The sequence below is a fragment of the Capsicum annuum genome, chromosome 1 (genome assembly GCF_002878395.1).
Source record: "Capsicum annuum cultivar UCD-10X-F1 chromosome 1, UCD10Xv1.1, whole genome shotgun sequence".
NCBI lineage: Eukaryota > Viridiplantae > Streptophyta > Magnoliopsida > Solanales > Solanaceae > Capsicum > Capsicum annuum.
In genome coordinates, this window is record NC_061111.1 from 48059962 (window position 1) to 48132050 (window position 72089).

General features: G+C 35.0%; 2 protein-coding genes across 3 annotated transcripts; both read left to right on the top strand.

Moving 5' to 3' along the window:
* Nucleotides 1-17214: 17214 nt before the first annotated feature.
* LOC124897651 lies at nt 17215-30621 on the top strand. The gene is made up of 3 exons (XM_047410789.1): nt 17215-17409; nt 19824-20019; nt 30514-30621. The coding sequence occupies exons 1-3, from the start codon at nt 17333-17335 to the stop codon at nt 30619-30621; spliced, it is 381 nt and encodes a 126-aa protein (XP_047266745.1). The 5' UTR covers nt 17215-17332.
* Nucleotides 30622-30786: 165 nt separating this feature from the next.
* Nucleotides 30787-40617, top strand: LOC107842299. 2 transcript variants are annotated; one of them, XM_016686091.2, is made up of 3 exons: nt 30787-30942; nt 31174-31265; nt 40257-40617. In XM_016686091.2, the coding sequence occupies exons 1-3, from the start codon at nt 30890-30892 to the stop codon at nt 40499-40501; spliced, it is 390 nt and encodes a 129-aa protein (XP_016541577.1). In that variant the 5' UTR covers nt 30787-30889; the 3' UTR covers nt 40502-40617. The 2 variants fall into 2 exon arrangements, with proteins under 2 accessions (XP_016541577.1, XP_047271131.1); XM_047415175.1 differs by having other exon boundaries at nt 40278-40617.
* Nucleotides 40618-72089: the final 31472 nt, after the last annotated feature.

Consider the following 72089-nt stretch of genomic DNA (forward strand, 5'->3'; position numbering starts at 1 on the left):
ACTTATTTTCTTCTTTCCTCCAAACATACCCTCTTTTTTTTTGCCCTCCTTTCCCTCTCTTTTTTTTCCTTGTTTTTTCGTATCAGTCTCTGTTTTTTTCCTTTATTGTCTCATCATCCTTTTTTTCTTTTCTTCTCTCGCTATCTACCTTCATTTTATCATTCTTGATGGCTTTTGTTTTTTTCTTTAAAAGAGGAAAAATAATGAAAAACAACGAAACAAAATGATTAGATCGAACCCAAAATTAGGTTGCCTACGTATCATGTTGTACATGAATCAGATCTTGCATAGTTCGGGTAGCATACGCATAAACATCACATAATTAAAAATTTTTTTTTTCACGAAAACGAAAACAACAAACAAAAGAAAGACGTAACCTCATAACATTTTGATGAAAGAAAGAAACAAAACATGCAACGAATTTAGGACCGCTTCAAAAACTAAACAACAAATACAAAATAACATTCTAAACCCCTAAGACGACATACGTGAAATTACTGATAAAGACCCTAATACCAAAAACAACTTGACTCCGACTTAAAACAGACGCCACCCTACAATGACAGAAACATAAAAGACTCAAATTGAATAAAGATAAGAAATGCTCTTTCAGACTGGTGCTCTGCGTGATGACCCTGGCTGAGATGGACTTGCCTGTGAAGTTCTGTTTCTCCCATTCAAACTTTGTAGCATGTCATCCAAAGACACCCTGATATTGGGGAAGAAGCTTTAGGCCCGTATTCCTGCCTCATGAGGAGTGCAATTAGAAAGATTGTTCTGACACCTTTCTATAATCTTGAACAAATCTGCTAACTGAACTCTCAGTGTCACGACTTTGGAGCCCGCACTTTCATCCTGATGGTCGTCAACTATGCATTCTTCCTGTATTCTCCCTCTAAGCTACGCTGGTAAGGGTTGACTAATACCCCGAGGGATAGATTGAAGCCAGACCCCATATCCCTGAGTGTACCCTGGATTATCCAAACTTTCTTTGAGTGTGTCCACACCTAGCTTTGTTGCATGCTTCCAAAATTGCTCGTACTTTCTCTCACCTAAGGCTTGGTCCTTGAAGTACTCAACATCTTTCAGAAGATCCACTGCTGGTGTCACATTCTGTAGCCTACCCAACTGACGCATTACCCTAGAAGGACTGTATGGTTTAGTGCAATTGAGCCCTAACATAACTAAAAGGAGCTGCGTCTGACAACCAAACAAGATTATCTTTGGTCGAAGCCACAAATAAGTCCACAAAATATTATCCCCGATTCTTGACTCAAGAAATTCAATCCAAGTGTCGACTCCCATGGGTAGCTAGAATTTATCCAAACACAACCTAAAGTCCATGGCTTTCACTCGATTGGGAATACAACGATCAACCACGTCTAGTCTAACTAAAGAAGGGGCATGCATATGCTCTATCATCCATAAATGCAATATCAGTTTACTGCCCTAAAAAAATCTCATCCCCCCCTTTACTTCGGTTAAAGCCTTATATATTTCTGTTAAGATCATGGGTATGAGGGTGAACCTGCCCTTTTGATCAACGACCTTCCCCTTTTGAATAGTGCCCTTGTCATTTTGATCCTTATGAAATAGAGCCATCACTACAGATTGCAAACGGGTATTAATACGTCTTTATTCTAGTGGAAACACTAAAATACCTAACAAAGTGAGGGTGAAGACTTCAAGATACTTTCTCAACCACTTCTCCTTAGTCATATGAAATTCATCCCAAAAGCAATCAAAACCTTCCGAGGACCCAAATATAGCGAATCGAAAGTCTAAAGAAATCCATGATTGATTCAGACAACCTAAATGTCCGTTATTACTCTTCAAACCATACCCTTGTAGAAACCTATTGCCCAAGTGATTCCGAGCTCAGATCATACTTTTGTCAATATAAGGCAAATAAAGCAGACCAGATAATTCTGCCAACGTAGGCGTCATTTCATACTTTCCAAACCTAAACACTAAATTACTAGGATCCCAAAAGGTTAGCACAACATCTATTAGGTCTGGACGGGGTGGGACATGCAGAAGTTCCGTAAGATCACCTAATATCTTAAATAGCTCTTGCTGGTCAGCGTAGTTAAACGTGCTCCACCACTTAATTAACTTTTTGGGCACTTTGGAAGCCATCAAGACTCTAGACCCTGTAGGCTTCATCCTGTAATAACAAGCCAAACTTACAACTCAAAAATTCAAAACAAGACAAGGAATTCCTGACCCTCGGGAATTTATCTTAGAAAAAATATCGTGTGACATAGAGGGACAGACCGACATATAACTCAAATTCACCGAACAGTACCACCGAATGAAATCAGCCTACTTGGCAAGAATTAATTGACAACACTAGATTATGAGAAGGAAAACCCAGGCTAAGACTAAGAGAAAGGCTAAAAAATAAAAATTAAAATTACCGGACCCACCGAGGGTTGCCTATGTATCCCCCCCAAGGGACGGGAATCAGGTACGCTTAGTTCGTCCCGATTGGTTATTTAATGATTAAATAACAGGCTAGACCCTGACTTAAGAGATACGACCAAAGACAGACGATGAACCATGTTAATAAAATCTTTTGAGTTTTCATTTTGATACTTCACAGAAAAATGACATCAACAACTATGAATTTTTTTTTTTGGTATTTTCATTATACGAAATGTAAAAAATTTCTAACACCTCTTTTTTTTGTATTTTCTTTTATAAACACATCCTATGAATGAAAAAAAATCATTTTTGAAGTATTTGAATTGTGAATGCGTGCTAAATGAGACAAAGAAAAATCTTTTTGATGTTTTTGAGAAAATGAGTGCGAAAGGTAAAAAAAAGTCCTTTTGAATTTTGAAATTGTGAAAAATAAAAGCCGTAAAAAACTCTAAAAACTACGATACTCTCTTTTTTTTTTGTTCTTGTTTTATTTTTTTTTCTGTCTATTTTTTCATTACCTACACACTTTACTTCTAACACATGTTTTTTCTAAATCAGTTCGTTAAATGACCACGTTATCCTCAAAGATGCAACATTTAGCACGTAGGGATGCTTTAGAGGTGAGTCTCCTATAAAGGACCAAGTGAGCCCCACTAGGTCTCAATATGATGCACATAAGCATGACCTAAAGGATAATCTACGTTGGGGTTTACTAACAAGGCTGTTCGGGGGAGCGTATGATCGATAGTGGCTGCGACAGCTTTCCACCTACTCTATAACACCGACGGATCGCCCCCTAAAATAAGGGTGACTCAACTAGAGGTCGTGTACAACACGTGTACTACGGACTTGTTGCAGAAAGAAGGCCGGGGGTAGACACACATGATACCAGATATAAAAGCGGTAACACATAGTATAAATACTGTACACAAAGAGCACGAAAACATTCCATAATGATAAAACAATAACGCAAAACAACACAAAAAAATATTTATACACCTATAGTGCCAAACATAGTCGATACGACTCCAAAATAAGCTTGAATTCTGAACAGAAATCCCCAGCAGAGTCGCCAGAGCTGTCACACCTCTTTTTTAACATCCAAAAGATTCGTTTTAAGTTCGAAAGGGTTTTTATTATCAAAGTGACAAAAGTGAAGATTTGTTTCGAAAAGGACATTTTATATTCAAAACTCAGAGTTGCCACTTGGCATAATCCGGTGTGCCAAGTCACCTTTTCAAATCCTTTTCAAAATGGTTTTGACTCTATAACTGATCCGCAAACAGAGATTCCAACTAAAGAATTCTTTTGACTGAGGGGAAGGTATTAGGCACCCCTCGATCCCGTGGTTCGACCACGTTCGCTTGATGGAGTGTATCGGCTAATTTGACATTACAAATGTATAAACCACATAAAAACACATAAAAAAACCAATCAAAGACATAAAACAAAACAAATCCAAAATTTAGTGTTCAGTCTAATTATACAATCCAAATAAATAAAGATGCAAAAATAAATCCTATCTAACCTACACTAATCCTAACTACGCTCTTGTGCTTTACCCGACGCCTCGGGCCTTGATCACAAACCTCCTTTGTGCACATGATCCGTCGGGGCATTCCCCGATGAATAAATATAATGTGTCTCGGGAAATTCCTTGACTAAATGAATACATTTGAATTAAATACGATAAACTAAAAAGAAACATTCACACGCACATTCCACATTCAACAAAACACCCAGGTTCTAAATTTGCTTACCCAACTTACGTTTGCCTATCAATTGTCAGCCTAAACATGAAACTATCACAATTAACAACATCGATGAATTAAAACAATAATATTCACTTTATTAACTTTTAATCTCAATCCCACCCCAAATTTATTTACAACCACACAATTAACTGATTTAAATAGAGAACCAACCGATCAAGTCACGATAATTATTGAAGCTCAAACACATAATCCGAATCATATCATCAAACACATACAACTCATGTAATTAACATCAACACACCACATTAAAATAAAAATGAAAGTAGAACAGAGTTAAAGAAATGGACCTCAAACGATGTTTTGTAATTATAATGATGTCAGCATCAACAATAGACGAAAGGACTGACTTCGAACATGGAACCTTGAACGAAAACCAAATTCACAAATCTCGACCCCAAAATCTGTTTTTCCCAAACCTGTTTTCTCTCTGTATTTTTATTTGTACTGTGGAAGAGGGAGCTAGACGGAGCTGTTGTGTGTTCGTCGATTGTACATGGAGTTCACCGGTAATTTGGATCTGACCAGAGTAATAGAGAATAGGATTTTATAAATAGATTTCGCCGATGGTGAGGGGTTTTTGGTTACTGGTTTTGCTGCCAGTGGGGTGCTCCGGTGACGAATAGTAACAATAGGGTGATTCCAGTTATATATCGGCGAGTTTCTCACTGAAATAATATACCTCTGCCTATTCTCTCTCTCCAATATCTCTATATCTCTCCCTAATTCCTAATCTTTCCCTTTAATCTCTCTCTCTCTCTCGATCCTTTCTTCATGTCTATAGTGCGTGTGACTGTTGTTGAGAGTGATGGTGAGTGTGGGTGGGTGTGAATTCGTGGCGAAGAGAAGAAACTTTTTTTTCGTTAGCTTTCTTTTGTAAAGAAGATAATGGAGAATATCCCCCTTCTGAGAGTGTGCAAAAATGTTGTCTCCCCCTTATTCTTGATGGAAAAATGGAATATATGTGTATGAAGTTTCCTAGAAGTTCCTTGTGGCCCCTCCCTCTTGTGTGTATATATTGTATTTATCCCCTTCCTGGTCCTTTCTTTTTGGACAAGAAAAAAAAGGAGGGGGGGGGGGTATGTGATGTGGGGTAGGGTTAGGTAGGGGTAGGGAGGTGGTTTATTTTGATTGAGTAGGTTGTTAGGATGTTAAAAAGAATAAAAGTTTGTTAGGAATTTTGTTGAGAGTTGTTTTTTTTGTATTTTTTGTGGGATGTAATTACATGGGTGAGGGTATACGGTAGGATAAGGTAAAAATGGGTAAAAAGTGCTATCGGAAAGGGACAAAATTATGTGTCTACAGGAAAATTAAAAAGGGGTCCCAAAAATAAACATAGGGTGGAAGGCTCTATAGTTGAGGCATATCTTGCAAGAGAAACATCTCAATTTTGTTCATAGTATTTTCGTGATGAAGTTGCTTGTTCAAAAAACTAGCTGAATCGTCATCAGGACGATGCGAATGAGCCTTATTTGCAATCGATATCAATTTTCAATCAATCTGGTTGTAAGGATAAAAAGACCATATTTCATCGGTCCACTCCACGAAACGCAAAGCAGCAACTTTGTATGTCTTGCTGAATTGCCCGAAAGTTGATCCCTTTCTGAAGTAAGGAGATTAAAATTTTAACATATCTTATTTGTTTACTCATTCCCTTAAAGAAACTAATTGTATTTCACATGTTGGATCTTCAGTTCATTTAAGACTCAATTCTACGAAAATCAAGTGTACGCATCCTTTGCAACATGGTTTACATATGAGGTTCGTAGGTGTATTAATATTTCTATAAATTTTAAACATTTACACATTCCTCAACTAACATATATATAATATATATATATGTATAATATTTTTAGGTACACCACTCACCAAATGCAACTGCATATGATTAAATCTTGAGAGATATTTCTTTGGGTCCAGTTGAAGCTCATACAATATCCCATTACACAGTAAATGGGTTCAAATTTTCCACCGAACAACACTCCAAAACAAGGAAAACAAACAATTGTGGTGTTTGGATTAAGGGTGATGATGATTTTGATTACTTTGGCATCATACACGAGATCTTAGAATTGGAGTATGCTGGTTTCCCAATAAAAAAATTATCCTCTTTCGCTGTAAGTGGTTTGATCTAAGCACAAGAAGCACAAGAGTACATAAGGAGCATAACATCATTGAAGTAAAGCACAATAGGTCATATCCTATTTACGATCCATTTGTTCTAGCGAAAAATGCTAGACAAATGTATTATGATCCTTATCCATTGTGCAGTGACAAGTCTGATTGGTGGGCTGTAATCAAAACAAAGCCTATGGGACGGGTGGAAGTTGAGAATGTGTTGGAGACTGCATATCAAAATGAAATGCAGATTGATCACCAGCTAGTGGATATTGACTTAGTGGATAATTTGAATCACCCGAAAAATATATTTGAAGAAGTTAATATTGTGTAAGAAGAGGCTGAGTGGGTAGGAGATGAGGAAACTTTCAAAGAGGGTAAATGTTTTAGTGGAGAATCATCAGAAGAGGAGGATTAGTTGTGTAGGTTGTATTTATTATGTATTGATGTCTTTATGCTTTGTACTACATATTTACCTTTATGTTTCTCATTTAAGATGGATATGTAATATATTGTTTAAGATTGTTGCTTCCACTGTTCCATAATTTATATAGTACTAAAAATATTTTTGTCTATCTTGTTTTGTTGGAGCGATTTGAAATGTGAATTAGTAACTTGAAATTAGTTATTAGGAATGTTTTCTTATATATTCATTTTGTAGGAACTAACTACTTGTTAACTTTATATAATTTAGATGTCAGGCAGAGGTGACAAAGGTAAGGAAAAAGTTGATCTTACAAAATAAAAAACAAAAGACAACTTTCGCCTTATAGATGACCGACAGGTATTCATATATCTGAGGGTCGGTTTGCTGACGCGACAGCACGACACTCGTATTCTAGGTCATCCCAGCATTCGATTTCCATTCCTACACATGTGGGGCCACTTCATGGGTCTACACCAACCTAATCTTCTCTCATCGCCGTGCCACGGCCACCACAGTACAATCAGACGGCCGCTGGCACATCTGAACATATGCCATCATCGATACCCTCCTGTAGCAGTCATGCAGCTACACACAGTAATTCTGCTAGATCTATTGGGTTGTCGGATCTTCAGTTTGGAGGCACTCCATCTGGTGCTTCAGATCCGCCTACGCCAGTGCATCCACCATCACTTGATCAGCAGCCAGGAGACAGAGATGATTATGGGAGACTTTATCTCATTCCATTTGCGGCAGAGTAAGATTTCTAAATATAATAACATTATTCATTTTTTCATTACTATATTATTATGCTCTATGAAATTACTGTTTGATCTTGTGTTGTAGGTTTAGGCCGGATGCTAAAGTTGGACAAGCTGTGAGAAAATGCATTTGTTAGAACTTCAACGGCTACTGGACCAGTTGCGCCAGGTTCCAAAACTTGACAGGGAGAGAATGTTTAAAGAATTTAAAGTAAGAATTTAACTTATCGACTACTTAACACTTTGTTAGAACAAATGATTGAATATTATATTTTTGTTTTTGTTGTAGAAATTTTACTGGTGGGATAATGCGAATACATTTCTTATAAGGAAAAACTTTTTCAGAAGATATAGAGTCAGGTTTAACGGTCTGTTGGATTATGCCCGAACCAAGTTGGTAAAACCTGACTGGATTAGTGAACCCTTATGGCAACTGTATCTTCGCCTTTGGAATAGCGAATGATACCAATTGCTGAGGGAAAAAGGAAGGAAAGCCCGAACATCATCGAAGGGTGGCTCCCTACATACTGCGGATGCCAGAAGCACCCTTGCTGTGCAGGAAAAATTGGTATGTAACTTTTACAGTTTAACTGTTTATTTCTATTTAAATTTTTAATTGTTTGAACATTGGTAATTTTTTAATATGCAGGAAAAAGAAAAGAGTAGGAAGATACCACACGATAAGCTATTCGAGGAGACTCATCTGAAGAAGAAGAAAAAGAACCCTACTGATGAAGATGTCTGGGTTGAACCTTGTGCAAAAGCTGCCCATGTAAGAAACAAATATTGCATTTATGAATATTTTTCTCAAATTTGATATTATTCAATTATAAGCACTTTAATATTTTTTTACTTTTAATTTTAACTTTACTTAAATTAATATAGGACAAATATAGGCAGCTCGTTAGTGAGTATCGTAATACTCAGCCTCCTGAAACTCAGGGTGACCCACTACCCCGACATGTAGAGGAGGAGTTATGGGGAAACGTTGTGGGTCCTGTAGTTAGAGGCCATTACTATGGATACCACAATAATTTTTTTGGCGACAATATTAGGTGTTTGTTTGTGTAATACCCCAAACTTTTCTTAAGCTTAATTTTGCCTCGAGAAGGTTAAGGAATGACTTCCTAAGTGAGTATCATTTAAACCATATAGAATTTTCCTAATTTAGACTTTTTATAATGTGAAAAATTTAATTAGCTTTCCAATGATATAAGATCCGCCCAAATCCGATAACTGGGCAAGAAGTTATGGCTAATTTAAGCTCTAGTCGTAAAACAACATCATTTTAGTGCTTGGCGCATCGCGGAGAGGGTCTATTTGATAATTTTTAATTTCCAGTGGAACCTCGCGATAGCAGCGCATTGCGCTGAAGTTCCAGGTTCCAACTAGTGCGAAACGCGATAGCACCGCGTCGCGGTGACCCCCAGAATTTCGTTTGTTAAATTTCAGTGAGCCACTGCGATAGTGGCGCATCGCAGTGGCCCATAAAATTGGGTTTTTTCAGTTCAATTTTTCCAGCTTCGTACAAAAGTTAAAAAGGGCACTTTGGACTTTTTCCAAGCCCCTTAAATCATCCAAACACCTAATCCAAGGTCATTCCAAGCATCATATACGACTTTTCTCAAAGAATTCTCTCAATTAAAAACCCTAAGCATCCAAATCCAATTCCATGAATCTCCTAAGTTCACCATTAATTCTTCAAATTGATTCAAAAATTGGATTCATCAAACCAAGAACGTCAAGAATATCCATTCAAGTGTACGAATAGAGTCCCAAGGGTTAGAGTTCACCCAAAGCTCCTAAATCAAGGTATGTGGGGTTTGAACAAGAACACTTCTTTCGTTCTTGTGCCAAAAAATTCAATTTTTACAAATGAATTTCATGTTTTTGCAAGTGGGTCTATACCCAAGTTATATTATTTTGAGAATATGAATTGATAAGTTGTTCAAGCTTTGAATTGCATGATTATTTCGCTTATTTATGATTTGAATTGATAATTCATGCTATAAATTGCACATTCCTATATTGATGTGATATTTTCAAGGGTTTCCAAGGTTGGTGTCATGAATTAAGCTTTATTATGAAATTGTGATCCTTTAAGAATATACATGCCTTAAGTCCAAGAATGAATTGTTGATACATTCTAAAGTGTTTCAAGAAGTGTATTGATATTTCCATGCTATTAAAGTTTTAAAGCCTATTGGTCATAGTCTACCAAAGTTTCAAGAAAAGAGTTGAATTTAATCCTAAGCTAAGAAAGAAAATCCACACAATTTGATTTAAGCTAAAGGGAAGCATAGTTGGCTTCCATTGCATATTTCTGAGTTGTTTAAGGTGGATTTTTCTTAAAAGTTCTGACCTTAAGTATGGGAGTAGTATTTAGCACCGAGTTGGGCTTGATTCCAAGGTCTCATGTCCCAGAACTATGAGCCACCGTAGGATTTGATTTATCCCAAGTGGGTTAAGCTAGTGATCCCTAAAAGTAAAAAGGTTCTACTCTGATGGCAAGGATAGAACAGCTCTCCCCAACGTGGGCAAGGCGTTGGACTCCATGTAGCTCACATGGTTTATGTCGGTTAGAAGAAACTCCCAAGTTTCCTAGAGTCTCAAGTCTTAAAGTTATTAAGGTTTTAAGTCCTTGAGTTTCAAAGAAGTTCCTTATTTTCAAAAGACTAAAGTGCATGTTCTAAAAGTTGTTGTTTTAAGAGTTCAACTAGTTTACAAGCTTGAGATCAAAGAAAAAATACAGATTTAGAATAAAGTGTAATGGCTCATGTGAATTATACCACATGTTTCATTATTCATGATTTATGAGAGTTTTATTCAAGCTATGTGAGTCATCCACAAACCATGTATGTTTTCCATAAAGATTTATTATATTGATATTTAGTTTCATACACCCCCATATACTCATTACATTCCTAAGTGCTGATCCATATATACGTTTATGTGCTACATTATCTCATAACATACGTTCAGGTGCTCAATCCCAGCAGCGTCAGTGATCCCGAGTACTTTTTTCTATACCTCTACTGTGGTGAGTCCTCATGGTTCGAGGACATATCTCCAGACACTTCAGTATTTTTAGTAGTTGTTCTACTGCTTTCAGTTCAGTTTGATTCAGTTGGGGATCTGTCTCAATGGCTCTCTAGTTTGTTGAGTAGTAGAGAATTTCTCAGACTAGATGGTCAGTATATTTAGATTTGCAGTACTTTGTTACTTTTATAGTGCTCATTCGGATTTTAGTTAGACATGATATGACATGATTCCTTATTTTGCTCCCATTATCTTTAAGTAAACTTTATACTAAGTAGCAGACTTAAAGGGTTAACTTGGGGCTACTTGTAGCCTTAAGCACCGCGTGACACTCCGAGATAGGATTTCAGGGCGTTACAGTTTGGCCCTGCATACTCTAGCTCTTCAGTTGATAGAAAAACCATTGAAAGACTAGAAAGTATGGTTTCTAAATTCCCCGAAGAGCTTACTGGACAGAGAGAAAGGTCGCAGAAAAGGGAGGAGGAAACTTCGTCACAAATCAGGATGCTGCAGGAGCAGTTCAACTATTTCATTCAGACTGTAGGGATTATTCCTCCGTGTCCTGGTGATGTTGTTCGGGCTTCAAAAGGACTAAGCCCCTGGATGATATCAGCACAGATGAAGATATGGAAGACGAGGACGAGGTCGAATTCGATGATGCTGACTTTTAGTTTTTTGACCTTTGTATGTGTTGTACTTTGAATTTAGATATTATGTTGTAGTTTGTACATTTTTGAAACTGTTGTTGTAGTTGTTAACACTTTTGAAACTACTGTTGTACTTTGAATTTATACATTATATTGTAGTTTGTACTCTTTTAAAACTGTTGTTGTGTTGTACACTTTTGAAAGAATTTACAATTGCTAATTAAAAAAAAAGTTCTTAGAAAAACCGACCACTTTTTTTAAAAATAAAAAAAACCGACCACTTGTGATTGGTTTTTTATTAAATAAATTAATTAATTTAATAGAAAACCGACCATAAGTGATCGATTTTCTATTAAAATTAATTAAATAATTAAATAAAAAACCGATCACTTGTGGTCGGTTTTTATTCTTTTTTATTTTTTAAAAAATATTTTTTCAAATTTTAAAAACATAATAATAAATTTTAAAAATAAATATATTTTTTTGAAAAACCGACCACTGGTGGTCGGTTTTTAAAAAATTACCAATTGTTTACTGACCACGCTGTTTGATCGGTTTTGTGGTCGGAATTTGGGGAAAACCGACCAATTGTGGTCGGTTTTTCCCCCTTTTTTAGTAGTGGTACCTGATCCAACATATACATATCTGTACCAGCGTGGTACCCGATCCAACATATACATATCTGTACCAGTTGATACTTGATCCAACATATACAAGTAATATCAATATCAAATTTACACTCCCTCACATCATACAACACGATGTACCAAGTTTACAAGTACACTTAAAGTCATAAGACAATTCCATTAAGTAAATTTTCAATTATAATTTATACACGCATCAACAATCTAAACATCAACAATTTCAAGCATGTCCGAATACCAATCAACAAGTATCCAATTTAGGAGTATACACACAATTAAATCGAGTCTAAACTCCAATTAAACCGTAACCTACCTCAACCGAAGAACCCAAATGCAAGCTACTTTCAAAATTCTTTTCCTTCCGTAAAGCTTCCGAATGATTCAAATTTATTCAAATATATAATCCTCATAAGAGTACAAATCTAACGACACACATTTTATGATTTCTTACTCTAAAATTCTAGACCTAAAACCTAATTTATGAAAATTGTGATTGGTTTACACATAATAATCTAAAGCTAAAACTATGAAATAGAACTAACAGTTGCAGTACTTTATAAGTACAGCAACCCATTATTTAATATATATATATATAAAAAATCATCTATTAACTAATGACAAACCACCCTGACTCTTGTCATCATTAACGCATGATGGAAAACATTTATTTAACTTAATTTCCATGATACGCAACTATTGTTTTCACCCGTACTAAAACCTCTTATACCATAATTTAATTCACTTCCAACTACTCCCTTCGTTTCGAAATTATTGAATTATTGGGGTATTTATTGGTGTTTTAAAATAAGTGAATCATTGAATTTTTTTAAAAATTTACCCTTATGATTTGACAATCAATTAACTTTTGAAAAGGTATTACAATGTCAACTTTTTCTTTTTTAGGGGTAAAAATGAAAAGTTGTATTAAATTTATGTCTTTAATGTTTTTTCCTTAATCTGTGTGTCAAAATCCAACAATTCATTTATTATGAAACGGAGGGAGTATATAATTATAACAATAATAAGGATCACCGTTACACTATAATGACATCTTATATATTTTGACCCTATAATGACCCACGTTACAGCAATCTACCAAATTCCCCTTCAATTTCTTCCCCCAGTAACCATAAATATAATTAACATATCCTAGTATAAAATACATGCATTCACGGGTTGGAATTTTATGCGAGTTTACCTAAAAGTTGTTATCTCGATGACGCTGTCCAAGCTTCCCAACTGCTCCTCTTGTGTACAGGTTGTTTTTTTAATATTGAGAAATTAAACCTACTAGTTTAATTAATTGTAATCATATTAGCTGATATAGGAGAAAGTAATTGGTTTTGGGTTTTAACTTATTAAATTACTAAATATCAAAACGACTCAAAACTTTTAATAAATTCTCAAAATTTATCCGGAACCTCATATAAATATATTAAATATGTAAATTGACTAGAAAGTACGTTTTGGGCCTATTGAAAACATTAACTCACCTAATTGAGATTGTCTTGACCAAAGGTCCACTGTGATTAAATTTTAATTTGTTAAAACTCAATAATTCAACTAATGATTTAAATTAATTTCAAACACCTCCAGAACTGATACTGCCCATCTCGTGAGTCATAATTCACATATACAAACTTCAGAAAGAGCTAAAATATTGGAGATGAGAAAATTTTATAAACGACCAGGAGGTCATTACAATTAGTTATTTGAAGGTTACTTTTATCACAACTAAATTTGCATTAAATATTTGGACCCAACTTAATAACAAACGCGACCATTAATAAATGCCGATACTACATTTCAAGTTTGTAGCACCACGATGAATTTGGCAATATAGTATAATAGATATGAAGGGTAAAGGTGGATTATGAAGTTACAAAGGTGTAGAATTACCCTGTAAGGTGGAGTCTAAATAAATACATTATAATAACGAACTTTTGGTTGTGGCAGTACAAAAAAAATTGATTTAATTTTAGAGTTCTTAAAATGAAGGGTATTATGGAGCTCAAAGATGGATGTGAAGGGCATTAAGAAGTCTAAAGGTGGATGCGAAGGATATTATGGAGCCAAAAGATAGATAAAAGACATTTTGATATCATTTTCAATAGATGATGGGCAATTTAGACCCCTATCTGATCTAAAAATTCATAACGCCAGGAAAGGAGATTTACCCAAATATCCCTTTTAAGCCATCATATAGATGTGTCACTAAATTTAAGCACAGTGCAATATATTTTTTAAAAATTAATCTTTGTGATAATATCAGGCTGAAATTTAATATTTGCTCATATATTTTAAACTGTAATTTAATGTTTAATCATCAGATTTTTAGTTTGCTAAAGTGGTCTAAGAGGCCTTAAAATTACAAGAGAAATAAAATTTAATGTTTAAAATTACAGAAAATATTTTCCTGTTTTTTCATGTTCGTTTTGTTAAGAATTTTAAAAAATACTTTTTAGAAAAATAAATGACTTGAAAATAAGAAACATGATTTCCTTAATGAAAGTAGGGATCACAAGTTACAATGTCTTTGTCACTCTCAAAATCACCCACCTCCTCCAATTTATTTTAACCTACCACTCGAACCCACCCATCCGTACCCCAATTTTAAATTTTTTTAATACCCCCCCCCCCCCCCCCCCCCCCCCCCCAATATTTTTTATTCTGAAACAAATTGAAAAGTTTTCTACCCACCCTACCACTCCCACCTCCATCACACCACCTCTTTTTGAACTTTTATATATTTATTTTTTATAAAAAAAAGCATAAAATTTTCGACCCACTCATCTTATTCATTTTCGTTGTTTTGTATATACAAATAGTTTTAATATATATTATGAGCGCGTATCGAACACAAAAAAATAAATAAAAAATTACTTATTCGTTTAGAAAATATTTTCTTGAAAATCATTTTCCTCTGTACCAAATATAGTCCTACTCTGAAACTTTTTAATTCTTAGGCTAACAATTATATTTGAAGAGTTACAATCTAAAAGAATGCCCACAATTGATGTGTGTCATTTGTTACATTAATTGAGAAAGAAATAATTTATCCTCGAACTAGAAAAAAAAGTTAATAGAAGCCGGATCCAAAATTTACTTATTACATATGTACATGCTATTGTGACATATTATGCTGAATGAAATAAAAGAGGAAATATTATATTAATAAGCACGTCTAATGTATGAATCTCTCTAGATTACAAAAACTTTGAAGTGGTTTAAAAATTTTAAAATTTCCCTCTAAAATTGTTTGGGTTTATCTTGTTACTTACATGGTAAAACATAATTAATTTTTTATTAATTATAAGTTGCATAACCTAATTTCTTATCAGAACTTTTGACACGTAGCAAATTTTGTTTGGTGTAATTTGGTCAAAAATCTTGTAACTCTTTCTTATAGATTTGTTTGGGATTATATTTTGAGTAGTTGATTTATCTTTCTTAAAAAATGTATTGTATCATTAACTCTAATCTCTAGAGAAGTAAATGATAATTGAAAAATAATATCAACTTTTATAATAATATTACAATTTCATTTATTAAGTAGTAATTTACTAGTAAGTATACGTCTTATGAGTTTTTTTTTAAATCTTACAAAATTAGAAAAATTCAAATACTAAATCTTTTAATATCTTTTTCTTGAAATTTTGTTTGTTGTTAAATTCTGAATAGTTGGAGAATTTAAATTCTTACAAATTTACGGGCAATTAAGTTTTTGAATAATTAAATTATTTGGTTCAACCCACAATGTTAATTACATGTTGGAGAGAACGTATATTATTGTTCACGCTAAAGAAGTAAGTAAATGATTGTTGATGACCAATATCAATATTAATTTAATTGAGTATTGATCTAATAGTGTACCTTCATCTTATGAGTTTATTTTCGGCATTATTTGAAACTACCTTTGCGATGTTTGTAAGTTTTTTTTTCTTCTTATAATTTTGTGTGTGCAATTTATAAGTTTTGAATAGATATATTTATTTTAATCCTCGATCTAATAAAATCTCACGTCATGCAAAAATGTATACTATCATTGACACCAGAGAAGAAAGTAAATAATTATTGATAAACAATATCAGACATTGAAAAGTGATTAATTAACACTTACATTTAACAAATAATGAACAACATTGTGAGGTGTACTATCTATCTACGATATGTTTTTGCTAGAATATATATTTATATTTTTAAAAAAATTGTATTTTCTTTTTTTTTTTTCTTCTTCTTCCTAACTTTAATTTCACAATTTTGACTCTATTTTATGATTTTTCTAGCAACTAAACTTTTCTTGAGTTTTGATTTAAAATTTTATCAGAATGTATAATTTTAATTTTTAAATGACATATTTTAATTAAATCATGTTACCTAAAAGTTTAAATGCGATTTAATCTACAATTAATTGTATGCAATCTTGATATTAAATCTTTCAGTAAACTACACTGATTTGTACTAGTTACTTCCAATATAAGATGAGTTGGAATCGAAAAACAAAGAAGAAGAGAATAGTAGTAAAAAGAAATTAAGAAACAAAAAAGTCAAATTATTTTCTTTTGTCCAAAAATGAACACAAAAAAAATATCGAATCTAGACAGCTTTCTTCAATCCGTTACACCAACCATCCATCCAAGACTTCTACCAAAAGTAACTCATTAATTTTTTATTTTTGAGTTTTTATTCGAATAATCTCATTCCTTAAAAAAAGAAAAAAAAATTGAATCCATTTTCATTCATACGAGTTTGTTTCGATGGATTCTCAATTAGAAATGTCGTGTTTTGATTTATTTGTGTCTAATTTATCATATGTGATACATTCAGAAATATCATAATTTTTTTATGTATATAGATTTTCATATTTTTTGACGAATCATGATATATATATATATATATATATATATATAGAGAGAGAGAGAGAGAGAGAGAGAGAGAGAGAGAGAGAGAGAGAGAGAGAGAGAGAGAGGGGGAAGGAGGGAGGGAGATTTTCTGAGCAACTGAGATTGAAATGTCTCTGCCTTGTAAGATACGCCAGTTCTCCTTTCACTAGCTTTTTCTTATCTGCTATCTCTGTCTATCAATAAATATCTCGATCTAGGAAGATATGTTTAATTTTATTTTTTTAATCGATTATCTTTAGAAGTGACTTTTATTTATTTGACTTTTTCAACTGATTTATTAAATCTCACACCTCAAATATTAATTAAGAACTACATTTCTTTAATGCATCTATATCAATCAATCCTTTTTTCCAAAATTTGAATGGCCATTTCAAAATTTGTTTGCTATTCACTACATTTCCCCCCTAATTTGTGAATATACTACTTTTCCTTGTGCTCTTTTTTTCTCTCTCTCCCCCTCTTTTCTATTTAACTCTAATAAATTTACAATTTTGAAGGATACAAATGAATATTTCACCCTTGAAGATTTGTGGTATTGTTATGATAAATGGAGTTCATATGGTGTTGGTGCTCCAATTAATTTAAAAGAAGATCATATGCCTGTGATTCAATACTATGCTCCTACATTGTCTGCTATCCAGATATACACCATTAAATGTCCAACAACACTAAGGTATATATTTAAATTATACCAAGATTCTATATGTTATACACTCATTAAGTGTGTGTACACACACACACACACACACACACACACACACACACACATATATATATATATATATATATTTGAGACTTTGATATAATAATTTTCGTACTTAGATTTGCTATATTTGAATCGAGAATTTTTTAAAAACAATCTCCCTTTACGAAGTAGTGTTATGGTCTATGTACACTCTACCATCCTCAGATCTTATTTGTAGAATTTTATTACGTATATTTTTGTTTGTTATAATAATTTTATGTTGGGTTTTTATAATAGTAAATACGATTATGTCAATTTTAACCTAGATTTTGTCAGTTACTTTAAATTTTTCTTGAGATTTTATATCTGTAATCAGAGGCGTATCTAGAATTTAAAGTTTGTGGGTTCCTACGAAAAAAATAAAATTTAATATAGTGGTTGATGGGGTTAGAATCCATAAAACTTATTATTCTTATATATTTCCAAAATTTCTTAATATAAATACGGGATCTGCACGAAAGTTACTGGGTTTCCGGGAACCCCCACTTATACCACTAAATCCGCCTCTGCCTGTAATCATAGTGTTATCCATGTGTTTTGTAGTTTCTTGTTCGCGATGTTTTGGTGATGTTTGTGATTTTCGGATAGACAGTTCATAGTATACTCCATGGCTGTCTTGTTTCTTTATTATCTAGTTGTGTGTTACTCATTTTTGTTGTTTGTTTTTTTGTTTTTTCTTGTTATACTGTCATTTATCTCGTGCCGGGGGTCTATTCGTAACATCCTCTCTACTTCATCTCAGGTTTATATTTTCTAAAAATTACACAAATACACAACTTATGTTTTCAATATTACAAAAAAATCCTAACTCTCTAAACATATTACAAAAATCCCACATATACACAGAATGCTATATATATGTCGGCTATGTTATGTATATTAATAGGGAGAGAGAGTAAAGTAATTAAAAAAATGGAAGAGAGTGTAATTACTTTAAAAAGGTTGGTATTTATTTATTTATACTTTATATTTTTCAAATATATGTTAAGTAATGCTAACTTGCTAAGTCAAATATTAAATTCTAATGATAAGCAAGAAACCCCACAATTCAATTGTTTCAAGAGACAAAACCCCACAATTTAATTGTTTCAAGAGACATAACCATCACACATATGGAAATTCGATTCATAATTAGGTAAACTACACAAATTATTACGCTTGTTTGGAAACATCAAACGCACAAAGGTTTTTAACCTTTAAATGAGATCAAATAATAAATGTTATTTATTCTCATGATCTCAAAATTATAAAAATATCTTTCAAGTATTATTATGACCATTTTAATGGTTTTTTTTATATTATCTCATAACTTGAAATAAACTTTACATGATCTTTATGCAAGAATAACGATTCATAATAGCACATAAGGAAATATAATTTCTAAATTATCATGCATATCAAAACCGTACCATCTCAAGTATATTATTTAACCTAATATTTGTGAAAATAAATTCACAAAATTACAAAGGGTAAAACATTATAAATAATAATAAGTAGGGTTAAGAAATAGAGGCGATTTTTGTTGCAACTTTCTTCATTTATGTATCACTGCTTTTGATTCCCTTTGACCACAATTTTCCTTTGTTGTTTCATGGATATCACGTACTTTTATTGTTTGGAACCGATACACTGTGACCGACACAATAATTTTCTCATAAAATCTCAATAACCACAACAATGAAATCGTGAGGGAATCCATTTAATGATCAACTTCCTCCATTTTTTTTTCTGATACAAAGGAGTAATTTGACACTTTTGATAACTTCTCCAAGATAATAATTTATTGGTAGACTTGAAGAAAATTAGATTTCATTCCGAACAGTTCAAGAAACCTGTTTCCGTAGAACCCCTTTCCGCAAGAATACTTGCACCATGGACCAAACCCTTCAGTGACTCCTTACCTTTTTATTTGTTTCATTACCTTTTTGATACCATGTATAGTCATCTCATTCTTCATTAATGTGGGGCGTAACCATCTTATCCACTAAATTAAATAGAAGTTATTTTTTCTGCTATGTTAACGTTGTTGTCTCATTCTTTACTTGGTAAAAGAAGATACACGTTATTATTTGAAAAGATTAAATATTATCAACTTTGGAGGAGAACCTTAGAGTAGTTGTTATAGTCGCTGCCATGTGACTAGGAGCTCATGACTTCTAGGCATGGAAACAGCCTCCGGCAAAAATGCTGAATGAGCCTGCATACAATGAACCCTTGTGATTCGATCCCTTCCTAGACCTCATGCATAACAAGAGCTTAAGTGTGCGGGACTATCCTTTAACTATTATCAACTTTAATGCTATCAAGTCTTTGCACTAATAGTGTCATGTCATTGTTTTCAGTTCATGCAAAAACTTATCAAGAGCACATAAGGTTGATGGAAATGATAGTGACAAGCTATCAAGGACTTTCAACAATAACTCATCAAATTTAAATATTGAGTCAATGGAATACTATCCAAAAAATCATCTTGGCTATCTCTATTATCAATATTCTGAGGTCGCTGCTGTCAAATGGAGATATCCCTTAGTGGATAAGGTATGCATAGCTGATTTATAATTTTATTATAATTGTAAAATATATATGACGTTGGATTCACTATATCTTCGTAACTTTAAATATCCGAATTCATTACGGTCCCTCTTGTGATACTCTAACCACCCCATTTTCTATTCTACCTCTATTCTGTACTATTATTTATATTTAGTCAATTTGAACTAGAGCACGAATGTTGAATCCACTTGTTTATTCTTTCTCTTAATTTCTTCCTCCCTGATTCGTACAAGGGGACAAAACTAGATATGAGGGGAGGAGAAGGGTTTGGTGAATGAGAGATTTCATTTCCAATTTTAGAATACATACGTTGAAGTTCCACTGTTATATCATTTCTTTCTACGAAAGTACAAGAAGCAACTAGAGGCAACTTCACTGCAGATTGATATAAATATCGGGTGCGACAAATTTATTTCGAATTTGATGTTTACAAATAACTAATGAGTACATACCATGCATTTTTTTATTGGTAAATTGGATTTATTTATATATAATATGAAGTTTATTGAGGCAAAACTTGTGGCATCTCCACTACAGTCGTAGAGGTCCTAGTAAGTGCACTATGCTGTACAACCTGAGCATTAGTACTAGGACTAATATAATACATATCACAAAGTGATGATGAAGATTCACAAGACAGTACAATAGTAGAGATAGTAGTTGTTAAACTTCTAGCATTACTAGCTATTTCATCCGCTAACTTATTCTACTCTCTCTAAACATGGTGCATCTTAGGATCGCCCAGAGCGTGGAGGAGGCACCTAAAATCAGATATAATACTTGAGTTAGATCCTGTTTTAGTAATTAGCAAATGGACTAGCTGTTGTGAGTTTGTGCTAATTTTAAGAGGAAAGAGATTATGTTGATACGCCAACTGGAAACCTAACACGAGGGCATGAGCTTCGCCTTCCAAAGGGCCCGAAGAGATACATGATCCCTCAAACCCCAAGAGCCAATCTCCTAAATTATTCCTAAAGACTCCCCCCTACCCCCGGGCATAGTGGTCAGTTGAGTGGGCATGACTTGCACAGTCGGTGTTTAACACGATATTAGTTACTTCTGGAGGTTTCCACTTAATGTACACTGGTATAATGAATCTTTCATTCTTTGTGGGTATTAGTGTAATATACCACAAATTATAATAATTATTACAGTTGAAATGAAATTAACAAAAAATGAAGAAAATAAGATCATCTTCTTTTTGGTCGAGGCGTGGATATCTCTCTCTCTTTAAGGAGATTCAAGCCCACTGCAACATAATCTATACAGATCCAACAGTATATCTCTTGACCTGTTCCCTCCAGGATACAACAACCCATCAACGATGTATAACTCAAGCAGCCCTAGATTAGTTGAAGAGTCCAAAGCTCCACCATAAGAACACCTTCCTTCTACATATAAAACTCTCTTTTTATAGTGAATATAGTTAAAGACTTAGAATATTTTCTTTGTCTCAACTCTATCTTTCACTAATTTAATCACTCTCTTTTAAATAGTGAATATAGTTGAAGACTTAGAATATTTTCTTTGTCTCAACGCTCTCTTTCACTTATGTAATCACTCTCGTTTGTATAGTAAATATAGTTGAAGACTTGGAATATTTTCTTTGTCTCAACTCTCTCTTTCACTTATTATCTTTTTCTTATTACTAATATATGAACACAAAGGAAGAAACATCACTATTTATAGAAGTAGAATTCTTCCATGTAATGAGTAGGATGAATAAGGGGTAGTAATATGGGTAGATGAATAGTCTTGATGTTACATAAGTTACATGAACGTAATGACTATGGGTTACATGAACTAATGGTTATCTTTTACCACAATTCATACCCACTAACACAAAAAGACAATATCGTGAGTTACAAGAATAATGACACTACTTTCTTCACTTTATGCCTATTAATTGTCATGTACTTTAATATTTTTATTTCAATAAAAAAATGCACCAATAGTAGGTCCAGCCAAAAACCATAACTCACTTACAAGGTGAGAAATGTAATTCAAAGAAGGCATTAAATCAATTCTATCAAAAATGAACTTATTTCGTGCAACCCAGACAGACCAAAGACAAAAAAATGGAAAACCTTAGGGGTTCAACTTATGAGTACCCACTACTCCAAACTAGATTCATTATATAAAGAGAACTGGGAGGTTTAGGACATGAAAGCTCGGGGTTATAGTGCATCTCCCCCTTAGGACATTATGTCCCCCGAAGAATACTGACTTGGCTGAGATACTGAGCAAAACTGAGGTGATGCACAAGGCACCTGCTAACTGAATCGTGACTGAATATTTGGGGACTGGAACTGAGACATGATACATGAACTAAGCTGAACACGCAACTACCTGGTTGGTCCATCTTAGAATAGTTACATTCATGAGACTTCGGATAGTGCGACTAGATGGAAAGATGGAAAACCACACCACACGAATTTGTCCATCTGACTGCTAAACTGAATTACTGGCTTTACGGAGTAACTTATACTGAAAACTTATTCTCAACTGGAGCTTTTCTCTGACACTCTTTTTATTGAGTTTCTAGCAACTTTAGGGAGCAAGAAAAGCTTGGCATTGTTTGAATAAGACATCACAACGTGGCTAGAACTTTGTAATATGAGGCGAGGCCTACGAATCATCATCTAAGATAGAGTGACTAAGACTTATGCACTACAAATACCAATTTTCAAGCTTAGACATATCCCTTGAATACTCTCTCAACTATACTCCCCATCTTAGTACGACACTTCACTTGGGACTACTGAAATATATTTGCATGGGAACTGTGCACGAATGCATAAGCATACTAACTTATCTGATTAACTGAATAACTGATATCTTAATACTGGGTCTGCAAGACTGAACTGCACTTAGTTTGAATAACTATACTGAAACTATAGAGTATCATGTATACGAGGTAAGGACTGGCAGGGTAATATGAGATAAGTGAGCATGAATTCATGAAAGCTGTATTATTTGAGAATGCAAGACCAAGCATATAACATGGTTCTGAAATATTATGTAAGCTGAGGTACTGAAATACTAATAACTGAGTAACTGATAACTGTACCCTATGGTCGAGCAAACCTGGAACTAAATTATGTTTCAGATTTGATTATTGGACTGAGACTGACACTATAACTAAGACTATAACTTAGATGATGATTCAGACGGTAACTGGGACTGAACATACTGTAAGGCATGAGTGCAGAAGTCATGAGTTGCATGACCTAAATTTGGAGATTCTGTGTTCATGGAACATGATTCGTACTACTGAGTGAACTAGAAATCCTTATACTAAGAACTGGAAACACACACGATTCTATGGAAAGTGCGTGAATATAAGCTGTGTTCATGGAGCGGAGACGTAAAACATGTGTAGGTATCATGATGACTGAAGTATAAAACTTTGAACTGAGGTAAAGATGGGTTGGGCATCATTCCCGCTTATTATTTTTCTACACATACTAATATTACTACTGAAATTTGGAAGCCTGACTTTCTGAGATATCATAACCAAACAGTTCTTGTATACCCTCTGGGCTATGATAGACTGACCCACTAGGGCGGAGGCTGAGAAAGGTTTTGTTAATATTTGGTCTGACTTTAAAGTTAACTGCTATGGAAAGAGTTACAAAAGATAAAGAAGCTCCTGGATCTGATAAGACATAAACATGCAAATGAGAGGTCTATAACATACCAGTGACTGCATTAGGGGAACTTTATCGATCTTTCCTAGACTGAAGTACATAAATCCTATTTGGGCGCTGCCCACTGGCGATACTGAAAGTGGCACCTTGCTGATTCGGGGGACCGGACTGAGCTGAAGGACGACTGTGCTGACTTTATAGACTAGCCTTAGGACATTCTTAGACTCCGTGACCTGACTCGTCACATTCAAAACACACATCACTGCCAGCTCTAAACATACCCTTATGATTCATACCAAATTCTTAGAAAAATGGATTAGTACGAACCCCACTTGCACTACTCTGGGTTTTGGAGCCTGGCGCCCCATTATAACTGTAATTCTTGAACCTTGGTACTGGTGTACTAGATGAAGGTGGAACTGGGACTGAAAAATTCTGACTAAATCGAGAACGATTACCACCCTCTGACCTTGGCTGGGTAAAACTAAAGCTACCAGTTCTAGCTCTCTTATTTCCTCTGTCTATCTTCTTAAGTTTCTATTCCTCAATCTATTAAGCATGGACCATAAGCCTAGATATGTCTATATCCCTAATCAACATCGCAGTCCTGTACTCCTTAACCACTCTACCTGATACCCCAGACACAAACTTGCTTATTTTAGATCTATTGTCTGCTACTATATGGGGAGCATACCTAGATAATTGAGTAAACTTGAGGGAATACTCTTTCATACTTATACTGCCTTATCGGAGTTGATGAACTCTAACACCTTGTCTTCTTTTATCTCTAAGAGGAAAAATCTATCTAAGAAGGCCCTAGCAAACACTTTTTATTCTATGGGCTCTGCATCTGCACCCCTGTCTACCTTTCACTTCTTAAACCACGTATGGGCTACATCTTATAGCTGATAGGCGGCTAACTCAGCACTCTTATCGAAAGTCACTCCTATGATATCTGTGACTTTCTAAACCTGATTGATGAATTCTTGTGGATCCTCTTCAGACCTAGAACCTGAGAATAAGGGAGCATTCATTCGGGTGAAATCTTAAATCCTGGCTGCAGTAGTATTGGCCACTAGGTTGGCTGGAATAGCAGCTGGCCGTTTATTCTGAGTTGCAACTGAATTGGCCAGAGTAGTGAATGTAGCCCTGAATTCTGCATGAAAGACGTGCTCGTCCAGGGGATCTACCTGAACGGGTTGAGGTGCTGACTGATTTCTAGTTCTTTTTTATTAGTCCTTTTAGGAGGCATGCTTTGTAAGCAAAAGAAAAAAATAAATTATACTGAGAGTTTTACTGGAGCAAATGCTTACTCACACGACATGAATACTGAAAGAAGGAAAACTTTTCCTAAAATATCTCGTAGCCTCTTGTCTATAAGTGTAGCGCGCTACACACCCAAGCACAAGAATCTACTAGATATGGCTTTCCAACTTTCCAGGACTCTGTTGAATCTTAGGCTCTGATACCAAGTTTGTAAGGCCCCGAGTTTGTATCCCGGACGCTACACGATGCTTATAATCCTGAAGGACCACAAGCTACCTGCTATAATGATTGAATAATAATACTGTAATATGTGGAAATTAGGTGAAAAACATGCCATAAGGTTTAATACTAAAATAAAACCAAATACAGTATAGCAATACCAAAACAAAAATATCTGTCTAAAAATACTCTAGTTTGAAAAGCCTTTAAACTGTCTGAACTGTGGAGTTAATGGGACAATCCCCCAACTAACTCCAACTACTGAAAGTGAACTGGTAACTGAAATACTAAAAGAAAAAAATTATTTCCTTGAACTATGAGGACTCACCGCTAACTCTAACTACTGAAATTCTAAACTGCTAAGGGTGCTCGGGAGCCCGCACTTCTGAACCTATGATATAAGACATCATAGCGCAAGATAAAAGTATGCATCGGTACTTTGAATGTATTGGTATGCTAAGTGGGGTAGGCTAAAATATATGGGTTCATATGCATGAACAATACTGACTAAATGACATGAATATGACTGAATGAGAGTACATACATGAATACGTAAACTATAATTGAGATCATGATAATAATGGATACTGAGTCTGAATATTGATTAACTAATATCTGAGTCTACTAATACTGAAATACTGATGATTGAGTGACTGTATCTGACAGTCCTAAGTCTGTAGAACTAAACTAAGTTCTATACTGAGACTGAATCTGAAACTGAGACTGTGGGAAGTAATTATCTAATCGATATGCCCATTTCTGAACTAACAGGGGTCCAACCTATAACCCCAGTTGGAAGGGTGTTAGTACCGTGCCACGGGTAAAGACAAGCTGTGAGTTAACCCTCTCTGATAGGAAGCTCTGTCATCAACCCCTCGCCGGTAGGAAAACTCAAATGAGATATATCAACCCTAGTCTTGCAGTGAGATATCTCAACCTGCACTGGCTACATAGTTCTGGAACGTAAGGATTGCTTCTAAGGACCACACCCTCTACTGGCAGGTGAGCCCCCATCCTTAGGTTCACTCAGTGTTGAATCCTACTCCCAACTGAATGGACATTGAACTAATTTTCTAGTTCATACTAGGCTTGACTGAATTGTTACTTATTGTATTGTTTAACTAAATTAAACTGAGTTCACTGAGTTCCGCTGACTGATGGAATACTACTGAATTCTTTTATCTGACTGAATGCTACTGAGTTATGAACTGAATATTGTGACTGACTTATGAATACTACTGAGATTCTCCTGAGTTCTATAACTGACTGAAGCTATAAGTAAATAGCTAGGTTTTTGGGATTTGAATACCCCTAGGACTCGATAGCATGAAAAGTAAATCATAGCATAAGCTTGAAAAGCATAATCATGTGCACTTGTTCACAACTCATTCATGGAAACATTTTATCAAACACTTGCATGATACAACTTGCACATAAGCTAGCATGACATGATCTCTTTCCCTTATTAGTTCACATGAGTAATTCATCAAGCACTTAGTGAGCATACATATGCACATAACACTAAACAACAAGTAGACATCATAATTCAAATCCCCATTGACAATTTCAAGGGTTTTAAATGGATTCACATGATATTACATATATATCAATTAACCTCACATGAAACGTATCATAAAACATGGATTAGAATCCTAATTAATCATTACAAACATGAATATAATCAAACCCAACATGGAATTCATAAAATCCATAAAATTGAAGTTTTAAAATAGTTTCTTGGACTCCAAGGGTGGAAGGGACCCTTAGATGAACACTTCATATACCTTGATTACTACTTTTGAGAAGATTGAAGTGAGTTCTTGAGACTTGAATTCTTGAACTTGATGAGGCTAGGCTTGCTCTTGAGTGAGTTTATGAGTAAAGAATGAGATTTTGCCCTATAGGTTGATTAATTTTGTGTTAAGGCTGAATCAGGTGGGAAAAATAGCCCATTTCCCCCTATAACCCATATTAAAATAATGCGGAACAGGGCTGCCCCCGCGTCGCGACCGCTGCTTGGGTCAAGTAGCCATCGTGGCGCGAACCCCACTCGGGTCAAGTAGCTATCGTGGAGCGAACCTTACTTGGGTTGTCTGGCACTCATGATGTGGGGCTATCACGACCCTTCGCTGTTTTAGGCATCCAAAATCGCCCTTACGCTAGTCCAAAAAATCCAAAACTCGCCTGAGACGACCTACAAGTGACCTTGATCATGAATAAATTTAAAAATCAACTAACTAAGCCTGGGAAGGTCAGAAATAAAATCCTCCAAATCGGAAGGCTAAAATAATTCTAAGTCTTGATACTTCGCTAAAATTTTCTAAGTCTGGAACTCTTTAACAAGCTTAAAGGACTGAGTTAAGCTAAGAATTTCACGAGGTCTTACAAAAACCCTTGGCCCTTAAATTTTCCTTTATCTTAATAATTTCATTGAGGTCACCACCTAAAATCCAAGGTCTATTAAAGGAGCCCAAAATTCTTTTCAGGTTTTCCCGTAAGACAATCCTACTAGCTACGTTATTATGAGTATAAATTATCGAAAATAACCATTTAAAGGATGAAGGAATTATCTGAACCATGCAGTGTACTTCCTGGTGGCTAAGAGCAATATCAGTGATATTAATGATGTCATCATGCCAAAGGATTTCCATATCTTCTGTCCGACCTTTGGATAGGATAACTGCAATATTTTAGGAGTTAAACTCACTTGGCATTGGTTGGTGGTTATCCCTATGGGTTACCAAGAAGACGATTAGAGCTGGTATATCATTATATATGAGATCCATAAAATCTAAGCTAAACTTTTAGTACTTGTAGCCCCTGCAGTTCGAAATAGAAGAATTCATTGGATGGAGAAAATGGTAGGGAGCTTTGTATTTGCATACAAGCTCGAAGCCCCTGAGGGTGGGGCTCATTATGAAGGCATACTTTCCCACATCCGTATTCAGGGTGGCCCTCATATTTTTTGAGCATTTCAACTTATTTTGGGGATAATTTACGTTTATTTTTCTTGCAAGATGCTTTTTGAAGAGAAAAACTCGTAGCTGGCCTAAAAAGGATGATGATGTCTTCTCTTGTATGTCGTCCACCAGATCATCTAGCTCGATGTACTGGGGTTTTCTTAGAGCACTAAGAGGCTTTATAAGGGACTAAAGTAAGGGGGAGCATGCATCAGTTCCTGTATCGACTGCATAAAGGTTATCACTACATGCTTATGTATCCATGGCACCCCATCCCCTATTTGATGGTGGTTATGGATAAAAAAAGCCCTGACATCAAAAGATTATTTAGAAATTGAGGTTTTACATTGTATGGAGATGCTTGAAAGGGGTTCGAAAGAGGTGGCGGATTAGCAGATGAATGATATTGGTCATACACTTTTAAGCCCAACGTCATGCCTTTCATTATTTTTTGGTCAAGGTCTCTCGGGTTCTAAATCCTTACAAAGCTTTCTTTGCTGTGGGTATCTATTGTAAAGGTCAAAGAATATCACGTCAGGGTTACTTCCAACTAAGATTATAGTAGAGGCACGAGAATTGGGTTCACGGAGGAGTACACAAGACATTCTTTGAGGTGGTTCAAGCTTTCTTTCGCTATTGGTAAGTTCAGACAAGTTAGAGGATGAAATAGAGGTATGGGTTTTAGTTGCAAGTGAATGCTTAGATATTAATAGTTGTGAGCTGCAAAGCATTATATAGTGGAGTAGGTTCAATAATTGATGAACTTGGTGGTGGTGGAATATTATAGGTGGACTTGCTTCCACAATCGGGTTTCCAGCTAAGAGCAATGAATCACATGGTGGTAATTATTAGTAAGACTAGTGAGAGAATTAGCAGAAAAGTGTAGAAGAATTTTAGGATTTGAGACCTGTATGGCAGCCACGTTGTCAAGGAAAGGGGCTCCAGGACTGAGGTGTAGCAAAGATTTACTGTAGGAAGTGTCAACACTTGATTGATTAAGAGGAGTGACTTTTGAATAATAAACTTAAGGATTAATGTTAACGGTAGAGTCATTAATGGATAAACTAGCTAAGGTCATTTGATTAAAGTATTTAGGCGTGGCCAGGTCCAATTGGTAAAAAAAAGTAGGGTTGTCAGAGTACTTACCTGCAACGGTTTTACTGGCAGTGCTAAAGCTCTTATTGGCAGAAATATTTACAGACTGAATTTCCTTACCTTTTTGTGAGTGTGATCCTCTCTCACTCCTGGAAACTTCTCTGGCTTCGCCGATGATTTTTGGTTGCATTTTTTGCTGAACTTGACCAAATTCCACCCTTTGTCATTTGAGGTGTACACCTCCAAATTTGAGTGAGATTTACTGAGAGTTTTATGAGAAGAAGTTGGGATATCGGCACAGAGAGCTGAAGTGCGTCCCAAACGTCCACACGTAGTGCACAAGAGATTTTTTCCCTCATATGGATGTATTGCTTGTCTGTGCCAATGTATACATGGTGCATCAGGGGTTTCTCCAATGGTACTTGTATACATAATCTAGCATACCTACCACGAGTTGTTGAATAGGTGCAATTATCAATTTTTAAAAAGGGTACCTATCTTGCTCCCAATCTTGTACAAGATTTCTAAGTTATAAAATTCAGTAGGAAGTTTTGGTAAATGAATCCAAATGGCAGAATGTGCTATACATGATTACGATGCCATAAATTTTGGCTCCCATGTTTATACAGAGATCCAGTGATTAAATACAAACCAAGGGCCATCATGGAGTATGTGGTTCATGTTTTGTTCCTTGATGAATTTGATTAGAAAATGGTCACCTCCAAGATCTTTCAACGATATATCTACTGTAGTTTTCCATTGAGATGTCAGTTTGCATTGAAGGATTTGATGGCCTACTTTCTGTCCCACTATCTTGATAATAACAACAAATTTTCAAGGCGTATATAACCTACTTTTGTCATATAGGGATGAAATTTCAGCCGCCCTTAGAGGGTTCACTTCATTGATCAGGTCATCGTTCCATAATGGTGAGTTGGTAGTGTGTTGGAGAGTTGGGAAGTAGGGATTTGATACAAGCTTGTCCAAAAAAACTAGTATGTACTACTTTATCATGATTTCAGTCTATTTCCATAGGGTTGATAGGGATTGATGGTGATATCTCTGTCGTATTTTTTTCATTCATTTCGTAGAGCAAAAAGTTTGGATTCTCTGTGTCATCTCAACCCATACCATCTGTTATTCATACAAGCTTTGATGATATCCAAAGATTAAGTGAAATATACTCTCATTAATTTGTCACAAATAAAGTCATATTTATTAGTTTGTGTTTTGTTTTTATTTTATCATTTTAGAAAATAATATTTTCTTAACTTATATTGACGTGCTAGGTTATTGATTTAAGCAAGAATCATCCTGGAATTATGACACTGAAGAGTATTGACTTGGCTCCAGCAAGTTGGATGGCTGTTGCTTGGTACATTTTTCTAATTTTTTAGAACTATTTTAAAGTGAATTGTGATATTCATTTCGTAGAGCAAAAAGTTTGGATTCTCTGTGTCATCTCAACCCATACCATCTGTTATTCATACAAGCTTTGATGATATCCAAAGATTAAGTGAAATATACTCTCATTAATTTGTCACAAATAAAGTCATATTTATTAGTTTGTGTTTTGTTTTTATTTTATCATTTTAGAAAATAATATTTTCTTAACTTATATTGACGTGCTAGGTTATTGATTTAAGCAAGAATCATCCTGGAATTATGACACTGAAGAGTATTGACTTGGCTCCAGCAAGTTGGATGGCTGTTGCTTGGTACATTTTTCTAATTTTTTAGAACTATTTTAAAGTGAATTGTGATAATAAATTGATCAGTTAAAAATAAAGTTTTAACTATTTATTTTCAAGCAAAAAATTAATCATATACATATAAATTTATCAAGAATCAATAATTCATTAATAATAAAAAAATCTCTCTCAAATTTTCATCAATTTCTGTAATATTTTAACAAAATTTAACTCAAGTTGTTCCAATATAATTGTTAGGCGTCCAATTTACTACACGCCGATGAAGGAAATTAAAAAAAATGTGTCAACACATTTCCTCACCTATCATACAATATCATCAATATATCAAGGTATGTCTTTTTATTTTGCTATTTAGTTTTTAAAAAAGTGTTGACACATTTCCTCAACTATCATGCATTATCATCAATATATCAAAGTATGTCTTTTATTTTGCTATATAGTTTTAAAAACTCGTTCATGACAATAGTGAAATTGGTAAAATATTTCTATAAAAATTTGTCATGACCCATGCTAGAGCCTAGCCGTGACGGGCGTTCCAGGCCAACCAACGCTGGAGACAACCTCTTAGTCTTACCTCAAGAGCAGAGTAAAAATAAATAGCAGAAGATAACCAAGTCACTAGAAGATAAATAAATCCCAAAAAAAAGTACAGAATTAAAACAAGACATCAATAACATCCCAATACTGTCCACAAAGCCTTTAATCCAAATAATACCAACTAAGTCGGGATATGCTGATACACTAAAGACTAAGAAGTACGAAACAAATACCAAAATAAGTCCATAAGTTCAAAGAACCGAGGTTCCTTTTGATTGCCACACTCGAATTCACAAACAAGAACAACAATACACGAGATAGGGGTGTGTTTCAACACCTAATTAGCCACCCAAACTAGATTTAACAACAACAATATGAAGGCAAGAAGAACAAAAGCAATATGGTAACAATAATATACCTCACGAGTTACATTAACAAGAACAAGAAACAATGATTACAACAAAATAAAGGATAGATAGATATACTACATGAAGATATAATCTTAAGAATCAAGAGCTTATTCCACTCTTGGACCCTTAACACAACACACAACAATTCACCTATCTCTTACGTTGGTACAAGAGGGACCTCAATCTCCCAAGCATCCAACGTTTCCAAGCTTGAAGATTCCACATTCAAGTCAAAAACCCTAGTTACATTGTTTCGGCCAAGAGGCCTTTCTCACAAGAGAGAGTGTTTCAATGTTAAAACTTTCAATATTTTTCAAAACTAATGAATAAAATCCTACATCATTCTATTTATAGTTTATTACAAATAATAGGTAAAATAACCAAAAGGTCTCTTTAATGAAATGTGACCAAGGGTTCCCTTGGGGTTGCAAGTTTAGGGTCGATTTTGGTGTGATCCAAGGACTTCTCCACCCTTCACTTGGATGCTTTATTTGACGGGTCTAATGCATTTTCACATATGTGCATCCTCGTGGTCGTACCCATATCATCCTCCCCTTCTTAAAAAAGGATTCAACCTCGAATCCGCTCCTTGCAAAATCAAAGAAGGACAAACAAACAAAATATCCTCATGACATGAGGGTTAGGATTAGCAAAATACACACATCACATGCTATGCCGAGGTGGGACAAACTTGGAGTATACCCATGGGTCCTTTGTGTTGAACATGAAAACATTAGTATAAATGGCATAAAGAAAGAGGTCATCATCAATAAAAAGAGATAAGGAAGAACCTTGACTTCCTTCATTAGCACCCACAATCAAATATTGCTTGTCTTCTTGACCAAGCATCAAGTGGTAAATGTAGAAATTCCCATATTCTGAGAGGGTGCCAGGGTCAAATGGGAGAGGTAACCAAGGGTCTAAGCCGAGGTTAACCCTTCCTTTCCCTAGAATGTCACTCCTATAACCATGCACAAAATTTGCCTTTAATAGAATACTAACATTCAAGAATAGAGAGACACGACCAAGAAGTCCTACCTCAAAAAGACATATGCCATCATTTACAACATTTCCATACACATGATCTCTATGAACAAAACTACTAGCAAGGATTTAACCACACAAGATGTTCAAAGAGTCACGTGCACCATCAAGATAAACTCTATAAACACCATCACTAACTTGATATTTTTTAAGCACACCACACATATGCTCAAGTAATGGAATACATTCATTAGTAAGTTGATCTTCATTCACATCCTCACTAGTTATTGGAAACTCATATACCAACGTAGACTTACCTTGGTCTGCACAAGGGTCAACTAGTGTGTGAATACTCTCATCAATTGGTAATAGAGCCTTACTCGAGTTATAAGGGCTAGCACTAGATGGACACAAATTATTCTTGCGAGAAGAATCAATTTCTTTATCTAAAGGATCAACTAGTGCTTGCATACTTACAACAAGAGTTTGGTCCTCACGCGACCTAACATCACCAAGAGTATCACAAAAGGACGACTCAAACACATCCACTCTAGGTAAATCTGTAACTACATCCAATTGGCCACTACTAGCCACATCACAATATTCTAAGCTTAGAGGAGTGTAGGGGATAACATTTTTACCTCGTAGCTCACATGAGCTACGGTTGTCACCTTGGTGAGGGTCTTGGAAGACCACTTTTTACCTTGGGACGCTTTCATCACAAGGTGTTTGGACACGAGGAATTGGATTTGGTGAGAGAATTTTAGGTAGCAATTGACGTAGCCTTTCAATGTGCCATTTCATGTCTTTAATATTATCATTGATATGATCAAACATAGCATCGAGATTATGGGCAGCCATGGTACCTAAACGAAAAAGTCACAACAAACAAAAGAAAACAAACAAACTTGTTAGATCAAAAAGGCCTCACCAAACTTTCACTCTCATTTTTTAGCTCACACTTGGTTTTACAAGTGTTGAAAGCTGGCTTGTACTTCGTGAGTGATTGAGGGTCGAGTCTACTCTTGTTCGGAATAGATTTTTGTTTGAAACTCAAACAAAATCTTTTAGGACTTAAGTTAAGAACTAACAACGAATTCACAAATGAGAAAAGTACACAAAGAACGTTAACATGAACAAACGGACACAAAACTAGTTTACAATCTAGTAGGAGTTTACTAGCTTGTCAATTAATGTTCAAACCAACAAACGAAACTACGAAACAGTAAAATGAAACTAAGAATTCTAAAATTTGAGCTTAAGTATGTTGCGTGAACAGTAAAAATGTGATGACATGGCAGCCACGTAATTGGTCGCGGTCCCACACAATTTGTTGTCCAATTTCAAGTCTTGGTCAATTTTTCTATTTGGACTTTGGTGGAATTTGCTTAAGGAGGGAAATTCAAACAAGTCTTGGAGCCCTTTTCAATTGCAAGTTTTAAGACTTTGACTTCAGTTGTACTTCTCCTTAAAACATGGGTCCTTGAATTATGGAAAGTTGTTGGAAAGTGGTTGAGATATGATTGACTAGTTGATGAGTGATGGTAACTGGTAAGTCTTTCAAGGCTAACAAAGCTTCAACTTTATAGATCTAATGTTCACTTTATTTTAACAAGCTATGAAGGTTGTGAAGAAATTCAAGAACAACATCATCAACAAGAATAACCAACAACAATCTCCAAGAACACCAATAATTTTCACACGGCCAACTTTCAGTTTTCACAATACAATATCTTCAACACTTGGCCAAGACAACAACAACTTCAACAAAATTGTTCTTAGGCCACTAATGAACAACAATATCACGTGTCCAAGCTTAGAACAACAACAAAATGAAGACCACAAGGCCAAAACAGTCCGCTACAACAATTGTTCAACTACAATCGGTCAAGTCTTTGTTCACCACAACAACATCAAAGCTCAAACTTAGATATGGACTCAAAGTGTTAGTGAAGAACAAAACTAATACTAGAAACACTCAAGACAAATAAAAAAATCTTTGCCAAGACACAACAAGAACTCAATTCTCGGTCAAGAACACAATACGGGCAGATTGTACTTTTTCTGGATTTTTCAGTTTTTTAATATTTTTTTTATTCTCCAACTCTGAAGCCTAAGATTGATCTTGTTAGAACAAAATCAAATATGGATATGATACCAAATGATACACTAAAACCAAGGAACACAAGAAAGTGGCTCAAAATCGTCCACACAACATGAAGAACCTGAGAGCTCAACTTGGACAAGTTTCAGCCAAGGACAAGACACAAGAATGACAAGAATACAAGGTGTTCAACACTTTATTTGCAGCGAACAACCAAACTAACAATGAGATTAACAAGAATACAGCACAACAAAAGAAGAACAACAACAAACGACACAAGATACAAGAATAAGAATAACTAATGGTTTCACTAGATAAGATGAACTAGTACATGAAATGTAAAAATAGATAGTGAGACATACACTATTACAAGATTAAGAAACCGAAGATGTATCAAATATAAGGACCCTTAAGACTTACAATAGCAACACAACACTCTTATGAAGACAAAAAAAGAGAATCCACCACTCAAGCACCAGCGTTTCCAAGCAATACAAAATCACAAGTGAATCCATACTTATTCATGTCCTAGTTTTGGCCTAGAGACCCTCTCTCAAGAGATGTGTTCTTTCATCAATATTCAACAACTAATAAACTAAAAACCTATATTGTTCTATTTATAGTACATTACAAATAAAGGATAAAATGAAAAAAAGGCCCTTTAATAACAAAGTAGACAAATAAGCGCCTATGGAGTGTGCTTAGGGTCAGCTTTGGAGCTCCTTTTAACACTTCAACTCGTACACTCCCGAGGTTGCATTCAACACACTAAAAATGTCCATCTTCATGATCATACCCGTATCATCCTCTCCATTTTGAGAGGAATTTGACCTCAAATTCACAGCATAAATCAAATAAAATGGTACAAAACAGTCCACAAAATAAGAAGAAACCGAGAACACAATATCTTCAAGTCTAGGCCAACATCTTCATTTTGCACCTCGAATTTCTCTCCATCTTGAGATTTGCCTTTAGTCTCATCCGGCTCAATTGAATTTATCAAGAAGTTTCTCTATAAAACAACAAAGGAGTTAGTTGTAAAATAAAGGTCCTCACACTCTCTCTTCATTTCTTTGTTCTCGGATTCTTCATACTTAATCTCACCAGTGTTGTATGCTTGTTTGTACTCCATGAGGTGTTGAGAGGTGAACCAAATGTTTACAATGACTCCAAAGAATAAGAAAGAAAACACACAAGGACATAAACACGGAGAAAGGTTTAAAAACCAACTCACAATCTAGTAAATGGCTACTAGCTTGCAAGTTAGTTTGGAATCAACAAACGAAACTAAGGACACAACAAAATAAAACTAAGAGATTAAAATTTGAGCTTAAAATTATCGTGTGAACAGTAAATGATGACGTGGTAGCCACGTATTGGTTGTAATTTTTAAACAAGTTGTTTTTTTCCAATTTGGAAGTCTTGGTCAATTTTCAATTTGGATTAGTGAGATTTGGTTAGTGGAGGGAAAGACAAGTCTTGAAACTCCTTTCAAATTCAAACACAAAAAGTCTTGACTTGACTTGTACCTTTTCCTCAAAACATGGTCCTTTAAACATGGAAAAGTGATTGAGAAGTGATGTAAAGTTTTTGGTTGGTTGGAAACCTTTCAAGACTAACAAGTAAACTTTTCTTCCTTCACCTTTTTAGGATCTATCATTCACTTTATGTTTCAAAAATATATGAATGAGGTGAAGAACTTCAAGAACAACAACAACCACACCAAGAACAATAACAATTCCACGGCCATTTCCAAATCTACAACAACAATGCCTTTAATACACGGCCAAGACTACTACACTCCAACACAATGACCTTAGGCCACCAATTATCAACAACAATATCACAAGGCCTCACTTAGAACATCAATAATAACAACCAACGTCTAATATAATCAACAATTTCACCAATACACGGTCAAAGTTGAAGCCACTACAACAATGCCAACAACAATAGGCCAAAGTTATGTTCATAACAACAAGATCAACAATTCAAGCTCAAATCTAAATTTAGACTCAAGAGTGTTAGTGATGAAGAAAACTAACACTAGAAACAACAATATAAATAAAATGACTTCTAGATCTTGACAAGAAAACAAGTCTCGGCCACAACAATAACAAGGACACAACTTTCGGCTAAGACAACTCAAGAACACTTTCTTTTTTTTTTTTTGAAATTTCTAGCAAGCCTAAGATTGATTTTGTTGGAACAAAATCAACCATAAGCTCTGATACCAAATGATACACTAAAGACTAGGAAGCATGAAACAAACACCAAAATTAGTCTACAAGTTCAAAGAACCGAGGACTCTTTTTGATGACCACACTCAGATTCACAAACAAGAACAATAATGCACGAGATAGGGGTGTGTTTCAACAACTAAATAGCCACCTAAGCTAGATTTAACAACAACAATATGAATACAAGAAGAACAACAACAATGTGGTAACAATAACACACCTCACGGGTTACATTAACAAGAATAAGAAACAATGATTACAACAAAACAAAGGATAGATAGATAGACTACATGAAGATGTAATCTTATGAAACCAAGAGCCTATTCCACTGTTTAAACCTTAACACTACACATAACAATTCACCTATCTCTTATGTTGTTACAAGAGGGACCTCAATCTCCCAAGCATCCAGCGTTTCCAAGCTTGAATCCAACAGGAGTGATTACACACTCAAGTCGAAAACTCTAGTTACATTATTTCGGCCAAGAGGCCTTTCTCACAAGAGAGAGTGTTTCAATGTTACAACTTTTAATATTCTTCAAAACTAATAAATAAAACCCTACATCATTCTATTTATAGTGTATTACAAATAATAGGTAAAATGACCAAAAGATCCCTTTAATGAAATGTGGCCAAGGGTTCCCTTGAGGTTGCAAGTTTAGGGTCGGTTTTGGTGTGATCTAAGGCCTTCTCCATACTTCACTTGGATGCTTTATTAGACGGATCCAATGCATTCTCACATACGTGCATCCTCGAAGTTGTACCCGTATCACATGTCCCCGAATATGTTAGATAAAATGCATAAATGCTAAAATGATAAATAAAATCTATGATAATGATTGAGACTTCCAAAAGATGGAGGGCTCATCACTTCAAAATCGATCCACAGGAGTACCAAATCACCTAATACTGGATGGGGAATCAAGAAGAGCCCTCAGAACCTACATCATGAAATGGTGTAGCATCTGGGGACGGTCATTACAACAAGTATTGGCTTGCAACCCAAGAAAAGGGATAAAATATTTGCATTTATCAAAAACTAGTCATAAACCACATGCATAATAATTATACGTATATATAGGATTTCGAGGTAGGGGCAAGGGTCATGAAACACGCTCATTAAAATTTTTGTCCCGAACTATGTAGCTCATATAGACATAAAGGCACCCACGGACTATATGAGTTTGTTTCTCCCTGCCGGAAGAGCCCCATTCCATGTTAGCCGCATGTACTAGAGAAATAGAACAAAGCCACCAATAGTCAATTAGCCTTCCAAAATAAATTGTGTAAAGCAAACACAACGGTCATCCATATTTCAGGACAAGACCCCTCAACGTCGGCAAACATGATTTTCAGTTTGCCCCTCCCGGGACCAGACCTTCTTGGTGAACTATACAATTTTCTTTAAGGCCAAATTAAAACAGTTTTGCACATAACACCAATACCAAATTAAGGAGTCTTTATTTAGGGTATTTATTGAATTAGTATCATCATACCAATACACTCGCAAGCTAATCCAATTATGCCAAATCATAACTAGTTATTCAATTTGACTCCAAATTTATATTTATAGTCCAAAACCATAGCCCTAAGGGCATTCCCAAACTTTTTTATACTTTTACCATTTAATGAATGCAATAGTTCAATATATAAATTAAATTATGTAGAATCCCGATTCAAAATCAAATTTTCAATGTGGGTTGAGGTTGAAGTCATTACCATGTCAAAATTCATCAACTTTGTCAAACCCAAAATACCAAATTTCTCCATTATAACAATGCACAAATTCAATTCAAAATCCATTATTTAAACCATGAATAACCCATTAAAATCAAGTGAAAAACAATGCAAGTGGTAACAAATAAAAGTCTTCAACCCTAGATGATTCAATCATTTAAAAATACCCAAATACCAAATTAATTAATGCAATAATATCATAATTATAATAGGGAGTGTACAACATGCCTAAAATTTGAGAGGATTTTGAGAGAATGTGAAGTTTAAAGTCCGGAGTAGTGAATTCTTGAGAAAACCTTGAGTTTCTTAATTTGGAGAATTTTGAGAAAAGAAGTGCAATGCTCAGAGTTAATAACTGATGGTTATGGAAAATAAAAGGGTATTTTATGTCATTTAATAGGGCAAAGGAACAAAAAGCCCTTGTCTCAATATAAAAAAAAGAAGTTGGGCAAATTTTGCCCAGCAGCATGGCACGCCACTATCGCGGTGACTAGCCAGCATGCCACGCCCCTATCACGGAGCTTAGGCGGCGTGACACACCACTATCGTAGACCCTTGCTGGTTTGGGGTCCCGAAATGACCCCGAACCCCTTCCAAAAATTCTGAAACTTTTTCAAATTATCCCTTAACATCCTTTATTATAATTCAAGCCAAAAATTATCATTAAATACCGAGGAGAGTCCAAAATAAATTAGTCAAAATATGGGTCTTACAAAATTCTTTTAATAATATCATGAAAGTATAAAAAAGTTCATTTTTTTTTTACAAAATATCCATTATTTTGAATTACAATCGAGTTTCTTTTCTATAATTATATATTTAAATTATTTTGAATTTGACAATAAATGATATATAACTATTAGTTGCGCATATTAGTATGTATTTTGGTTAGTACGTGCTTGAGTAACCTTTAGTTTTTTTTTTTTTTTTTTTTTACTTTGGTTAATATATATTGTATTATGATTTTCTAATACTATTACATTTTCTAAAAGATATTGTTTGACTTCATGTATCCAATGTTGAAACTAAGCATGCTCTCATAATAGACGTTAAGATTTTCCTAAATAAATAATAAAAAAATCATCCTTTGCCAAAAATATAAAATAAGAATAGGGCCTCTAAGTTTTCATTTCATGATTACTATAAAATGAGGCTTACATTATTAAAAATACATTTTAAATTTGATAGTAGCCAATAAATGAGATATATGGATATTTAATTGTGCACATTACGTGCTGATTTCGTGACATATATATGATTGTCAATCTTCTTATGCATATTATTTCTGCTTTTTAAATATCATTACAGAAAACTTAAACAATGAAGCAGGAGAAGATATCCCGAGGAAAGATGATAGAATTTCTCTTTTACCTTTCGGGCTAGCATCTTACAAGATGCAAAGTGATATATGGATAAACAAGGCTGAAGCCCATAGAAAGTTTGATAATCTTCAAGGTGCTGTTGATTCTTGGCTAAAGCAGCTTAATTTCAATCATTATGATTTTAATATTTTCAGCTCAAAGTTCAATATGGATCATATTTACTTATTTTGAAGTAATTTCAAGAATGGTCTCATGTTATGTTACTAATTTAATTTCTTATTACTTGAGAACCAGTTATGTGCTATATTTGGATTTTGGTTAAATGGGAAGCTATTTTGTATCCTTTATTCTTATTTTATTTTATACTTGTATTCTTCTATTTAATTTGTTGACTTGATCTTATTTAATTTCTTGTTTAGATATGCAATTTTTTTTAAGATATAAAGAAATAAATTTTAGAATGATGCATTTAACTATGTCATGTTAAGTTGTCAATTATTATTTTAAACGTGAGTTTATATATACAATAAAAGTTAAATAAATTATATGAAATCTTGAAACCAATTTTTTTAGCAAGTGTTATAGTTATCAAGTGATAATTTCTTGTTATAGATTAAATTGAAAAAAGAACAAAGTGAATGCTTAAAAATATTATGAGAACGAAAAGAAAATATTTTTTCTTGTATTGAATCCTTGTCAAGAAAGTGGTCAAAACGGATCTATAAGGAGAGTTTTCTTTACCCATTGACACCAATGTCCCTTTAAAAGATCAATCAAAGATATAATGCATTAATTATTATTTTTTGAAAATATACATTTTTGTTTTGAGTTCTTAGTTTAATCATCTTATTTTCCCCCCAAAAAGAAAAATATAATCCATTTTCTTTCATACAAGATCGCTTCAATTATTCTTACAAAAATTTTTGTGACATCAAATTATGTTGAAATTGTTTTTTGTGTTTATATTATTTTGAATTTGATAATTATCTGTAAACACGATGTATGATTGTTGTCGTGCACGTTATGTGCTTGGTTGGTGACGTATATGTGTTAGCATGATGTTTTAGTACACCCGATATCATATATGTATGAATTAAGGCTTTGAAATTGATTGAAAAGCATGAATTACGAAACCTTCGTTATTATGATGAAACTATGTATTTGTGTTGGGGTTTTGATAAAATTGAAATTTATCTATGTATAAGTGTTATGGTTTTTGAAGTGTTTAAACTATGAACCCATTTTTATGATAAAGATTATGTAATTGATCATTGTTATGGTTTCCAAATGAATATAGAAAGATTGATGTTTCGAATGCTCTTTTATCAAATTATGGGTTGATTCCTTATATGAATTTTCAGAGAGCATCTTATGTACGTCAAATTACCTTTGTTTCTCATGAAACTTGTATGAATTATTAAAGAAATGACCACCTAATAGTTATGTCTTGAAAGAAAATTATTTTGCCTAAACTTGTACGTCCCTTTTGAAAGAAAATTCTTTTATGACATTTGAATCATCTTGGAGGTTAATAATACGTTTTCGATAAGAATGGCTATGGATACGATATAATATGATATGAATATGATATGATTTGTAAGTCTAGGTATGATGATACCTTATTATGAAATACCCTTAACAGAATAAGAGATGAACTTTCATATGTATGGTGTAGGACTTTAATAGGCTAAAAATGGTCTAAGAGAGCTAAATGGTTATCCGAAGAAGACACAAGTTTGGATAACTCATTACCAAAAATCGTGTTTTGTTGATGCGGGAGTGACTTTGTCTTGAAATATGGATTATCATCGTATACTTGCTTCACGCAGTTGAATACTAAACCAAACACTCCTATCCTTGTGGCAAACTCAGATAGGGGGCTTGACCGACGAGTTAATGGTAGATTTAATATAGCCCGTAGGATTGTAGACTTGTGGGGTGTACCATCTAGCTCAGAGTGCAATTTCTACGTCTTCTATTAAGGATGGAGATATGGAAAAACTTTGTATTTGCATCTCCATTATTGATCCAATTAACTCATGATTTTAATTTCTAAAACTCATATTCCAGTGTAGAAAATAGTTGAATTGATGAGTCATGCACCCAGTGTTCCACGCTCCTTGCTAAAGAAATACATTGGTGAACCAACAGTCATAGTTCCCTTAGAGGGCGTAGATATTCAGAATAATCTCTCTTTTGAAGAGGTTCCAGTCCAAATCCTCGATCATCAGATTCGCAGACTGAGGAACAAGGAAGTTCCCTTGGTCAAAGTTCTTTGGCAGAATCAGTTCGTTGAGGGAGCTACTTGGGAAGCAGAAGCAGATATGCGGACCAAGTATCCTCACCTCTTCTCCACAAACTTAGAATCAACTTAAGGTAATACTCTTTCATAGATTTGCTCAGTTCTATGTTCAGTTACAGTTATAAACTAGGTATTCTTTAACGTTGCATATCATCTTCATAACAGTCATGCATTCATGGATCAGTTCAACCATTTACTCATGCATCAGATATGCATGTTCAATATGAAAACTCAGCTTAATAGTAGCTTCAATCATGTATTTCATGCATCAGATATGCATGTTCAATGTGTAAACTCAGTCTATCAGTGATTTTCTCAGCTTAATCAGTCTCATTTAACGATGAATGCTCCCAAAGGGGAGATATTGTAATACCCCGTATTTCCCAAGCTTAATTTAACTCTCAGAATATGAGTAATCCTATATAAATTTTTAAAATACTCAGTATTTTTCAGTTTAGAGATTTTCAATGCGTAGAAAATTCATCCAACTTTCCAACGATATAAAATTCACCCAAATCCGATACCCGGGCGAAGAGTTATAGGTATTTTTGTAAAACAGTGTGCCAATTTGGCAATCAACACGTCATAGAGGCAGTCCAAATGGAAATTGTCATTTTCTAGTGATCTATCGTGATCCGACCACGTCGCGCCACCAACCATTTTCCTAATTATCACTTTCCAATGTGACTCCATGATCATGGTGCATCGCGCCAAGGGGTAAATTCGCATACAGTGAAGCTCCGCGATTGTACTACATCACGCCAAGTTCTCAGTTCTCAATTGTCAATTTTCAGTGACATAGAGTGATAGCGCCGCGTCACGCTAGGACCCAAAATTGGGTTTTTCAGTGACAAATTTTATATACTTCTAAGGGGTAATTTGGTATTTTTCCACAGTCCTAATTGATCCTAAACACGAAATTTAATCCTAAAGGAGCACTAATTGCTTATTATTTTATTATTTACTCAAGAAACAAAACATTCTCTCTCAAAGGACAAAACCCTAGTTTCAAGAAATCAAGAACAAAGCTAAAGAATTCTTCCAAGAACCTTTAAGAACTTTTCTTCTTAGGTATGTTAGGTGTTCATTTATGGGTTTCTTTCACCCATAGAGTCCAAAAATCCCTTTTTAACCTTACAATATCTTAGATTTATGAATTCTATGTTTGAAATTGAATTGTATTCATGTTCATGACATTAATTGAGTTTCAATCCATGATTAGTTGTATATTCCATGAAAATGAAATAGCATGTATATTGAATTGTGTAATTCCCATGTTATAATCCTTGAATTAGCAAGTTTGGGTATTGTAGTTACAATGATTATATGTTGTCCATGATTATATGCCTTAAGTTGTGCTCCCCAAGTGTTTGATAGAATGTCTATGTGAATTAAGTGGTGAAATCATGACATGATAATACATGTACAAGCTTATGCCCTACAAGTGTTTGATAAAATGTCTCAATGAGCAAATTATGAACAAGTGGACATTGTTATGCTTTTCAAGATCATGCGATGCTTTACTTTCCGTGCTATCGAGTTCTAAGGGTACATAATACCCGATAATCTAACTGTTTACGTAGAGATACAGTAGTTACTGAATTATCTCAGTAAAGTCATGATCATTAGTACTCAGTCAGTTACAGAACTCAGTCCAGTTCAGTTAGTTAACACGATCAGTAATAGTTCAGTCAAATCTAGTATAGTTTAGTATCAGTCCATGGTCTATTCAGTTGGGAGTAGGATTCAGCACCGAGTAAACCCAAGGCTAGGGGCTCACCTGCCAGTAGAGGGTGTGATCCTTAGAAGCAGTCCTTACGTTCCAGAAGTACGTAGCCAGCATAGGTTGAGACATTAACTTGCCAGTTGAGGGTTGATGAGGTGTTTTAACCTGCCAGTTGAGGGTTCTATCGTTCTTATTAGAGTACCTGCCAGATGAGGGTAACTCTTCAGCTTTTATTTACCTGTGGCATAGTACTGACACCCTTCTAACTGGGGTTACTGGTTGGACCCCAGTTATCTTATTTAGGGCATGTCGGTTAGATGATTACTTCCTATAGTCTCAGTTTTAGTCTTAGTATAGAACTCAGTTCAGTTTTATAAAATTCAGGACTATCAGATACAGTTACTCAGTATCATTAATTCAGTTATTAGTAAATCTCAGATTATCAGTTACTCAGTATTAGAACTCAGTACTCAGCTTTAGTAAAAGCTCAAATATAGTATACATACATGTATATGCACAATATTGCAAACTCAGTATTTATAACAGTTTAGTTATATATGTACTCTCATATTCAGTTACTCTATATCATTCAGTCAGTTATTGTTTATGCATATGAGCTCTTGTATTTAGCCTTACCTCATCTAGCATACCAGTATATTTCATGTACTGATGAATACTCTTTCATTGCGCTATGATGTCTCATATCACAAGTTCGGACACTCAGGTTGCTGACCGTACTTAGACAAATTTAACCAGAAGTCACAGATTAAGTAGTGAGTTCTCATCTATCGAGGATGTGTATTTATTTCAGTATTTTCAGTAACTTCAGTAGTCAGAGTTAGTTGGGGGCTTGTCCCATCAACTCCACTTTCAAATAGTTCAGTTAGAGGCTTTTCAGACTAAACTTTCAGATAGTATTCAGTTTGTAGATTATTATTCTAGTTGATATTCTTTTTTAGTATTTCAAATTTTTAACCTTATGGAATTTCAGCCTATTTTCTGCATTATACAGTATTATCATTCAGTGCTAACAATAAATATAAGTCATGGGTCAGCTTGTGGTCCTTTGGGATAGTAAGTACCGTGTAGCATTCGAGGTATAAACTTGGGGCGTTACATGAATTTAGCTTACGATTGCATGTTAAAAGAGTCCAAGACTTAGAAATTTCACTAAGTGTTGGGTCTTAGTCATTTCCAAGATCCCTAAATTTCGATGATTTTATTTTTGACCTTCTTGACCCCAGAACGTTGATTTTTAAGTTGATTCATGATCGAGGTAGTTTAAAGCACATCCCGTATGAGTTTCAGAATTTTTAGATAAGCGTAGGGGAGTGTTTGGAGAAGCAAACCAGTGAGGCAACCGGTATAGCCCCACAGTGTAGGGCTTAGACAGCCGAATTAGAGCTCGTTGCTCTAGAGCCCACAGCGTAAGTGTAACGCCCTGAGTCAGTACCTTGGATGCCACACGGTGCTTACGACTCTAAAAGATCACAAGCTAACTCATGACTGATACCTGCTGTGAGCACTGAATAATAAATACTAAAATAATATAAAAAATAGGCTGAAATGCCATAAGGTTCATAATCTGAATACTGAGAAATAGCAACTAATAACATCATCTGAAAAACTAAATACTGTCTAAACTACTCTAGTCGAAGAATCCTCTAACTGATCTGTCTGAATGAGGAGTTGCTGAGATAAGCCCCAAACTAACTCTGACTACTGAAATACTGAAACTACTAAAATAAATGCAAATCCTCGATAGATAAAGATTTACTACTAAATTTGCTGCTGCTAACTGAATCTGTCTATGCACGGTCAGGAACCTGAGCGTTCGAACCTATTATATGAGACATCATAACACAAAGAAAGGGTATGCGTCAGTATGTAAAATTTACTGATATGTTAGATGAGGTAAGGCTGAATGCAAGGGTTCATATACATAAATAATAACTGACTGAATAATATAGAGTAACTGAATATGAGAGTACATGGATAACTGAACTGCTGTAAATATTGAGTATGCAATACTGTGCATATACGTGTATGTATATTGTATCTGAGCTTTTACTAAAGCTGAGTACTGATTTCTGATACTGAGTAACTGATATTTTGAGATTTATTGATAACTGAATTACTGATATCTGAGTGAATGTATCTAACAGTCCCAATTCTGTAGAACTGAACTGAGTTCTATACTGAGATTGTGGGAGGTAATCATCTAACCGACATACCCCAGAAAAGATAATTGGGGTATAACTTGTAACCCCAGTTAGAAGGGTGTCAGTACTGTGCCACGGGTAAAGACAAGCTGAAGAGTCATCTTTATTTGGCAGGAGCCCTAAACGAGAATGGTGCTACCCTCAACTGGCCAGTAGAAACACCTCATCATCCCTCAACTGGCAAGTTGATGTCTTATGGCATGAAAAGTAAACCATGGAATAATCTTAAAAATCACAACAATGTCCACTTGTTCATAATTCATTCGTAGAGACATTTTATCAAACACTTGTAGTGCATAAGCTTGTACATGATTGAGACCACATAAAGACATGTCATGATTCCACTATTTACTTTACATAGGCATTTTAGCAAATACTTTGGGAGCATGGATTATTTCACATGATAATGATCCACACATAAACATCATGATTACAATACTCAATTGCAACTTCAAGGGTTTAGTATGCAATTCATATAACTCATCACATAGACTATTTTAATTTCGTGGAAACTTATAATTAATCATGAATTAAAACCCAATTACTATCATGAACATGAATACAATCAATTTCAAGCATGACATTCATAAATCTGAGATCTTGTAAGTTTAAAAAAGGTTCTTGGACCTCATGGGTGAAAGAAACCCATGAATGAATACCTAACATACCTGAGAAGATTGATTCTTGAAGGTTCTTGGTGAAATTCTTGAGATTGTTTCTTGATTTCTTGAAGCTAGGGTTTTGTCCTTTTGAGAGAGAATGGTTTATTCTTAAGAGAAAGTGAGGAAACAATGATATATTAGGTTATTTAGGGCACTAATTTCATATTTAAGGCTGATCTGGGTTATGAAAAAAGACCCAATTACCCCTAGAAAGTTTTAAATTTTTGTCACTGAAAATCCCAAAATTTTCCTTTACCACTACATAGTGGCATCGTGGTGAGCCATTGGGTTATGAATGAAACTGCTGAAAAAGGATGAGTGCAAAAATATACTTTGGTGCGGTGCGCCATTATCGCGGAGACTCACTGAAATTGACAATTCAGAAAAATAGATTGGCGCGACACGATGGTATCGCGTTGCCTCACTGGAAAATGCCAAACGGGAACTGGAACAATGGCGCGATGCGGTGAAATCATGATGGTACACTAGAAATTGACAATTGCCCTTTGGCCTGGCTCCATGACGAGCTGATGCCTACTTTGGCACACTGTTTTATAAAAATTGCTATAACTCTTCACCTGAGTATCGGATTTGGGCAAATTTTATATCGTTGGAAAGCTGATTAAATTTTCCAACGCAATGGTGAGATCTAAACTGAAAATTCTGAGTATTTAGAAAAATATATATAAGATTACGCATGCACTGAGAGTTACATTAAGCTAGGAAAATACGAGGTATTACAACAAGGCTTAGCCCGCCACTCTGGAACCCGCGACGCCCCTACCTATTTTGTCCAGCTTTTGTTCCTAGTTATTTAAGGGTATTTGGGTCAATTCCCCTCACCTAAAATCATCCATAACACGAAATTTAGGTCTCCTAGGAGGATTATTTGCCCCTTTATTCATAAAATCTCTCAAGAAAATCATCTTCCAACTCAAGAACAAACCCTAACCAATTCTAAAGGAGTCAAGGAATTCAAGCTTTATACCTCAAGAAATTCCCAAGAATCTTCACAAATTCATCTAGTGAGGTATGTGTGATGTTCATGACTGATGTTTCAGACTTATGATTGATTCCGTATCTTAGTATTTGGATTTACATTTCCTTCTCAGTTTATCTTCCACACAGGTATTATGTTCATATTTACTTAGTGCTCAAAGTAAGTAGCAGCTTATGGGTTAAATTTTTGTCACTTGTGATCATAAGAACCATTGTTGAGACTAGGGGTAGGCTCGGGTTATGACATCTCTCTTGGTAAAACCCAATAAAGTGCTAACTTCGGTAGGATCTGGTAGCTTACCATCCCACCCAAGATCAAGAACTTTCTTTGGTTTCTTAACCATGAAAGAACACAGTCTCTATATACCTCCATCACATAAATGTTATTGACTCATCAGTATGTATATTTTGTGATTCCTCGCAGAAGGAAATAAATGCTCACTTTTTCATGTTTTTCCCCAAAGGAAGTCCCCTTTGGGAGCGACTCGGAATCAAAAGTGAGGCACACTCCTTAGCATATCCTTCTCTAAAACCTTTGAATTAGTTGTATAGATTTGTTAGGATTTATCCTACCACCCTTACTAGCACCATCACGCTTATCCCCTCTAAGGTTTTCCTTTTGTCTTGTCTTTGATCTCTCTTGGTTGCGCGAAATAAGTTTATTTTTTATAGAACTTATTTTATGCCTTATTTGAATCCCATCTCTCACCTTATAAGTGAGTTTTGGTTTTTGGCTGGACCCACAAAGAATTAAAGATCTACTATACCAGTGTACATTAAGAGAAAAACTCCTAAAGTAACTAATATCATGTTAAACACCGACTGTTCAAGTCATGCCCACTTATCTGACCACTATGCTTCGGGGAGAGGGAGGATTTTTTAGGAATAATTCTAGAGATTGGCTCATGGTGTTTCAGGAATCATGTATCTCTTCGGATATTTTAGAGGGCGAAGATCATGCCTTCATGTTAGGTCTCTAATTGGCATATCGACATAATCTTTTTCCTCTTCAAATTAGCACAGACTCACAACAACTAGTCCATTTTCTAATTTCTAAAATAGGCTCTAACTCAAATGTTATATCTGATTGTAGGTGCCTCCTCCATGCTCTGGGTGATCCTAAGGTGTACCTTGTTTACTGTAATGAACCTTCATGTCATTTTCCATATTTACGCTTATGTACGTCGTTGAGTTTCTCCATATCTTCCCCAAGTTATTTATAACTTGCTGGGACTGATGATTCGGTCACCGGGCAGTTCTTTTGATTTTTAGAACCAATCCTCTATTTAGAAGTCTTCGTAGGTTCCAAATAGCCACCAAATGAAAACTTCAGTGAAACAAACTCGAATTGAAAATCCTACTTCTCCATCGCATCCAGTATGTCAATTTTAGGCTAGGAATACCCTTGGTTTAAGTCCCAAGGCTTCCGAATATATTTTGGGCTATTGAGCAGATTTTATTAAAAATAGAACTATATGTGTGGGCTCCACTTTTTTCCTAAACAATCTTGGATGAAATTTTTGAAGATTCCAATGGATTTGAAATGTGGTTTACACTCAAATTTCACTATTGGATCATATTATTTGGGTTCCGAATGAGTTTCGATGGTTAAAAATATGTTTTTGACTTTTTTGTCATGGGGATGCCGCATCTGTTCGCTGAGGGGTCTATAAATAGACCTTGGGGCCATGAATTTGGGCAATTTCTCTTCATCTTTGAGAGTCTAAAACCCTAACTGGGTATGATAAATCAAAATTGAGTCTTTTGGGTGTATAGAGATCTTGGTAAAAATCTTTTATCATGATTATTATCTGGATTAACGTAAGATTTCATTACTTTATTGGTGAATTTCTGAATTCTTGATCCAAAACTCTAATTTAGCATAGGGCTTGATTTAGCCCCAAATTTGGTTTGTTTGTACCCATTAATTAAGGTTTATGATTCCTTGGTGATGTATGAGCATTGAGATGACCTCGAAAATGCGATTTCCATACTTGGGATCCACTTGGAGTTTTTGTGTCGTTTTTGGACTCGAAGCACTAAACTGCAATATGGGTATCATTAGAATCGTATTGATGAGTAGATTATATTTTTGATAGCATGATGACATTTTGGGAATTGTGAAGTGAATATGAGCATGTGGTGTTTGAAGTGTGATTTTGCGATTTGGCCTTGAGGTAGGCTCCTATCCACTTTTCTTCATAGATGATGTATGATATGTATTGCGTGTGGATATGAATGTTAGGATTAATTATGAGTAAGATACCTTTTCCTTGAATATTGATTTATTGCAAAATTAGATGAGGGTCTTGGACCTGTAATATAGTATGTTTATAACTTTCTAGAATCCTATTGTCTTCTCCTTAGTTTAGATTGAATTGTAGCATGGATTTGATATAGATTATGGATGTGGTTTTAGTGTTGGAAGCATAATTAGTATATTTTATCTTATTGGGCTAGTGTGGTATTCTTGGAATCGTAATTTAGGTAGAATTGACTTAAGTGCTCTTATTTCTAGTTAAAGTTCCTATCTCAGGCTTGTATGTGGCTTACTTGACATCTAGAAGTTGAACTAGATAACTTAACCTAGTTTGGGGCATAGTGTACCTAATTAAGGAAATTGAGGTTTAGAAGTGGGATTATTCGGCTCACTTAGGCCAAGACTTGTGTTTTCCCTTTGTAAGACCCCACAAAATTCTAAGCTCAACTCAGTCTTTTAAGCTCGCTAAGTGGTCCCAGACTTAGAAAATTCTAGCTAAGTATTCAAACTTAGTACTATTTTGGCCTTCGTAAGTTGGCAACTCTATTTTACAACTCTTATGACCTTAAAGTATCGATCGTTAGATTGATTCATGATCAGGAATGTCAGTAGATGTTTTTGGATAAATTTTGGATTTTTCAATCCTCATTTAGACAATGTTTGGGTAACCAAAATAGTGAGTCAACGCGATCTCGACGCATTGTGTCGTCCCTTGCGCCGATAGATAGTTTTTTCCCTCAGATCAGTGCAAATTCCAGTGAACCGATGTGGACTCGACGTGGTGCATTAGCCATTGTATTGATGTCAATGATGTGACGTGTCAGTCTGCGCGTCGACAGTTTGTTTTTTAGTATTTAAAAAGCCGTGTCCATAGGGGTATTTAGATCTTTTCCCCACCCCTATTCAGCACTAAAACATGAGATTCAACCCTCATTAAGCGACATGCACTCACTTTCTCTCAAATTTCTCAAGAAAAAGAACCTTAGGTGATTTAATTTCAAAGCCAAGGCTCAAGATTTCACCATTGTTCTTCAAGAATTAAACAACAAAGGTATGTCAAGTGTTTATCGAAGGGTGTCTTCCACCGTTGTAGTCCAAGAAACTCTTTTAAACTTTAAGTAAATTGATTTCATGATTTGGATTCAAGTGTATTCATGATTATAATGTTGATTGGGTTTCTATTCCATGATTAAGTGCAAGATTTGTGTATAAACAATTATTATGTATGTAGTACCATGTGAATTCTTGTTAAAGCCTTGGAATTGTGATACTCATGTGTTGATTAGTACTAGGTGCATATACAATGCCTTCCTAGTGTTTGATAAGTTGTTCATGTAAATTAAATAGTGAGATTATATCATGTTAGCATGTATACTAGTTCATACCATCCAAGTGTTTGATAAAATGCCTCTATAGATGCATTATGAACAAGTGTGCATTTCTATGCTATGCAAGGTCATGTGATGCTTTACTTTTCATATTATCCAGTTCTGGGGGTATTTAATACCCGATAATTTAGCTGTTTACCTAGAGCCAGTGTAAGTTACATAATAATCTCAGTCATGTGACGATCAGTAGTACTCTTAGTCAGTCACATAACTCATGAAAAACTCAGTAGACTCAGTATCAGTCAAGTCCAGTTCAGACCTCAGTAAATTTAGTTAGTTAATAGAAATCAGTAGTATTTCATCAGTCAACGAAACTCAGTGACCTCAGTCTAGTTCAGTTAGACAGCACGATCAGTAACAGTTCATTCAGGCCTAGAACAGTTTAGAAGTCAGTTTAGTGTCTTTCAGTTGGGAGTAGGATTCAGTACCGAGCGAGCCTAGGGATGAGGGCTCACCCATTAGCTAGGACTGGGTCCCTATAAGAAATCCCTAAGTTCCAAAACTACGTAGCCGGTGTAGGTTATGAGATGTCACACATTAGATAGGAATGTTATACTCCAGGATCACCACCTAGCTTAGGACTAATATCAGAGGTCATCCATTAGTTAGGATTGAATCCACAATGGTTGTTAGTAACCGTGGCATGGTATTATTTCCATTCCAAATGGGGTTACTGGTTGGACCCCAGTCTATTTAGAAAGGGGCATGTCGGTTAAATAATTACCTCCCATAGTCTCAGTTTCAGATTCAGTCTCAATATAGAATTTAGTTAAGTTCTACAGATTCAGGACTATCAGATACAGTCACTCAGCTCAGTATAGAACCCAGACTAGTTCTTTAGAATTAGTACTATTAGATCAAGTCACTCACACAGTATCAGTAAATATAGATATTAGTAAATTAGAAATTCAAAACTCAGTATCCAGTGTTATCACATCTCTGTTACATTTTACATATTCATGGATGTACTCTCTTTTTGTTATACTCATGTTAGTCAGTCAGTATTGTTCATGCATATGAACCCATACATCTCAACCTACCTCACTTAGCATTCCAGTAAATTCAAAGTACTGATGCATACCTTTCTTTTGTGATATGATATCTTATATCATAGGTTCAGAGACACGTTCTCCCAATCATACTTGGCAGCCCGATCTATCAGCATCAGACTTAGTGGTGAGTCTTTATTGTTTGAGGAAAGACTTATTTTTTCAGTATTTCAGTACTTATTTTATTTTAGTTGTTGTAGTTAGTGGGGACTAGTCAACCATAACATGGTTTGTGTATTTTTACCATAAAAAAAGGCACCCATGGGCTATATGGGCCTATCTTATCAACTCCTTGATCAGATAGTAGAGGCTTTTCAGACTAGAGTATTTCAGACCGATGTATCAATATTTAATTTTTAGTATTTACTTTCAATTTGAACCTTATGGCAAGTTTCTCCCTAATTTCTGCATGATTACAAAATTAGTATTCAGTTATTGCAGTAGGTACCAGTCATGGGTTAGCTTGTGATCTCTCAGGATTATGAGCACCGTGTAGCATCCGGGGTATAGACTCGGGGCATTACAAACTTGGTATCAGAGCCTAAGGTTCAATAGAGTCCTAGGAAGTCTTAAAGCCGCATCTAGTAGAGTCTTATGCAAGGGTGTGTAGCGTACCACACTTATGGAAAGGAGGCTACGAGATGTTTTTGAAAAGTTTCCCTTCTTTTAGTATTCATGTCCTGTGAGTGAGCATGAGCTTCAGTTAAACTCTCTGTCTAATCCAAGTTTCTCTTTCATTTACAGAATATGCCTCTAAAGAGGACTAAGGAAAGAGGAACAAGAGATCAACCAGAACCTCGGCCTGTCTAGCCAGATTCTCTAGAAGAACATGTCTTCCACGCTAAATTCAGAGCATGTTTCACCACTCTTGCTCATTTTATGGTAGCCCAGAATGAATGTCCAGTTGCTGTTCCTACCAACCTAGTGGCCAATACTGTTGCAGCCAGAATTTGGGATTTCACCCGTATGAACCCTGCATCTTTTATCGGGTCTAAGTCAGATGAGGACCTTCAGGACTTTCTTGATCAGGTGCATAAAATTACAGATATCATGGGAGTAACTTCTAGTGAGAGTGCTAAGTTAGATGCCTATCAGCTACAAGATGTATCTCATACGTGATTTAAGCAGTAGAAGGTAGACAGGGGCACAGACGCAACGCCCATAGAATAGGAAGAGTTTGCTACTACTTTTCTAGATAGATTCTTTCCCTTAGAGATGAGAGAAGCCAAGGTGTTAGAGTTCATCTATATCAGGTAAGGCAGTATGAGTGTGAAAGATTATTCCCTTAAGTTTATTTAGTTAGCCAGGTATGCTCCCCATGTAGTAGCAGACAATAGGTTCAGAATGAGCAAGTTCGTGTCTGGGTTGTCAGATAGTGTGGTTAAGGAGTGTAGAACAACGATGCTAATTAAGGAGATGGACATATACAGGCTTATAGTCCATGCTTAACCGATTGAGGAGCAGAAGATTAAGAAGAAGGAGAGAGAGAACAAGAAAGCTAGAACAAGTAGTTTTAATTTCAATCAGCCTAAGTTAGAGGGCGGTAACTGTTCCCAGTTTAATCCAAAATCTTTAGTTCCAGGTTCATCCTCAACTAGTGCGCCAATATTAAGGGTCAAGAATAACAATCATGATGGGGCTCCAGGCTCCAAAACTCAGGTAGTGTGAGCAGTGGTCATACCCATCCTCTTTGCGAAGAATATGGTAGACATCACCTAGGTGTGTGTAGAGCTGAAAGTGATATATGTTTTGGATATGACAAGCCAGGCCATAGGATGTGGGATTATAAATTAATAGCTCAGAGGGGGAAAAGATTTGCGCTAGGAGGGTCATTCAAACCGTCCTTCAGTTTAGTCCGGTTGCCCGAATCGGCAGAGTGCCACTTCTAGTGCCTCCACTGGGCAACACCCAAACAGACTCTATGCACTTCAGTCTAGACAAGATCAGGAAGGTTCTCCTGATGCTGTCACTGTTATGTTATAGATCTTCTATTTACTTAATTTATCTTATTAGATTCAGGAGCTTCTCTGTCTTTTATATCTCCTTACATAACAGTCGATTTCAAAGTCAGACCAGAAACCTTAACAGAACTTTTCTCAGTCTCCATTCCAGTGGGTCAGTCTATCATAGCCTGACGGGTATACAGGAACTTTCTGGTTATGATATCTCAGAAAGTCAGGCCTTCAAATTTTAGTAGTAATGTTAGCATGTATAGAAAGACAGTGGGAGAGATTAATGCTCAACCCATCCTTACCTCAGTGCAAAGTTTTTTACTTTGGCTATCACGATAAGTACCCATGCCTCACATGTCAACTTTATGATCATAGCTCATATTTGTGCTCATTAATGAAAATAATGTATGCTTACAGTTCTTAGTATGAGCAGTCCCAATTTACTCAGTGTTACAAATCATTTTCCCTAAATATAGAAACTCCAAACTCAGGTCATGCAACTCATGACTCATGTACTCATGATATGCTTTACAGTATGTTCAGTTCTCATGACTTATGCTACACTCCTAATGATCAGCTAAATTCAGATTTTGTCATGTAATTCCTCAATTTAGATCTCTTGATAAAATCTAGGATGTTGATGTCCTATTCCTCAGGCCTAGTTAAGTGTCAAGTTCTGCATAGTGTTTCATGATATGAAAAGATTATTGCATACTAGTTTTACACGAGGTTGTAGTTATGGAGATAGGCTTGAATATCATGTTGATGTGTACGTGGATAAATACACTATAGAGATTTGAGTAGGCTTGAACATAGTGGGAGAATTAAGTCCAGATCAAACCTCAGTAGGTAGAGTTCTTAGAACCCAATATTCAGTCCCAGTACAGTCGCAGTTACTGTCTTAGTTATAGTATCTCAGTGACAGTCCCAGTCCAGTGACCCGATTAGTAACTCAGTTTAGTTCTAGATTTACTTGACCATAGCGTACAATTATCAGTTATTTAGTTATCAGTATCTCAGTACCTCAGTTTACAGACTATTTCAGAATTATGTTATGCCCTTGGTCTTGTATTCTCAAATAATATAGTTTTTATGAATTCATGCTCAGTTAGCTCATGTTACCCAGTCAGTCCTTACCGTGTATGCATGATACTCAATAGTTCCAGTCCAGTTATTCAGACTAAGTGTAGTTCAATATTACATGACCAGTATTCAACTATCATCCATTTAGATAATCAGATAAGTTAGTATGTTTATGCACTCTTGCTCAGCACCCATGCAAATATTATAGTCTTAGGTGAGATGCTGTACTAAGGTGGAGAGTATAGTTAAGAAAGTATTCAAGGCATATGTCTAAGCTTTAAAATTTGTAGTTGTAGTGCATAAGTCTTAGTCACTTCATCTTAGATGATGTTTCATAGGCCTCGACTCATATTATAGAATTTTAGCCAGGATATGATTTTCTTATTCAGTTATTTTATTCATCCATGCCAAGACTCCTTTCTCCCTAAAGCCACTAGAACTCTATAGAAAGAGTGTCAAAGAAAGGCTCCAATCGAATATAAGTTTTCAGCATAAGTTAGTCCGCAAAACTAACAATTCAGATTAGCAGTTAGGCAGATAATGTCGTATGGTTGGGTTTCCTATCCTTCCATCTGGTCACACTATCTGAAGTCTCATGAATATAACTATTCCAAGATCGATCCACCACATGGTTGTGATTTTGGCTCAGTTTAGGTGTCATGCCTCAATTTCAGATCCCCGATATATAGTCATGATTCAGTTCGTAGTGCCCTGTGCATTGTCTAAATTTTTCCTCAGTGTCTCAGCCAAGTCAGCATTTTTTAGGGGACATAATATCCCAAGGGAGATATGCTCTATAATTCCCCCGAGCTTTCATGACCTAAACCTTCCATCTTTTCTTCATTTAACAAATCCAGTTTGGAGTAGTGGGTACTCATGGGTGGAACCTCAAGTTCCAATCTCAGCTATAAGCCATGTATTCAAGGGCTTAGTTTAGTTCATGATATTCAGTTTATGTATCCCATTTCGGTCTCAGTTATGTTCTGATGTTCTCGTTTATACATGTTTAGTAAATGATCTCAGGTTCATCAGAATTCTTAGCTTAAGGTAACAGTCTTCCTGAGATTGGCTTAGTCCATGTTCAGTTACAGTTATAAACTTGGTATCAATTACTGTTGCATATTCAGTTATGCATTCACAAATCAGTTCAGTCATGTACTCATGCATCAGACATGCATGTCCAGTATATAAGCCCAGTTTATCAGTAATCCCGATCATGCATTCATGAATCATGTTCAGCTATGTACTCATGCATCAGATATGAATGTTTAGTATGATAATTCAGTAAATCACTAATTTCAGTCATTAAATCATGCCTCAGTTGTGCATATTCAATGTTTAAGTCCAGTCTATCAGTATTCTCAGTTTAATTAGTCTCATTAGAGGACGAATGTTCTCAAGGGGGAGATATTGTAAGACCCTGCAAAATCCTAAGCTCAACTCAATCTTTTAAGCTTGCTAGGAGGTCCCAGACTTAGAAAATTCTAGCTAAGTATTCAGACTTAGTACTATTTTGGCCTTCGTAAGTTGGAAACTCTATTTTACGACTCTTATGGCCTTAAAGTATCGATCCTTAGATTGATTCTTGATTAGGAATGTCAGTAGGTGTTTTCAGACAAGTTTTGGAATTTTTGGTCCTCATTTAAACTATGTTCAATTGACCAAAACAGCGAGTCGATGCAATCTCGATGCGTCGCGTCGTCCCTCGCGCTGATAGATAGTGTTTTACCCTTAGCTCAGTGCAAATTCCTGTGAACCGATGCAGACTTGATGCGATGCTTTAGCCATCGTATTGATTCTAACAATGCGGTGCGTCGGTCTGCGAGTCGACAGTTTGGTTTTCTGTCTTTAAAAAGCCGCATCCATAGGGGTATTTAGGTCTTTTCCCCACCCCTATTCATTCCTAAAACACGAGATTCATCCCTCATTAAGCAATATACACTCACTTTCTCTCAAATTTCTCTAGAATAAGAACCCTAGGTTTTTTAATTTCTAAGCTAAGGCTCAAGATTTCACCATTGTTTTTTAAGAATTAAACAACCAAGGTATGTCAAGTGTTCATCTAAGGGTCCCTTCCACCCTTGGAGTCTAAGAAACTCTTTTAAACTTTAAGTAAGTTGATTTCATGATTTCAATGATTTGGATTCAAGTGTACTCATGATTATAATGTTGATTGGGTTTCTTTTCCATGATTAAGTGCAGGATTTGTGTAAAAACTATTATTATGTATGTAGTACCATGTGAATTCATGTTAAAGCCTAGGAATTGTGATTCTCATATGTTGATTAGTACTAGGTGCATATAGAATGCCTTCCAAGTGTTTGATGAGTTGTTCATGTGAATTAAATTGTGAGATTGTATCATGTTAGCATGTATACTAGTTCATACCATTCAAATTTTGATCAAATGCCTCTATAGATGCATTATGAACAAGTGTGCATTTCTATGCTATGCAAGGTCATGTGATGCTTTACTTTTCATGCTATTGAGTCCTGGGGGTATTTAATACCCGATAATTTAGCTGTTTACCAAGAGCCAGTGTCAGTTATAGAATAATCTCAGTTATGTGACGATCAGTAGTACTCTCAATCAGTCACATAACTCATGAAAAACTCTGTAGACTCAGTATCAGTCAAGTCCAGTTCAGTATTCAGTTCAGACCTCAGTAAATTTAGTTAGTTAATAGAATTCAGTAGAATTTCATCAGTCAACGAAACTCAGTGACCTTATCCTAGTTTATTCAAACAACACGATCAGTAACAGTTCAGTCATGCCTAAAACAGTTTAGAAATCAGTTTAGTGTCTTTCAGTTGGGAGTAGGATTCAGCACCGAGCGAGCCTAGGGATGAGGGCTCACTCGTTAGCTAGGAATGGGTCCCTCGAAGCAATACCTAAGTTCCAAAACTACGTAGCCAGTGTAGGTTATGAGATGTCACCCGTTAGATAGGACTATCATACTCCAGGATCACCAACTAGCTTAGGACTAATCTCAGAGGTCATCCGTTAGTTAGGACTGAATCCACAACGGTTGTTAGTACCCGTGGCATGGTATTATTACCCTTCCAACTGGGGTTACAGGTTGGACCCCAATCTATTCCTAAAGGGACATGTCAGTTAGATGATTACCTCCCACAGTCTCAGTTTTAGATTTAGTCTCTGTATAGAACTTAGTTCAGTTCTACAGATTCAGGACTGTCAGATACATTCACTCAGCTCAGTATAGAACCCATACTATTTTTTCCGAATCAGTACTGTCAGATACAGTCACTCAGTAATCAAATACACAATATCAGTAAATGCAGATATCAGTAAAATCAGTAATTCAGAACTCAGTATCCAGTGTTATCACAATCTTATTTTACAGTTTACATATTAATGCATGTACTCTCATTCAGTTATAATCATGTCAGTTAGTCAGTATTGTTCATGCATATGAACTCATACATCTCAGCCTACCTCACTTAGCATACTAGTACATTCAAAGTACTGGCGCTTGCTTTTCTTTTACGCTATAATGTCTTACATCATAGGTTCAGACGCAAGGGCTTCCTGTCATAATTAGTAGCTCGATCTATCAATAGCAGACTTAGTGCTAAGTCCTCATAGTTTGAGGATAGACTTATTTTTTTCAGTATTTTAGTACTCAGTTTATTTCAGTAGTCAGAGTTGGTTGGGGACTTGTCCCATCAACTCTTTAATCAGAAAGTAGAGGCTTTTCAGATTAGAGTATTTCAAACAGATGTATCAATATTCAGTATTTACTTTCAGTTTGAACCTTATGGAAAGTTTTTCCTAATTTCCACATAATTATAGAATTATTATTCAGTTATTGTAGCAGGTATCAGTCATGGGTTAGCTTGTGATCCCTCGGAATTATGAGCACTGTTTAGCGTTCGGGGTACAAACTCAGGGCGTTACACCCTTGTGGGCTTAGTTGGGATAGTAGGCCTAGTTGAGACTAATGAGTGTTATTTATAAGATTTACTTAGTGAATTGGTATGTTGTAATGATTGTCACTGGATTATTATTAATGGACTATAGATATGTTAATTTCCCTTAGATGTTATATTGGGCCTTTAGAGATGTTATTGTCACACCTTTTTTTCGCCCGAAGGGATCGAGGTCGAAAGGTTTTTCCAATTAAAGTGACAGTTTTGAATAGGGATTAATTTATTTACATAGTTGCCACTTGGAATTGAGTTATGGTATTCCAAGTCACCATTTTGAATCCCAAGTCAAAAGGAAATAACTCTTTGTTGGTCTGCGAAGACAGAAGACCGGGTAAGAAATTCTGTTGACCGAGGAGAAGGTGTGAGGCACCCCTCGAGTCCCGTGGTTCTAGCATGGTCACTTTCATTGACTTATCCTAACTTAAATTATTTTGATAATTATGTCGGGGCATAGATTCACTCATTTTTTTTAAACGTTTGATATCTTTTACACCTTTTGTATTAAGCCGATGAAAGTTAATTTTAGAAATTTTTTTCCAAATGCAGCATTGTATCCTTGAATTATTTTTAAATATCTCAGAAAGATGAGTATGCCGCATTCTTAATTGAGATGAAAATTTTAAACATGTCTATATTTGCCTAACATTAAAGGCCTGCCTATTTGAAATTAACTTATCTTCAAGAAAGAAAGAAAAAAAATTAAATAAATAAATAAACATAAAAATAAAAAAATTAAGTGATTAGTTAATTTAACAAAAATAATTATCTAAATATATTTATAATAAATTAAAATAATAATAATACTAATACTAATAATAATAATGCCCAAAACTAATTATATTATTTCTAATTTTTTATATAATCTCAATTTTACTATCTTTAAAATTAAATAAAGCTCTAAACATATATCATCAAATTAATTAAATACGAAAAACTTCAATTCTGGCCTACCCATTTATTTATATTTTAAAAGAAAAAAAAAGTTACGAAATAAAGGATGACCTTCATCTAATTTCAAACTCAAATCTAGTCCATTTATTTTCTATTAATTTAATACTCAATAGTAATAGATAAACATATTATACTATGCTATATTAGACAACCCAGAATTTCACACTTAAATTAAGAAAACAAACAAAAGATGGAAAGACAACTACTGATAATAAATTAAAGAAGGATTATTTTACTCATTTTCATTTAAATATTATTAAAGTCTCTATATAATGAAACTTTAAAGACAAAAATTTATAAAGTTTTAGGAGATAATAAAAACAAAAGTACAGAGTATTCTTCTATATGCTTTGGTTACTAGAGACTGTGATCGAAGAAAAATACGATGGAGTATCGCCGGAGTTGATGGTTAGCGGCGTGGGATGGAACCATCATTTTTTTTTTGGGTGAGTTTTCTGACAAGATCCATCGTCGGAACGGTAACAGCAGAGGTGATGGAATATTTGGTCACTATTTTCTGTAAAATTTTCAGTGAAAGATATTTCTTCTCCGATTTTAAAACTTTTCTATTTTTGTGAAATCAAAACCTCAGTTTTTAATTTTTTTTACATGATTTACACATTCTAATTTTTCACGTTAATTTTTTGCTTCCTTTCGATCACTGTGTATGCGTGTGGCAGTGTGTCAAAATTTTAACTTCTACGGTAAAACACAAAAACTTAATATTTAACATAGAAAAACAAACGGATTCACAATATAAATACATACACATAAAAATTACTTAAACAATTTCATTCATGCTTTCATAATAAAATTTATAATACAAAATGGTTCAGATTCAAAGAAAAACTTGTTATTGATTCAAACGAAGTAATGAAGCACGAAACAACTGTCACAGAAAAAACTCGAATGCGGATTCAACTCTATGCTATTGTTTTTTTTTTTTTTTTTGATCTTTTCCTTTGTTCTCTTTATTTTTTTCCTTTTCAGTGTCTGTCCGATAATGTCTGATAAACAGTGTACAGTGCAAATGAACATAGATTTTTTTTCCTGGTTTTTCCTCTGTCTGATTTTTTTGATATCTGATGTTGTACTGTAGTTGTACGTTTGTTTCCTGGGTTTGGGGAGTCCTTAAATAGAAGGATTTTGGGGGGAGTAGTTTAGGATTTAAATTTTCAATTTTTTTTTTACATATAGGATAATGATTTCATTTTTTTAATAAATAAATAAATTATATAAAAATAAATAATACTAATATTAATAAAAAAACATTAACTAATTAATTTTTATACTTAAGAAAAATGTAAATAAAAATATAACTAACTTAAAATAAAATATAATTAAGAGAAAATAAAATCACTAGCTTATTTATAAAAATTTAAATTAAAAGAAAAGTATTTTTTTGAAAAATTTTCATTTTATTTTAAAAATAAAAATATCTTAAAATGTAACTTTATTTATTTATTTTCAACTAAAACTTATTAAAAATCAAATAAGAGTTAAAATAATATCGGATCAAATATAAATATTTAATAGAGAAAAATATATATATTAAATTCGGGAGGGTCAAAATCACATGTCTACATTTTGCCCCTCTTTGTTTGAAAATTAGAAGAGTTTTCATACAAAGAAGTAGACCAAAAGATGATTTTTGAATCTTCGATTATTCTAAAAGTAAAGATAACATAAAATAAAAGATGTGATCGAGTTCTGGTTTTGGACCGCCTACATATCCCGGGTTTTAAGGGAATCAGGTCACATGTAGTTCAATAAGGTAAAATGGTGAGACAGTGAGTTAGAGTTTGAGTCAGGTTCCGTCGAGTTCTTGGTTTATGCCATTCTGCTTTTACATTTAAATGAATAGCAAAAAAAATAAAATGAAGATACAAGTGAGATATGCTATCTATGCTGTTTTTTTTTTTTGACTTGAATCTTCATGACTTCTTAAATGATGAGATAGTCATTTTTTGAGTTGAACATGATACACGAAATTTTCCTCCTCGTTGGCTTTAGGCATTAGAGGGAAACTTGACAATTGGTTTATTCTTCAGATTTTCTTCTGGCTTGGACTTGGAAATCTTCTCCCTATTCTTCAGGCGGGCTCCTGGACTTCTTTCTTTTTTTCACCCTGTTCTTCAGGTGGGCTCCTGGACTCAAAGTAAACAGTAAAACAAAAAAATAGCATCCCATTCTTCAGGAGGGTTCTGAGCAGAAAGTAAATTCCCATTCTTCAGGAGGGTCCTGACCAGAAAGTAAAATTCAATAAACACGAACAGAATGTTTTCCCCAGTTTGTACTTAGAGAATGACTCGACTAAAAGGTACGTCTTATAGGAATCAAGAGGAATGACTCGACTAAAAGGTACGTCTTATAGGAATCAAAGGTAATGACTCGACTAAAAGGTATGACTTATAGTAATCAGGAGAAATGACTCAACTAAAAGTACGTCTTATAGGAATTAAGGGGATGACTCGACTAAAAGGTACGTCTTATAGGAATCACTGGGAGTGACTCGACTAAAAGATTCGTCTTATAGGAATCAAAGGGATGACTCGACTAAAAGGCACATCTTATAGGAATCACGGGGAGTAACTCGACTAAAAGGTTCATCTTATAGGAATCAAAGGGATGACTTGACTAAAAGGTACATCTTATAAGAATCAAGGAGGATGACTTGACTAAAAGGTACGTCTTCTAGGAATCAGGGGGATGACTCGACTAAAAGGTACGTCTTATAGGAATCAAGGGGGATGACTCGACCAAAAGGTACTTCTTATAGGAATCAAGTGGAATGACTCGACTAAAAGGTATATCTTATAGGAATCAAGAGAATGACTCGACTAAAAGGTATGTCTTATAGAAATCAAGAAGGATGACTCGACTAAAAGTTACTTTTTGAAGGAATTAGGAGGATGACTCGAATAAAAGGTATGTCTTATAAGAATCAAGGGGGATGACTTGACTAAAAGGTACGCATTATAGGAATCAAGTGGAATGACTCGACTAAAAGGTACATTTTAAAGAAATCAAGAGAATGACTTAACTAAAAGGTAAGTCTTATAGGAATCAGGGGGATGACTCAACTAAAAGGTACGTCTTATAGGAATCAAGGAGGATGACTCGACTAAAAGGTACGTCTTTAAGGAATTAGGAGGATAACTCGACTAAAAGGTACGTCTTCTAGGAATCAGGGGGATGACTCGACTAAAAGGGTACGTCTTATAGGAATCAAGGGGAATGACTCAACTAAAAGGTACATCTTATAAGAATCAAGAGGAATGACTCGACTAAAAGGTATGTCTTATAGGAATCAAAGGTAATGACTCGACTAAAAGGTACGACTTATAGGAATCAGGAGAAATGGCTCAACTAAAAGGTACGTCTTATAGGAATAAAGGGGATGACTCGACTAAAAGAAACGTCTTATAGGAATCACGGGAGTGACTCGACTAAAAGATTAGTCTTATAGGAATCAAGGGGATGACTCGACTAAAAGCTACGTCTTATAGGAATCACGGGAAGTGACTCGACTAAAAGGTTCATCTTATAGGAATCAAGGGGATGACTTGACTAAATGGTACGTCTTATAAGAATCAAGGAGGATGACTTGATTAAAAGGTACGTCTTCTAGGAATCAGGGGGATGACTCAACGAAAAGGTATGTCTTATAGGAATCAAGGGGGATGACTCGACTAAAAGGTACGTCTTATAGGAATCAAGTGGAATGACTCGACTAAAAGGTATATCTTATAGGAATCAAGGGAATGAATCGACTAAAAGGTATGTCTTATAGAAATCAAGAAGGATGACTCGACTAAAAGGTACGTCTTCTAGGAATTAGGAGTATGACTCGACTAAAAGGTACATCTTATAGGAATCAAGAGGGATGACTCAACTAAAAGGTACGTCTTATAGGAATCAAGTGGAATGACTCGACTAAAAGGCACATCTTAAAAAAATCAAGAAAATGACTCAACTAAAAGGTAGGTCTTATAGGAATCAGGGGAATGAATCAACTAAAAGGTACGTCTTATAGGAATCAAGGAGGATGACTCGACTAAAAGGTACGTCTTCTAGGAATCAAGGAGGATGACTCAAATAAAAGGTACATCTTCTAGGAATCAAGGGGATGACTCGATTAAAAGGTTCCGTCTTATAGGAATCAAGGAGAATGACTCGACTAAAAGGTACATCTTATTGGAAATTACAAGTAGTAACTCAACTAAAAGGTTTGTCTTATAGGAATCAAGAGGGATGAATCGACTAAAAGATATGTCTTATAGGAATCAAAAGGATGACTCCACTAAAAAGTTCATCTTATAGGAATCAAGGGGAATGAATCGAATAAAAGGTACGTCTTATAGGAATCACGGAGAGTGACTCGACTAAAAGGTTCATCTTATAGGAATCAAGGGGATGACTCGACTAAAAGGTACGTCTTATAGGAATCACGAGGATTGACTCGACAAAAAGGTTCGTCTTCTAGGAATCAAAGTTCAATTTAAGCAGTATATCACCTAGAAATTGCAAATTAAAATATCTGGACAAAGAAGTATGCCTCTGAGGGATATAGGATAATGAATTTTTACTATAATTTGATTATCAAACCTGGACAACAACATTGATTCCTGTATTTGTAGAAAATGAGGCATTACAGTCCTTGATATTTATGCTCTGAAGTCATTGATTTGAAGGTAACATGTTTCCTATTTCATCAAAGATAACTTGTGAGTTCAAAAACATGCTGGGAGGTTTGTGTCTTTAACTTCCATGGATATCGCTCTTGCCCTCGTCACATTTAACCTTGCTTCCAACCATTAGCATCTATCACTGACTTGCATCATCGTTGACCCAAACTTAGATAATTAGAAGTGACTCTGAAACAAACACAGTATCTTTGCTTTGCCATGCTCCTCAAATAAACCCTTTAAACCTTGGTATTTCCATGAGTTTCCAAACTCGTTTGTTGACAAAACTTTTTTGTATGCCTTTTTTTGGCTCACAATTATGTCTCTTTCATGTGGATTTTTGTCTTTCTTTGTGCAATTGAAGAAACTAGTAGCCAGTTTTAAAATCTTTTCTCACTTGTTGTGACACAGACTCGACTCAAAGACATAAGAAAACTGACAATAATTTTTATTTGATGACAAAGATACCCCAAAAAAAATAATCAAAAATAGTAAAATAAAAAGAAAAAGGAAAAAACCATAGACATCTTTTTTTTTTTTGAAACGACAGAAGAAAACTTATTTGGGTATGGTAGCCGATTCCAGCAATCATGGAATGGATTTTGAATTAAACAACCTGATCTACCTACACTAATTATTACAACTCTTGTCCACTTATTAAGTTTGAAATGGAATCAATCTTGAATATGCTCCCTTTAGATCACAATCCTCCTTCGGCTAGTGGCACCTCAATGGATTTTTGCCAACACCTATCTCATTTTCATTTCTTTCCCAACTCATTGTCTCCTTATGGTGCCCAAAAGGGTTTTCACCAATAAGATTCTCATTTTTACTCATTCATTTTTTTTTCATTTTTTTTAAAAATAATGCTCAATATACGAAACATCATGCACCCATAACATGTTTAGCCTTGACATTCTCAAAGATCGATCTGAAGGTCTTTCTTTGGTTGTAACTTGGCTTTTGGAAAAGGTTAGAAAGAAAGGGAGGCATGAGGCCAAAAAATTTACATAATATTGGGTGAAACATACAACTTTTGGAATCGACTCTTTTAAAGAAATAAGCTTTGCTCCAGTTTCATTTCATTCTGGGTAATTTGAATTTTCTTTTGGTTAGACCGAACCCCATAGTAAGGATGCCTACGGATCTTTTCATAGCAAGAATCAGGTCAAACGTAGTGCAAACATTTTTTTTTTGCTTGATTTTCTTTTCTTTTCTTTTCTTTTATTTTTCTTGACTTTTCTCACTTTTTTTAGGGAGAGAGAGAAAGTGATATTTTTCCCGATTCTATTTATTCTTGACAGTTTTCTGACTCTATTTTTTTCTTGTCATTTTTTTTTGATTTTTTTCAGACTCTATTTTGATTGCACAAGAGGTTTATGAAAGAAAATAAAATTCAAGCACAAAGGGGATAACAAAGGATGACACAATATTTGGATAGAACAATAAAATGCCTTCATCATATCAATCCTTAAAAATGTAAGTACATAACATGCAATGAGAAAGTGCAACATAAAAATTATGCACATCTTTTCAACATTGACCTTGACTGAGGAAGTGTACATGTGCCGCTTCTTTTAAGCTTGTGAACCATACAGGTCTACATGTGTTATACTTTCCTCACAACAAATGACTCTTTTCTTTGAGCTAACTTCCTTTTGCTTCTTCTGACAATAGAAACTATATATCCTCTGGTTCATCTCATTCAAAAATGCTTGATTTGAACCTTCTCATTGAAGATCAAGTCATCTTTATTCGCAAAGTGATTGTCTCAAAACATTCAAGTGAGGATATAAGTAGGTCCCCAAAACATCTCAAAACTTTACTTATTTTTCTTACACATTTTTTCAACTCTAGGTTCTTAATCGAATGTTTCAGCATTAGATTGGTTTTTAAGATCTGGCTTAAAATTCAACATGCTTATCATATTACTAGAATCACCATTGAAAGATCTCTTTGAAGATAGAAAAAAATGATATATATTGAGAATTAAAAAAAACAAAAAACAAAAGGGACATGCATTTTGTTGACAAAAAGATAGAAGGGTTTGAATGAAAATGTTAAGAAAATCAGACAAGATAGGTCCTAAAGTACAACCCTAAAATAATTCAGGTAATAGAAAAGAAAAGAAAACAAACTACTAGACCTCTGCCTAGCAGGGAGATAAGTGACTTCCCAATTGCTGAGCTTGACCTTTTAGACACCAATTTGCATACCAGCATGACTAGAGCTTTCCTCATTGTCTATGTTCTGCATCATAATTGATCTATCTTGAATCATCTTTTCAATTTATCTTTTTAAATCTCGACAATCTTCAATATTATAACCCTGAGCATCAGAATGATACATATATCGTGCATTAGGATCAATATTTCTTGAACGGGGATTAAGAGTGTACCCAAGGAGAGAAGTAGTCATGCCCTCCTGTACCAATCTCTGAAATAAACTGGTATATGACTCTCCAATTGGTGTGAAGCTATCTCTCAACTTCTGCCTCATTACATTATTTGGTTTGGATAAAAAAATCGGGCCTTGAAGGGCTTTGGTATATTTGTAGAATTAGAGGATAACTCTGAGGAGTTGGTGTGTTCCATTATGGGTAAGATTGGGGTTGAATATATGGTTGTGCATTATACATTGGATATGAAGGTGGGGGACTGGAGTATAATGGACTTTGGAGGTGATTATATGGAGCTTGGGCATGAACCTGGGCTTGAGCCTAAGAGCGATGACGACATGGTCTTCTTAACCGTTCCCGCTGTCCAACTACAATAGTAGATGCATCTTTCTCATTATTCTTCTCCCAAACACTTCCTGAACCTTTTTGAATTGCTTGAGTAGTTGCTTTTAATGTTGCAAAACTCATAATGCGATCGGACTTAATTCCATCCTATATCATCTCTCCCATTTTGAGGACCTCAATAAATGGCTTGCCTAATGCAGGTAACAAATATTAATAATATGTTTCATCCTGCGCTTGAATAAAAACCTTCACTATCTTGCTTTCTTTCATTGGCGGTTTTACCCTAACCACTTGTTCACGCCATCTAATTTCATACTCTTTAAAATTTTCATTGTTCTTCTTCTTCTTCTTCATATTAGTCAGGGATTTCTCATCAGGAATCAGTTCGACATTGTTCTAAAATTGTTGCAGGAATTCATTGGACAAGTCATACCAACTACTTCACTTATCAATGTCTTGATCCATAAACCACTCTGAGGCTAAAATCGAAAGGCTCTCACCAAAATAAGACATGAGTAATTCTTCTTTACCTTCGGCACCTCTTAATTGGTGTGCCACTTGATCACCATGCCCTTCGTACTTGTTAAATTTGGGCATTTTGAACCCTAATGGAAAATGGACATCCTGAAACATACACAAATCTTTGTATGAAACACTTTTTGGTCCTCCTAATCCTTGCATATTTCTCATACTCTACTTTAAGCTTCTTACTTTCCTATCCATCTTTTCTTGTTCCTTATTCTTAACAATCTTCTCAATCATGATAGGAGAATCATGTTGATGAGCATGATATTGTGGATTTTAAGGTTTGAAAGTTATTTTAGGAGAATGTAACGGATCATGACTTGGTTCCTCCATATTCTTATGTGTTGTCGATTGAAGGCCCACAGTAGCTGATGCTATAGAAGTGAAAAGCGGGTTATTTATGAGAGACAAATTTGATGGATGCATGTTAGAAGTACCAGCAACGCTAGACACGTTAACAAAATGGTCCGAATCCTGGTGGGTAAAATGAATCGCCAATTTAAGCTTGGGTGGGATTTGGATCATTTGTATTTGAAGATCCATGGATTGAGGAAGGTGGGGCTTGTCCATTCAACCAAGCTTGGTATATTTCCGTCATCTGTTGTTTTAATAACTTAATCTCTTCTGTTGATGCTAATTTTTACGAAATTAACTGATTTTGCTCCTTCTTACTGTTATACCCTACACCCTCTTTGCGGGTCATTTTTCCTTTTACCTTGTATCTGGTGTTGTAGGGATGTGATGCCAGTTTAAACCATAAACCAACCACCAACTACTTTATCTTTCTGTGACCAAGTAGCAAATGAGTGAGTGTTATATTTTTAACACATTATAATGTCACGTTGAATGTCATGATTCTATATATATTTCCCAACCTATCATTGAAGGCTTTGTGTTTTATCTCGGTTTTCTAGGCATATTTTTCAAAAAATTATGATCGAACACTTTGGAGGGTTGCCTACGTATCATTCTAGGACATAAATCAGATCTTGTGTAGTTCGGGAAAATTGGAGATACAAAGAAACATATCCTTTTTTTTTAATTATTTGAATAATGAGAAACAATTTATTATTATTATTATTATTTTAGAATTTATAAAAAAAAATATTTTTTATTTTTGCATTTTTTTTATTTAGTAGCAAAGACAATCATTTTTTTAAGATCACCGAATCCATTGAGGACTTCCTACGTATCTTAATAAAATGAGAATCAAGTGTGCGTAGTTCTTGAAGTATATGTCATACAAAACTAAGCCTCAAGACCCCTAAAGGTTCATGGCTGCTGTCACATCCCTTTTTTACACTCTAAAAAAATTCTTTTTAAGTTTGAAAGGGTTTTTATTACTAAGTGACAAAAGAAGAAGATTTGTTTCGAAAAAGGATGATTTTACATTCAAAACTCAGAGTCACCACTTGGCATAATCCGGTGTGCCAAGTCACCTTTGGAAATCCTTTTCATAATGGTTTTGACTCTAAAACTGATCTGCGAACAGAGATTCTGACTAAGGAATTTTGTTGACCGAGGAGAAGGTGTTAGGCATCCCTCGGTCCCGTGGTTTGACGATGATCGCTTGGTGGAGCGTATCGGCTAATACGAAATCACAAATACATAAACCACACAAAATACCTAAAACAAGCATCAAACAAATCAAACAGAGTTCAAAGACCAAAATAAAGTCCAGTCCGAGTTATACAGTCCCGAAAAGAAAGAAAAAATGCAAAAATAAATCTTATCTAGCCTACACTAATCCTAACTACGCTTCCATGCTATCCGATGCCTCGAGCCTGCATCATGGACGTCCTCCGAGTACAAAATACTTTGGAGTATTCCCCGGATAAAATAATACGAGTACTTCGGGGTATTCCCCGGTCAAATGATACAATTAAATCCTAATGCGTTAAACAAAACCATTCAACACATATTCCAAACATTCCACAATTCACCATTTGCCTACCCAAACCTAAGATTTTCCTATCAATTCCTATCAATTTTCCTATCAATCGAGTTCAATGACATTAATAACCATTTCAAATTTAACAACAATTGATGAATCAAAACACAACAATATTCATTTTTATCAACTTTCAATTCCCGTCTTCCCCAATTTCATTGTCAAAACCAATTCATCAGTTCTTCGACTATCTAATCCAACATCAACCACATACACTCAATGAGGATTCGAACTAGGCATACAAGTCATCCATACCAACAATTAACATTTGCTCAAAGTATTCAAAACCGCACCACAAAATTATGACATTAACTAATTTTGAGATAAAAGAGTAAAGAGATGGACCTTAGAAGAATAGGTTTCGTTGATAATAATAATATTTAAGAAAACCCAAACTTGGAACCCGAAATAGAAAACCTCAACTCCGAACCAACTCTAACACGGTATTTGCAAATTGCAATAATAATTTGATAGAAACTAGAAATCAAAGGAGACGATGAGATTTGGAGATGTAAGACAGAATCGATCGAATGATGAACTAAAAACCAATTAAAACAGAGCTCCGGTGAGCTGTGAAGCACAAAACTGACGGACCCCATCGAAATATGGCGAGTATGTAGCCAGAGCAGTAACCAGAAACCCAAATTTTATTCTCTCCTTCATTTCTCTCTCAATCCTCTCTCTATTCTCTGCCGATTCTCCCTCATTTTCTTCTCCTATCTATCCGTTCACCATTTTTCGAGTTCTACTATGTGTGTATGTGAAGAGCACGTGCAGCTATGGTGATGATAAAAATGACCCCTATCACGGTAGAGGAGATTGGTATATGCTGTTTCCTCTATTTTTTTCTATGCGTATGTGTGTATTGTTTTCCTTCAAAAATGGAGCAGGATCAATGATTTTTGTATGTTGTCCGTGAGGAAGAAGGAGGAAGAAAAAAATGATGGAGTCTATGTCCTCTCTATGGCTGTGAATTGTGTGTTGTATATTCTCTATCTATGGAAATTATCCCTCAATTTGGGTCCCCGTCAGTGTATATGTATTGTGTATTTCTTTGTGGCCAAGAAAAAGGGAGGGGTCACGTGGGGTAGGGGTGAGGGTAGGGGTATGGGGTGGTTAGGTGAGAGGTGAGGTGTTGTTTTTTAATTGGAGGGGTAGATGTTAGGTGTCCATTTTTGCTTGGTGGGTTGTTGGAATATTAGAATGAGACGAAGTTTGTTATGACTTGTTATTTGGATAAAACAAAACAAAAACAAAAATAAATACACAAATAAGTAAAAGATGAGGTGGTTATTTATTTTCTTGGGAAAAATTATAAAAATAGGGTTAAATTGTGTGATATCGAAATAAGAAATATTTTTGATGGGA

Bases quoted from the DNA above. Each gene is read 5' to 3' on its own strand.
- LOC124897651 (XM_047410789.1), top strand. From the start codon at position 17,333: ATGCCTGTGATTCAATACTATGCTCCTACATTGTCTGCTATCCAGATA. The intron at 17,410-19,823 runs GTATATATTTAA...CATTGTTTTCAG, and splicing joins AAATGTCCAACAACACTAAG to TTCATGCAAAAACTTATCAA. The intron at 20,020-30,513 runs GTATGCATAGCT...TTGACGTGCTAG, and splicing joins GATATCCCTTAGTGGATAAG to GTTATTGATTTAAGCAAGAA.
- LOC107842299 (XM_016686091.2), top strand. From the start codon at position 30,890: ATGACACTGAAGAGTATTGACTTGGCTCCAGCAAGTTGGATGGCTGTT. The intron at 30,943-31,173 runs GTACATTTTTCT...TATAATTGTTAG, and splicing joins AGTTGGATGGCTGTTGCTTG to GCGTCCAATTTACTACACGC. The intron at 31,266-40,256 runs GTATGTCTTTTT...ATATCATTACAG, and splicing joins AATATCATCAATATATCAAG to AAAACTTAAACAATGAAGCA.